Genomic DNA, 63,758 nt, shown 5'->3' with positions numbered 1-63,758 from the left:
AAAGTGTGGAGGTGGTCTGGGATTTTGCACCAACATTAACTTGCACTTAATTTGATTAACAAAAGCCGATGTTTACATGCGCCGAATGCGCCTGGAAATCTATCATAGCCCCATGAATGGGAAACATGAGGGATTTGCCATCAGCTGGGAGTGCGGCAAAATCCTTACAAGTACATAAGTGCTGCCTGTGGGCATTCATTGAGCTTTATTTTTGGGGTGCCGGGGTGTTTCATCACGGGGGAGATCACGGCATAGACTCAATAATTTTAAGGGATTACCGAATACAAAAAATGGCTGCAGCTGGAATATTAAATTCCCCTCACCCATTTCAGAGTTCAATTGAAATGAGATATTAGAGAAGTTGTGCACTGCTATGAGGTGAAAAACGGTGACATCTTGGGTCATAGATTCGAGAATATCCATTTATCAGTCTCGCTTTCATTTAGTTTTCTCACCTTTTACACTCTCCTCTCACTTTCTGACAAACGAAACACTTTTTCGTTGCGAAACTTTTGCCAACAAAGATCTTCACTTTCTGCCGAATGCAAGGAAAGTGCCAAAAACTGTCAAATGCAAATGTCTTTGGGAGTAAGGAAATGAATAATACGAATATGAAACTGACTGTAAAACTGTCGAAGGTGCAGACAAAAGGCGGCAGGAGAAGGCGGAGACCGAGACAGCAAGAGGGAGAGGAAAACAGACGACAGCAGGAAAGGGAAACCGGCAGAGAGAAGAGAAGTGTGGGAGTTAGGACAAATCGCAGCACATGTTGGTATTAGCTTCAAATTACGCACAAGTGCAACAACTTTTCGGAAAAGAAAGGACACTGAAGGAGGACTCTAGGCAGAGAAGGACACCGCGGACACAAGGGGAGGTCCAGTCCGAACAGACAGCATTTTATTGATGTTAATTTAATGCAGAAAAAAAATGACAATGGCGACGGCGGAGTCGGTGTCTCGGGCCTGCAACGGAAATAAGAAATGAAACGGAGGCAACGGCGAAATAAAAGATTTGCATATAAACAGTTGTTCACACATACACACACACAAACACATCAGATGTTTTATAGACATTTGCATAACAGACGGAGATGTAGACGACGTAGACCCGGGCCCCAAAAACTGTCATTGCCAAGGTTTTTACATCCGCTTGCCGCAATCATTGTTGCAACAATGAGGGGCAGAACACTCGAATGAGACCGAGAGAGTGAGGGAGGTGGAGAGAGTTGTGGGGTATGCAGAGGCGTGGCAGAACAATTCAATAATATTTATTGCTGGTGGAATGTCCGCGGCAACATATGCAAGTGGATATTGCTCTATTTTCAAGTGTGGATTCCATTATAATATGGTTGTAAGTAGCGGGGAATGGAAGGCAGGGCACACAGGCAGGGATCCGTATGCAAATAAGGCTGTCCTTCGACCCGTCGGTTGACACTTTGTGTCTAGCAATTTATTGGCATGTGCGAGGAGCCAGAAAAAGCCGAATATAAAGATATTTATTTTGGCAGACGGCCGCGCACCGCTCACCGCTCTCATCCTCTCTTTCAGGATCCAATCCGCACACACACACATGGCCAAACATTTAAATGTAATTGCAAATATTTAAATATTGAAACATTCCAATTTATAGCCATTGCCATCGCCATTTCCATTGCCATTTCCACCCATCGGTAATCGAATGGTTATTGGTTCTTTCGGAGTTTTGGGGTTGGATTTATGGGCTCTTACGGAAGGCTCATAAAAGGCTACCGGGCATCCATTTAATGGCTGCTAAAAGGCGCTAATTATTTAGCCACATAAATCAGTGGGGCCAACGAATGGATAATTAAATGATGTTTCAACAAAAGTAAAAAACAATGACATTAAAAGAGGAGCTCGTTCCGAACGAGAAGTGGTACAGCTTTAGCCTTTGCAAAACATATCAAGCAGTAAGATTTAGTCTTAAAATTTCAAACAAATACATTTAAAGTATCTAGTATCAAAATTGCATTCGAAAATGCCTGAAGGATTCGTAGACCTGCAATCGGATGAGTCCACATTCGCTAGCACACTGGGCTGGGTGTACTCATCGACGGAGTACTATCGTCGTGAGAGCTCTTTGCTGGCCATTTGGGTGGCCCTTGGAATTGCCGTTTTTGTGTTAATCTTCTGTTTGTGCGTTCTCCTGTTCGTGTACCTCGGATGGGGCTGGTGGTGTTGTGCCGATCGTGAAGACTGGAGCTAATGCAGTTTCTCCGAGGACAGGAAGCAGCAGCAGCACTTAATTGAACATTGGAATCCAAATTTATTGTAATGGCGGCAGCTGAAAGCTTAACTGTGGAGGGATTATTGTGTATATGTGGACAGTAGATTCAATTCCACTCGAGAGCCCTCAAGATCGATGATAATATGGATAGTTTTGGGAATAAATTTCTAAAGAATTTTCGATGGTAAAACACGCTTAAAGAGGGTCATGTAGAAGGTCCTCTTAATGTTGTTTCTGCTTTCAGCATGATGTATTCCTTGGGCAGGGGAGGGAGCAGTCTTGTTTGGATCTTATCTGGTCATACTTCTGAGCAAACAAATAAAAATGGTCATGCAATATTAATATTTATGCACAAATATCGAAGCTGCACAAACAATAAACTAGGGGCGGCATCCGTACATGTGGATTTGGAATGGAGTGGGATGGAGCAGGGGGGGGAGGGGAGCCCTTGGAGGAGTGCTATATCTAAGTGAAATGCTAAAAGATTGATGACTTTTGGCGCTGGGGTTTGCTCTCATTCTCATCCTATTTCTCTCTTTTTCTTTGCTACGTTTATCAGAATTTATGGGAAATCGTGGGCAAGGCAAAATGCTGCGCTGCGTATACGCAATGTGTATTTATATTTATGTTTTATGAATCAATGCGAATAGCGAAAGCGAGTGAGTGAAGCGAAGTCCTGGAGGCAATAACAGGAGGCATCAGGAGAAAAATGAAACGGGTATAAAAGATGTGCGCACTAAAACAAAAGGATAACAATAACTTTCCGGCCAGGAAGGATGCGTGACGATGCGTACAACGAAGGGAGAAGCGAATACCAAGAAAGGTCCATTGGGTCGGATTATGAGTGAGAGATTTTTCGCGTGTGTGTGTTTATGTGGGGAGGAGCGGCCTCCGCATAGAACTCATAAAAATTGCATGAAATTTAAGGCACAAATTTCATCCCCACTCACTCGTGGTGATAGTCTCATATGTGTGTTTAGGGGATGGATAATCCATGGGTTCAGTGCCGGACTTTAGGCCCCCCATTCCCCCCATTCGTTGTTCGCTTTATTTGTTTGGCTTTTATGCCAAAAATTATACTATTACAATCAAGTTTACGAGTGCAATTCTCGCCTACTGGTAGCCTCTGCCAACGCCTACAATCATCCTCACTCCTCCAGTCGTTCGTTGAGTGCCAATGAATGCGATGATGGAACATGATCATTGTTCCTTCAGAGGATGCTCCTCTTTCCGTTGATGATGAGGATGATTGCTTGGGCATAAAAATAAACTAGAGGGAAATATTGATGTGGGTGGAATAACATGTTCTAAAAGAGGAATAAAGGTGATGGAATTTCTAGAGGAAAATTAAAAAAGAATCGAAGTTTTTTTAACAAGAAATTCTTCAAAACGTGTCACCCCGCTGCAGCTTCTTTCTTCTGTGGGGACTTCTGCAAATGTAATCCCATAGTTTTCCATATGAAGAAACTTTCCTCGTTCTCCCCAAACAAGTATCCAAAGTCAGACACATAAATTCCACCAAGACATTCAATATATCTTTTTTTCTTTTCCTTAGTTTTTTCTGCATCTCGTTTTTTTCGTCCTTAGTTTTCCCTTTTTATTGTTTTTGTTTTGTCTGAAAATGTTTTTTATTTGTTTGGCTTACAAATTTGACAACATTTAACGCTCATTGACCACATTCCATGGTTGGGCGGTGGGGAAGTATCTTTCAGAGGCAAATATTTATATCCATGGGCGGCGCAACCATAAAGATGATTGAGATGCAATGTGAAAAGTCTTTTGCTTAGATTTTTATCGTTGAGCTACAGATGAAGATATTTGCTGCATTTTATGTTTGCAGACCCACCAACACAGGAGTCATCCACGGGACATCCCTGCACCCTACTCTGAGACATACTACTCTGGGGCATCCTGTCGTTGTGGGCTCTGCAACATGCGGCTCATCCTTTGGCTCGGCTAACACGTTTGCCCACAATCCATCCATCCTGTAGCCTGCTTCACGCTATAACCTAATGTGCATGTTGACTTTGTGCATCCGCGCATTTGTTGCCACGCATTTACCCCGCCGCGTGCCGCGTGAATCGAGGCTCAGGAGGAGCTGTGCATCGGCAACGGCAACAGCAGGAGTAACCGCAACAACAACGGCAACAACGACAGGATGGATGCTGACAGGGGTGCGGGGAACGGGTTGGGCAACTCTGGAGCAGGCGAGGCTTAAATTGCCAGAGCTAAAAGGGTTGCCACCAACAACAGCCCTGTTTCTCCCCGTTTTTCTCTCTTTTTTGTTGTATTTGTATGGAAAACATCGGCTGGCAGCTCTTTTGGCTTTCCGCTGTTACTGGCACTGCCACTGCCACAGCCACTCTCCCAATGCCTCTTTCACCTTGCACTTTTTGCAACTGCCTGCCCACTTTCCCCCGGCTTCTCTTTTGCGCTTTCGCCTGCTTCAGTGGGGAATCTTTTTTTCTTCTTTTTTTGAACAAAACTTTGCACTTTGACATGCAGCCACGTGTTCGATGATGCCGCAAAGTGCATGAGCCAAAAGGTGTACACAGACATTCATACATATGAATGAACGAATGAATGAATTGTTGTCTGCGAGTGCAAGTGAGTTAGTTGTGAGTGTGCGGAGTGAAATGAATGAGCATTCAGTGCTGCCTTTACTGGCCTGGGGAATCGACTGACAAATGTATCGGATAGTTGACAATTGTCAATCAATAATTCAATGTGATTGGGCTAAGAAAAGGGATACACATGGAGGTATTTCATGAAATTGTGCATTGTATGGAGAAAAGTTCATACAATTTGGTATGCAACATTCTAAGGGATTTTCAAGGAGAATTAGTTGAAATTAATATGATTAAGAGGCATTTAAAATTGATTTCGATCAAACCAAATAACAATTTGTTAGATAATTATCCTTTGACACGCTTTACTTAATTAAGATTGAATTCAATGAATAGTTACATGAAAAATAAGCTTAAGAAATGAATCATTATGGAATATATAGATATAAATATACTTATAACGTAGTCGTCGCTCTATTCCATATATTGCACTTACCAGTGGATTGTCAGTCACTCCCTATCTCCCTCCATGTGGAGTAATCAGGGCACAAAATACAGTCATTATACTTGAACCCATACTGTAGCCCGCTTTGGTACAGTAAACACCCCCAAATAATGCACCCACACGTGCGCGCACACTTGAAAATGGGAATCTTTCTACTCGCATGAATATTTTAAAACTCTCAACGCATTCAAATTATGATAATGATGAGGAAAGGTGAGTGTTTTTTTTTTCTCTCGCGCAAATATGCGCGTTGAACGAGTGGTTGGAATGAGTGCGTGAATATTGAGGTGGGAGTGGGTTGTTTAATACTTGTGTGAGTTCGAGTGGGTGGGTGTGGGTGTGGTGCGCTAACGAGTGCAGGTACAGTCTGCTGCCAGCGACCCAGTGAGACAAAATCCCCAGATCCCCGCTCGAGGGTCGACCAACGTTTCGCCCACTTCAGGAGCATCGCTTACGTTAATGCATTTCATTATTTTTTATACAATTCGAATGGGGATTGTGTGTGTGCATATCTGTGGGTGTGTGTGGGTGTTTAATGAGCACTTTTGTTAAGGGAGGATCGTTAGAAGTCACTTGATGTGGTCCCCAATCTCAACTGCGCCCCGTGAAAGAGTTGCGAGTGCACTCTTGACTTTGAGCGACTTAATTTGTAGCTTTCAAGTGTAGATTCCTTTTCCTGGAGAGGACACAGGGCACAGTCAATAATAGAAGGGAAAAGTATAGATTTTACTGAAATTGCTCTCCCTTCTGCTTGAAACTTTTCTTTGAAATGATTTGTTTAAAAATTGTTTTAAAACTTTGGCTTTAAAATGAGTCACATTTGCATTTAAAGCGGCCTTTCCCTTGCGTATTTGTTGATTCTTCTGTGAGATGTTTCCACTGTAAACTCCTGGCAGGCAAAGATCGAAATAGTCGCATTTCCCCATCTATCAGACAGATGAACTTAATAATTCCGAGATACTGCTCTAAATTTGTCGAAATTTCTAAAAATTCAAAATTATTCGCACATTAAATAGAATTAAAATGGCTTCAGGTGGGAGTAATTTTGATGAAATTGTTGCCACAGTTTCCGGCAGCTTTGCGGATGCGACTACAAAGAAACATGGAGGCGGTGGCCTCGGCATTATGGGGATCATGTTCATAGTGATGGCATCCATATGCCTGCTGCTCGTGTGCGTCGTTTGCCTGCCAGCCCTTTGCCTCTACGGCTGCCTCGGCTCCCTGTGCATGGGCTGTGCGGAATGTGGCGACTGCGGCGATTGTGGTGATCTTGGAGACGATGATTAAAAGGAAACAGAGAGTGCCCATGCGATATATTGTCTCGTTTAATAAATAGCTGTCCACAATAGACCCACTATGGGTCTTATGTGGGTGCCACCACATGGCCCATGAAATAGATATGATTCGAATCCTTGATGGCAAAGATGAACGGATGATTGGCCCAGAATTGAATGGGTTTCCTGCCCATTTGCTGGCTCACCATCATCAGGGGAGAATACCCGCGGCCCGATTCGCTCACCTCAATGGCGCTGTGGTGCAAAATTGTGCCAATTTTATGGCTCCTATCACGACTGGCAATCATTTTGTCTAAAACGGGCGCATGGAACATGGTCTTCACGCCCAGGGGTCGCAGTACAGTCTCCAGGGGCAGTCGTGTCTCCACCTGGAACTTTGGCAGCTGCAAATGGACAAACTCTTTGGTGAGATTCTCTGTGAGCGGCACAAGATCCACATCTCGAATGAGGCTACTGAGTTTGTTCAGACTCTGCCTCGGATCACGGGGTAGAATGATGATCATGGAGAGTTGTTCGCTTCGGTAGGGCAACTCCACGACGTGGGCGTCTAGATAATCGATGCTGCCATAGCGCAGGGCATCGTACGTCTCCAGGGTGTCGACCAGCAGCTCCTCCGTACCATTCAAGGGATAGAAGGGAAGGGGTTTGCTGTACTTGATCCCGGCCCATTCGCCATGAAAGTACGCGGCATTCGCAATCGCCATTTGGATGTCTTTGCCCAGGTGGCCTCGATGCATGAACCGCTGTATCTTGTTGTCCGTGAGAATGCGAACAAAGGAGTTGATCTCTTCGCTGGCGACCTGCGGATCACTAAAGTCCACCTTTTTGGCAGGCTGGCCCATGCGATCGTCCGAGATGGCCTCCTGGTAGGCGGGCATCAACTGGATGTTCCTGTCCACATACAAACGATTCACCATTTTGATGGCATCCGTGGCCAAGTCGCCGTGTCGCATTGTGTCCAGCACCTGCGTCAGCTCCGGGCAGTCCCTCATCCCAAAGAAAACCAGACCCAGGGCCATATTTGTGGTGGCTGGCGACAGAACAAGGTTTCTATGATGGTTACCATGGGATGCCTGGCTATACAACTGACTGGCAAAGTGATTCGAATAAATGGGAACGGCCAGGAGTAGGAAAACCAACAGGGCAGCTGTAGAAGCTACAAATAATGAATATATTTCCGATTTAGGATACCCAAAGCACTCACCAAAATTCAGTAAAACATTCATGTTTATCCAACGAGAAGTTTGTGCTGCAACTGGAGCAGAGAATCGAGGCAAATGTGTGACAAATGTAACGCCAATTATCGAGAGTTTCAGTTGATTATCCGATTAGACACAGTGCTTGCCATCGAGTGCAGTTCTCCTCTCCAGTGCTGTGTCTGTGAATTTTCTGCAGCTGCAACGCAAAGCAAAGCAAAGAGAGAGAGAGAGAGAGAGGGAAAGACACAAAATATTCGTAGACTCGAAAGTCCAAGTCGTAAATGCACTCAGCACTTTGTCAGCTTTCAGACAGGAAATGCAGCTGCAATTTTTCTTTTATCCCTTGCTTCCCTTACCCTTAGTCGTCTGTTTCCCTCACCACCTGCAGGAGCACTTCTACTCCCAGCAGTCTGCATTTTCCACCCATAAAATGCATCAGTTTTAGTTTCAGTTTTAGTTCTCACATGACACATGACTCTTCTTCTGTCTCTCTCCCTATGTGTCTCTTTGTGTTTGTTGTTTTGTTGTCTCAATTTTGTGCAACGCTTCCGTATTCAGTTTCATAATTTTTATCCAAGTTTTGCCATCCTTTTACGGACGTGTAGGTGCCGGCATGACAAAGTTTTCATTGCCATCGACATCATACTCGTACGGGCTTGATGCAACACACAAAAAAGTTTCCCTACTGTCTCGAGTGCATTAAGGAGCGCGGAGTGTCGACGGAAATTGCATTTGGGAGATGTCCTTTTTAGGAGTATTAAGGGGCGGAGAGAGAGTTTTTTGGGAAGGTAAGAGCTTTAGGACTTGTACTTCGTTTGATTTATTGAAATATGAACTGTGTGCCATGAGAATGATAATTGCTAATAAGAGAAAGAGAATATAGTATGGGTTTTAGTATGCAAAATTAATTCGAAAATTTCAAAGAAAATCGACTAAAACTAACCAGCAAGACCAGATATCTGTCTCTCTATTTTCACGCTGTTGCCAATTGAAAGACTTGCGAGAAACCCTTCAATAAAGATCGTTTATCTGCTTTATCTTTTGCATAAACTTATCAAAAACTTTATTAGAAATATCTGCACACGTCGCTGTCGCAGATGTTTGGGCATGATAGAGCACATAAATGTTGTAAAATAAACGTATAAATTTCCTTATCAGTACGAAATAATTTATGACAGTCCCCGTACCCCCTATAACCTACAACGTCACGTTAAACACTAATCTCTGAACTTTCCCAACCACTGGACAAATTCCCGCAGCTTCTCGAGTCTGCGGGTGCCGCCGCGTGCAATTGTCCGCTTCCAGCGTCGCTCCACCGCCACTCGATCCTCATTGTCCAGGGTGTCGAGGTGTTTGCGCAACTTCTTGTTGATGAATTTCTGCAACTGATTGGTTCGCTGTTGGACGGTGCGCTTCCAGCGATCGAAGCCGTTGCGCTGCAGGCAAAGGGCAATCAGCTGCGTCTCGATGGTAGATAATCGCAGGGGATCCCCGGTGGTGTCCGAGTCCAGGTAGTCCCCTACCACACCGTAGAAGGTATCGAGCTTCTCCTGCGTTCGGTTGCCACTCACCGCCGTGAAGGCATCGAAGCTGTCCAGGTAGCCCATCAGAATGGTATTCTGTGAGTCCAGAACGAGCAGATCCTCGACCACGTTGTCCACCAGCTCCGTGGCCTGGGCAATGAGCTGATTGCTGATAGAGGAGAGGGTGCGATCGGCTTGGACAAACAATCGATGCCGATTCAGGTCACCAGAGCAACGTATCGCAGGGGGTAAAACCAGCTGAAGCAGAGAGAAACGATTATCCAACGATATTTGGGAAGCTGATCTCTCTCGTCTACTTACAAAAACCACTAGGAACATCCCCAAAATGTAGGAATCTTTTGTGCTCTTGGCCATCTTGCCCGCCCGACGATCGCGAATCGACTGAACGTGAGAGACACTGAGAGCTTGCCACAAAAATAACTCGGAAGCAGAGCAGCTCGAAGATAGATAGTCTTATCTCTTTGAAATTTCCATTTTGGATTGGGTCCCTCGTCTGCGTGAATCAATAAATATATATGTACATATGTGTATGCCCCTACGTAAATACATACATACATATACACAAAGATGACACATGACGCCGCCATTTCAATGACGTTTCTTGGGTGAAGAACCCATGGGAGCAGACACACACCCAGATAAGATATAAGAACATTTCTGTGGCTTAAAATTCACGAATGCACACTGCTTGTGCGGGGGTGGTCTACAAAGATAGAGAGCCCATTCTTCTGCTGGCCCAATCTCGGAAAAAGAAATAACCGAGCTGGGCGGGGAGTAAAGCCTTCTGGCCATCAAAAGCAATCGTTATGGGAAAAACCCGCCTGCCTGCCCATCAAAAGCCAAGTGGGAAATGTGTGGCCCTCGCAGTGGCGCAACTAATCTGAAACGCTTAGGAGTTGAAGATGACGAACGGAACCATCAGGAGAAGCGCGCGCCACGGCCAGCGGGAAAAACTATTCATTGCGTATACGCCGCTTTATCCTGCTGGCAATAATAATAGGGAAATAAAAGTCCACTTAGTCAGCAGTCGAGATGTGGGAGGATGAAGGGGAGAGGACTACAGCTGGTCGGTCATTCATTCTGGCTGTGCTTAGACCCTCGGGACAATTGCAGGATATATGCACGAGCATGTATCTATGTGAAAAAAGAATATCTCTGTGTGTGTGTGATAAATGTCAGAAATGGGTCAGTGGCATACGATGATGACGACTGCGAAACCAGAAAATAAAAATGCCGATTGCCTCGTATCAGAGTTTTTCAGTGGAATTCCCTCACGCCAACCCCCCGCTACCCTTTTCTTGCCTCTGTAAATGGAGCTTTCGAGTGGCTCCCCCCCTTCCACGCAAATCCCCAAAGCGCGCTGCAATTTCAACTTTTGATAAGCGAAGTTTAGTGGCGTTTTGCAGAGGGAAGCCCACGCACAGGCAGCACAGAAAACCAGAGGCTAAATCGGAAGGGATTACCCCTACCCATATGACATTGTTGTTGGCATAGTTTTTCGTAGCCAGAGTTGATTTTCATTACATTTTTTTCTTTCTTTTTGAGCATTTTTCCATGGCAACGTTTGAGAGCGGAATTCCGACGGGGCAGTGACTTAATTAGCGATTCATATGCGAGGATTTCGAGGTGCAGGGAAATGCTTTCGAGATGCCATTTCAAAAAGATTTGCGCACATAATCAAAACTTCAATGACTACGAAACAATTGCGTCCACGGGGATGGCCGGAGCCTTTTACAGATTCCTGGCCCAGGACGACTCCTGTACGAGTGCTTTATATGGCGAAACAATAACCAAACTCTGCCTGGGGGGACCCACGAATGAAGCCTCGGCCCAAGACACAAGTGCTATAAATTGCCAGAACAACGCCTGCTGTTCTGTTCTGCTGCCGCCTTTATATATAGTCCTATGCCCGGGTATCCTTCCCGTTGCATGCAAATTTCAATAACGACGCCACCCCCTTCTGACACTCTGTCTGGCGGCAACCCTTTCTGCTGTCGTGCCATCCTTCCCTCTTTTTGAGGCAAACTCTGACACTGAATATCAAATATGATTCGGAGCCAGAGCCAAAAATTATTTGCATACTTTTGGGGATGCTTGCCACCGAAACAACACACAAAGCTAAACAAAAAACGAAACCCAACAAAAAAAGGAATACACGAAACAGCTCGTCTATAGAGAAACGAAGCATTCAATACTCTACGAATAGTAACTATTTTTATATTTAGGTGATGAAAATTTATTTATACAAAGGATAATTTCTTACACTAAGTGAATAATCTTGAGAATAATCTCATTCTGCTGCTATACATTATGCATCGATAAATATATGTATGTACATATGTGTATCTTCTTCCAAGACTAAGTCGACAGTCTCGTTGCACAACTCCCAAAATGTTAAAGGGGAACTAAAAACCAAAAGAGTAAAAACCCACAGGAACTACAAGCAGACTCGCACATGTGGCGCGCTTTTGGTAATACAAGGGGCAGTGCGGAGAGGGGTACAAAAACCAGAATACCTAAAACCCGAGCGAGGCAAAGGATACCTTCAACTCTATTCCTTTAGAGAGCCAAAAAAAAAAAGCAGGAAGCGTTACATGCTTTTCAGGAGGGTGTAAACAGCAGCAGCAGAAAACCCTTTTTCACCGAAACGAGTTATTTATTGCATTTGCAAATTTTACACAACATTTTGCAGTTACCTCAACGCACCATCACTTCACTCCTTTCCCAATTCACCCAACCCCAAGCCAGAAGGTGTATCTGAAGTTTATCGCGGTAGAAATTGATTCAGTTTATATACGTATTCGCAGGGCGTTTTCAGCGCAAGTTCAATGAAGCCAAAAGGTGTTTCTTCCTCCCGCCTGTCTCGCAATTTCTGCTGCTGCTGCAACAGCAACGAAATTGATGTGTAAATATTTTCATAAATTTATATGCCAAAGACTTCAGGGTGTCATGTTGGAAAACACGAACCAATTTCCCAATGAAATTCACTCTCGCACTCACTTTGAGAGTTTTTTTTTTGTCTGCTTCTGATATGTATTTGATTTTTGTGGTGGCAATAAAACAATTTTTGTTTTTAGCAATTTCTCAGTGTGGGTGAAAAGTGATGGCGATTATTTTCGGCGTGGGTTGTAAAATAAATCAACGGTAATTTAAAACTTGGGGAGCATTTTTGATAATTTTGGGATGATTGGAAAGGTACCTTCTTTGGTTTTTATCTTACTTTTCCAAAAGCTTTCCCTTACCTCAAGTTCAATGCCAAAACCACAACTAATTCGTGTGTCCTACCATGAGCCACTTATCTGCAGTTATCCTGCTGTTGTTCAGTGACTTATGGGGTGTGTCCTGCCAAATAAAAGAAGACCAATAAACAGTGTGGCCAAGATAAGCAAAGTGGCACAAAAAAACCAAACAAAACCAAGAAAAAACGACAAAAAGGTAAATAGCTGAGGAAAAAGCACCAAACAAAAGCAGTGGCTATGATTTAAGTTTCTTTTGCGGTGTCCTCCCTTCTACCGTTATCCAAATTGATCAAGATATATATGCTATATGTCTGGGATTTGCATGGTCGACCGTAACCGTAACCTGGTTAAGTGCACAACCGGTTTAACTGTCAAGATAATTTCCCGTTGCGCTAGCAAAATGTTAAGTTTCAGATACACTTTAAGCCCTTGAAATGTTTAACTTTTGTCCAAGTTGAGGAGCTACTCTCTCTAGAACCCTTTGGCTGGCTGTAAGATGAATGCGTTTGCTTATCGGTTAAGGAGTGTCCTGGTCCAGCCGAGGTCAGTGACGCTCCTGGTTTCTGGCTTTCTTTCCCCTGTCAAATGGTGTTTTAGTGCCGGACAAGGCTGTGGTTACGTTACAACAAAGGTGTGGGGGGATACGGGATACCGTTGTCTGTCCGATTACATCCCCCTTCTAATGCAGACCATTCTCTGTCTATCTCTATCCCCCTCGCTCACTCCGCCTCTCTCTCTATGTTGCCTGCCGGGTGTTGAAAGCGCTATGTCTGCACTGTGTTGGCCGGTGTCCACTCTTCCCTTACCCCTCAGGCCATGTGGATATCTTTCAGCTTGACAGCATCTTAACTAATATAATGCCCAATTTTCTGTGGTTTATGGCTTACGACTGTCAATGCCCCGTCCAACCATCCATCTGAACAGGGCGTCCAACCATCTTCTATCCGCCTCTCACTCTCACCCACCACCCTCTTCGGTTTGTTAAGCTTTTTACGGGATTTTTCTATCTTGAAGTTTCAAATCCATTGAAAGGTCGTTATTTAAATTGATATAAATGATATGTCCTTGCGTTTTGTTTGGTCTCTGGCTGAAGTTTGCCTTTGCTTTGACAGCAGGAACTCCATGGATACACAGGGATATACAATGTATGTATGGATTCATGGTAATGTAAGTGAATTTCAAATCGCCATCAGGGCTAAGTGACTTTGATTTATCATAAAAGCGCCCAGACAGCGTGTCTGTGTGTGTGTCTTGACCATTATTTGAGCTGTTTGTGGACACAGCTGCTTAGACCCGCATCGAATGGCAACTCCCTCCCAGATGCAAAAGGCAAACAATTAGCCATGGATTTGTGGCATGGGAAAGATGCTCTCTGCATCTTCTCCACGTCAGTTCAATTAAAGATATTTTCCCCTGCCGGTTGGCCATCTTTTATTTGGCCGTTTGCGCATCTTTTAACAAATTGCAAGACATTAAGTTTTTATGTTCCAGCATATATCTCACTGCCATCTCCGCATCTGTATCTATTTAACGGCCTTCCATAACAGAATTTCATTCGGTTTTCGTGGCAATTAAAATGCTGCAGAAATCGTTATTCAGATGGGGAGGAAGAGATTATTCCGCAGATGGGGTGGACGTACATATACACATATTTGTAGCTGCATTTAATGGGCGGCCACTTGTCCGCCATTGGATTTCGTCAAGTAATTTCCTGCACTTTATGACTTATTGCTACTCCTTGTACTTGGATGATTACTAATGCGCTCGGAACAGCATTTTCTCGAGCTAATTAAACGTACAACAAAGTGGATTGTGAATTTTTTTTCAACTTAGCCAACAGAAAATCCACACACACCCGTACATTTAAGGTGGTAATATTAATTGGTGGCCATCATTCACACGCCTACATCCCCCAGCAGCCCTCAGAGACTGAAACTCAGGTGTTCCTGCCTCATGGCCCACAACAAATGCCACACAATCATTCAAACACACGCAGGCACACATACACAAATACAAATGTACAAATGCTGTACAGAGAGAGATGGAGGGTAGATTGTCGGTGCCGCATCTAAGCCGCGACGCGTCGCGTTGAGAGTTGAACAACTCAATGAGTGGCACACGGGCTGTGGTAGAGACAGAGAAGAGACCCAGTTTTCCAGGAAACTGAGCTTTCAGGCATATTAATTATTTAGAAAGCATTCAGATTTATTTGCTTAATTCGTCAGTCTTTTACTCTCTTTATCTGTCTCGCTCTTTCATTTATTGTTACTGCTTTCACTTGTTACACTTTTCGAAGTTAGCCATTCAGAGAGGGCAGCAATTAGAGAAAAAGTTGAAATTGTAATAATTACACTTGGCTTTAAAAATGTTTACCCAGTTCTCAGAGAGCGAAAAGTGTGAAAGCGAGTACTTTCACATGCATACATGAAAGTATTCTGCTTAAATATATTTCTTATTCGAAGCAAATATATTAAAAATGAAAGTAAATATATTTTAAATGTAAATTTAGTCTATTTTAAACATGCCTTAATTGGTTTTCAATTTAAATAACTTTCACGCTAACATTCGTGCGACAAGAGTAGGTTTTATTCATAACTACATACATCACTCTTTTTCTCCTGTTAATTGTTTAACTCTCAGTTGTTGTTGTGTAAATATTTTAGACAACAGAAATTCTGACATGTGAGACGAAGTCTCAGCACTAGAACTTGCTATTTATGTTGTCCAGCCTTTATTTGAATTCTGTTCTTGCAACCATTTACCGACAATTGACCGACTGGCAAATATTTTACTTGCTTTGGTTTACTTCTACTTCGCTTCTCCTTCTTTTGTGTGTGACTTTTGCTCCTGCTGTAGGCGTTTTGGGTTACTTATGGAGTGGATGTTGGTTGTTGTATAGGCGGGGAGTATATGGTTGTGTGTAGAGCACTTGTTTCGGCACTAGATTTATGCCATTTCTTGTGCGGACACTGCCTAGTACATGGGGGGCGATATACGAGTATTTTATTTGTTTTACATGGATTTTTGCCGTAGATTTGTCGTATTTTCTGCTACAAAATGGAGAGGCTAAACCGCAAGGGGAGAGCTAAAGCTAAACCCGGAAAAGCAGAGCCAGTAAGCAGTGCCACAGAGAAAGCATAAGTTCTTCAAAGGAAGAAAGTTCATTTGGTCCAAAATTCTTGATTTATTTCAAAAAAATGTTTTGTTTGTCGAATGGTTTTTCTGTCCCTTTCGTTTCTGCATTTTCCTTTAATAAGATTAAAATTCGATGTAATTTTTCATTTCATTTTTATTTGCATCATCATTTTCTTCAGTCTTCGTATAAGAAATAACATTTTGTTTCTATTTGTTGCTGTTGTTGTTGTTCTTGTTGTTTTGTGTTGTGGGTGTGTCTATCATTTAATTAAATATTTTTGCATATACTCGTATATTTATATGTATAGTATTTAATGTTACGCTCCAGTTTTCCCCTCCGTTCTGTTCACATTGTGATTTTTAGTTTATATTTATAATCCATTTTATTTCTGAAAATGCATTTCGGGTGCATTTTTGCTTGTGTCTGCATCTGCCTTTTGATTCTGCTTATTTGGTATGTGTATACACTATTTTATTTTATAAATATTTATATTTTTTATACACTCGCTTTTCCCCATTTGTCAGTGTGTGTGTTTTCATGCAAATATTGTAGCGAATTTGCCATCTAAATATTTTCTTTTTAATTAAATTATTATATGCAAAAAGATCAAACGAATGAGCGCTTTGATTTCGAAAAAAGTGGTGAATTTATTGGCAATTTATTGCTTTTTTGTTGGGAAAATATCCATAAATTATTTACAATAATCTAGGGGGATCTGGTAAGGGTAGATATTTACAAATTCTTTCAACTTTGAGTTCTGTCTCACTAAGATTACAATTATTCCATATCATTATACTTAAAATACATCTAGAATTATCATAACTTCCTTTGTTTTATGCTTTTTATGTATTTGTATATTGTCACTTTAGATGTTTCTTTTTGTTTTTTTGCTGAAGGAAATTGTTGGTAAAGACACATGGAAGGAGGAAGAGCGTCGGTCTGGCAAATTGGTTTCATTATCAGTTAGTTCTAGAATGGACAGGACTGGACTATTTGGTCCCCATTTGGGTTATTTTCAATGCCAGAGGGAGAGATTGAGATGGTATACGTCTATGCTCTTTCAGTTCCATGCATCCCTCAGAGCGGTACAGTTGCGTTTGTTTTTCTTGCAACAAAAATATAATTTTAAGGTATTATTCCATAAAAATATATTTTTATGTTGCGGCTGCACATCTGTACCACAAGAATATCCTTCTTCAGCTTGTTTATGGATCATTTTACATCTATATTATTATTATATATTGGTATATTGGTTTAAATTCACTTTTAAGGGAGAGAGCTTATCCACTAAAATGCTATCTAGAGTATGCGAATGCTAAATGCCATTAACTATGAGAAAGGGAGAGATAGAGAGAGAGAGAGAGCTAAAGTGTGTGATTTGAATAGTATTTCGTATTCCTTTATGTTGCTTAGTACGAGTATTCCTTATAGCTTATCGATTAGTATGTATATCTTCTTTATATCTGTTATCTTTTAGTCGTTTTGAGTACTCGTATTCATAGACATATCATATCCCTTGTTTCATTTGACGCTTGTTATACCTTTGTTGCCTTATTTTGTTTTGTTTTTAGAAATTAGAACCGAAACTTAAACAAACCATAACCTCACATTCCCTGTTTCAATGGCATCTTCATCGGATCCTAGCGATCCCCCCTCTTTTCAGAACTCGCTCTGCACATAGCTCCGATAGTTGTTGTTGGTGAGATTTAGGCCCACCATTTCCATTTCCATGCCCGTCTCGACCTGGCCACGTCCACGTCATACGTAGACAACGTGCGGCTTCCCATTCGATGCCACAGCTGCAGCTGGTGGATCACCAGATGATTTCGAGAGCGATGCCGCCTGCTTGAGTTTGCTCATGGTCTGAGTATCGGGATACTCGTAGTGATCGAAGCGCTCGTACAGATGCTCCGGCTCGTCGTCCGCCTCCTTGACGGGCAGCTCCCAGGGCTTCAGAGCCCTGTACTCGTTGGCAATCGTCTGGGCGGCCAGATAGCGCTCCAGCTCCAGTTTGTCCAGCTGCGGCAGCGTCGTCTGCTGATAGTCATGCCCACTCCCTGTGTTGTGTGCCTGCAGCGGCATCGCCTGGTGGTAGTGATGGTGCGCCTGCAGCGTTTGGGCGTTGTGTGGATAATTCATCATGCCCATGCCCCCATTGCTGCCGCCCAGTGTCATGCTCATGCCCATGCCCATGCCCATGCCCATGCCGAGTCCATTGCCGCCCAGCGACTGGTGGCCCTGCAGGATTCGGTCATGGACATTGATGATGCTCTTGCTGGTGCGCATTGGTCCGCGCTCGTGCAGCAGCTTCCTGCGGCGCTTGACGAAGCGCAGATAGTAGAGAACGCTCACCCCGATCATGGCCACCAGGAGGCACGTGATGACGGCACACACCACCGTCACAATGTGGGCGGGGCAGGTGATTTCGCCCTCGCTCATGGCCAACAGCTGGCGACGCGTGCGCACCGTGTCCCGCCAGATGTCGCAGCCGATCTGCTGCCGGTCCATCCGCAGATACCCAGTGTTGCGGTTCGCCGATGATGAGGAGGTGGCCAGCTCGTAGGCACTCGGTTCGGTGGTGTGCAGGGCATTCGCAATGTGCTGCTCGGCTATGTAGGCAGCCAAAACGGCCACACCATCCTCCGCCACGGCCGCCGTGGTGGCATCATCCGTCTCCTGCTCCCCCTCCCTTTGGTTTGCCTCCTTTGCCAAGGCGGCCACAGCACCGCCCGGTGCATGATCTAGCGGTGGTTCAATGCCCTCAAAGTTTCCGGTAACGAGGCGCCACAGCCACAGCAGCGAACAGTTGCACTGCAGTGGATTATCCCCCAAGTATAGCTTCTGCAGCTGATCCACCGGAAACTGGGCGGAGAACAGAGTCTGCAGACTGTTGCTCTGCATGTAGACCTCCAGGATGTTGGGATTGCCCTGGAACAGGCGCATCGGTATGTCGCTCAGCTGCGGATTGTAGTTCAGGTGCAGCGTCTGCAGGTGCGTGTTATCCACAAAGGCTCTGCAAGAAATTCGAACAGAGAATGGGCATTAATTAGTGACAGTTTTTCTAAGACCCCCAAAGGGAATCTAGTTTTTCCACCAGGGTCTTGGGTGTGGGTATTAATTATGCATTCAACGTTTAAGCTTAAAACTGCACAGACATATTACTTATATACGTATGTACCTAAATAAATATCCTTGGAATAGCAGCTCTGCCCTTGTTGCACACATGACAACGTCAGCTTTCGACTTACGAGTAGAGCGACATGGATTTATTTAGCCCTGCGTCTATGTATTTTCAACTTAATAAAAGGAGGCACCAGAGAGTAGCAGCATGCCACATCCAACATCCAACATCCCAAGGAGCCACGATGAATGAAAGGGCATAAAAAAAAAGAAACGAAGACGAAGCCAGGAGAAAAGTCTGCAGTTTTCTCCATGTTATTCGGAGCTCCATAGAGCGTTGTCGTAAATCCCTGCCAAGTTAAGTCAACGCGCTAAGTCGCTGACTTGGGGGACTGAAAGAACGGTTTGGAGGGGTGATGCATGTGCAGATGTGTGCCTGTGTGGAGTGTAGTGCAGTGCATTACCCCAGGAACCCGAACTCTCTCTCTCTCTATACCAACCATCGCTTCAGACAGTCTCAGATGTGGAAAGAAATAAGTGTAACGTGGCGTATGAGCAATGCTGTATGGCAGGCAGGGTTGGGGTGGCGACTCCCGACTTCATCCACTGCTGACACAAAGCGAATTTGTCGCTCTTAAGCGTTCCCTGGCTCTGCAGGCAACATTTCATTTCAATACTCTCGAGAGTTGCATTCCATGTTAAATGAACGCATTTATTCCCAGAACTTAGAACCCAGAACCAGTTGCTGAAGGATACCTAGTAGGGCAAGGGGGGCGCCTTGCATTGATTTGATAAGTGGCTGCATTTTGTGGAACCCCTTTACTCCCCTCTCCATAAAGGGCAGGCATCCAGTCGAGCGAATCTTGTGATGAATTCGAATTGAAATGGCAACGAGAGAGCTGGCTTCATGCATGAAAACTGTTTGTCATTCATTAGGTTGAAAGATGAGGAAGGGATGGGATGGGTCTTGCACAAGTCCTTTTGGGATGCGGACAACTCTCAGAAGTAATTTTTGTGCATTTCATTTGTATAACAAATGGATGTAAAGACTTTTCAAAGAAAGAACTTTACTGGTCCTAGACTCTAAATACATTTATTTTTTATGGAAAAAGGATCTCAATCACTCTCACAACACAAAGTACAGTTTAAAGTGATATTTGCACTATTTTATGTGGCCCTTAAGGTGGATTTTTTTCTACATTTCTAGCACACACATAATTCACAGACATCCTAGACAGAACACCCTTAATTTTCCACCTTTCGAACATTCAATTTCATGGCAAGTTTAACATTTATCCTAAGTACGTACAAAAACTTCAATTGCAGACCACAAAAAAACCGCAAAGAAAACTTTCGATTACCACAAAGAACAAAACACACAAAACTCGTGTCTGTATGCGACATACGAGTGTGAGTACGAGTATCTCCCCAAAACAATTTAGCGGGTAAACCTCACCAAAACAGGCAAAAAATAAATTCAATTATTTGTGCAAATATTATGCAAATATCTTTGGTGCAGAGTAGAGGGAAAATCAACAGAAAAACGTGACATTGAAGGTAGCACCACGGGAATGGATTCCTCCAGACACCTCAAAGAAAAAGTTTTTCTATGGAGTGGCGGTGGTTGGGCAGAGAAAACGCTCTACAGGTTGATTTACCTACCTCATGGACCTGTTGTTGTGTTGGCGGCTTTCCTTTTGCTTTAAAATGCAACTGCCTGGCAAAAAGCACGTGACAAGGCATACAAAAAGGCAACAAAAAATGGCAGAGGGAGAGGAGGGGACAGGTTGGATGATGGGGAACAACCTTTTTGCTGTTTTTGGCTGTGCTTTTGGGCGATGGTTTAAGCCATCATTCAGACTGAATTTTGCATGTTTCATGTTTTTGTTTCGCGTTTTGGTCTCTTTTGTAGAGGGTATTACAACTGTGATGCAGAGAAGGAAAACTTTGCAACGAATTTTGCCGTAAGGGTATTTCCCAGGGTATTGGCATGCCCCTTTTATGTTTTTTCGCTTCTTTTATTTTGCATTTTCTTTTTAACTCCCTTTTTGTTTGCGTTTGCCAACGTCAAACGTGCGGAAACGGAAATGGCTGTCATGTGTGTGTGTGTGCGTGTGTTTGTGAGGCATAAATGTTTGCCTGATTCCGAATCCTTCGTTTTCCCTTTGGCTGGTTTTTTGGCCAACCCAATGGGGGGGGGTTTACCCATATGCAAATGGTTCACCCCCCGCCCATTCCCTGACTATGTGTGGGTGAATCTGAATTGGAATTGCTCGAAATCCGATTGAAATGTTTGCTGTCCGTGCACTCACTCCTGTTGGGTGGCAGAGTCACGATTTTTCAGGACTCCAGAAACCATCAGAGTTCACTCACATCATCAACAGGATGGCTGGATGGATGGATGGTTGGTTGGTTGGTTCGGCTGTCCGCTTGCCTGGGTGATTGGACAGTCAATCAGTCAGACTGTCAAACAGTTTGTCAGTCGCCATTTGATATAGTTTTGAATGGCAGTCAATTCTGTCTGTATCCTCGCAGTCTCCTCCCAATAACCGGCTGCTGAAAGCCCCTCGCGTTCCCTACCTCTATCCGTCGCTCTATTCATTTGATTGACATTTTAACTACAACAAAATATGATGGGATATGCTCTATGTTGATGGGTTAACTGGGTGCCAAGCTCTCTCCTCTGAATAGGAGTGGCATACAGGTTCGCAGTGGCCATTTAACAGGGATTTACCTCTAAAACTGTGCTATATAACTGGGCTTTACCTCTAAAATGGACCTCTGGGGCTGGTTTTTAGTATTGAAAATTTCACTGGGTCTGGGTTTTACCTCTGAAATTTATACTGCGCCTGACGTTTACTCTGGGGCTGGGGTTCATTGTTCTCTTGGCCTGTGGCACTCAACTACTATAATGAAAAGGGACACTGGACCTCATTCTCCATGTTGCATTGGAGGCCAATCGACAAATTATCAAGTGATATGGCCACAGCAATTTGTTAATGACATTTTAAACGTTTTTAAATTACGCATACGCCCCATTAAACCATTAATTTTCCAACTATATGGTATGATAGTCGGTCGAGTGGGCGTCACCACGAGAATGAGAAATAGGAGAATGCATGTAAAGGTACGATAGGTTTCCCGGGCAGACATTTTCCACTCGCCCATTTCATTTCACATAATTATAGATTAAACATGAGCAAATAACAATAGAGGAGGCAATACGGTAATATGGCAAAAGCTACTAAAAGGAGAGGATCATGGAAAATCGATTGCAAATTGCACAATAGACATACTTGAAGAAAATTATTGCTTTTCAATGGGATTTATTTAGTAAAAGGTTGTTTTTTTGCACCGTAAATCCAGGGAAAATGGGCTTTTATTTTTAATTTATGCACATTAGCTCTGCTCTTTCAAGTGCATCTCTTGGCTGTTAATGATGGCAATTTGTTTCTTGTTTTTCTACCATTTACCCCATATTTTATTTGTATCTAATTATCTTGACATAAACACGACTACAGATAATGTTTAATGGTGTGGCGTGCTAATTATGCATACATCCCATATGATATTCTTTATGTCACATAAACAGGAGAGTAGTGGCTCTTGTCCTTCCCATTGACTGTGGCCTCAAACTATCCACAGAGTCAATGACTGCCATTTACAGAGGGACCAGGACCAGGACCATTGTGTTTGTTTTTTTCAGCTCTAATTAAATGAAAATGTTGACAAGAAAATGTGTCAGCTTAATGAGCCAACAAAAAAGTTGCAGGAGTCTTAATAAACACACAGTTAAGTTCACATTAAACAAAGGCTCCCGAGTCAAAAGGTTAGAATATCTTAGGGCCCAACGAAATACACTCTGCTGCAACTCTTTCTTTGCATTATTTGTTCTCATTTTTCAGCTGCAATGCAGAATTTTCCAAGAGAGAGAATGCAAGGTGCCACGGCAAAATAACAAAAGATGTATTAATATTCGGAATGCCAACCCTTGGATGCCCTTACAGATGACTATTACAATAATACACCATGATATAAGCTTCTTTACACTGCATTTAAGACCCTACTGCAAAGGGTGTAAAATAATGCAGGCAGCACAAAAAAGAAAAAATAAAACATAAGCAGGAAGAAATTAAGGAAACAGGAAAACATAAACATGATGGCTCTGCCTCTGGCCCTGGCCCTGGCTCTGGCTCCTCTCTGACCCCACCGCCCCTCATCAACAGAGTCGACTGTTGCCATATTTTTCCATAAATTATGAGCTGGGAAATATTTCAAGGCAGCAGGAGAAACAGCAGCAGGAGCAGGAGAAAAACAGGACTTTAGCAAACGGTTCTGCCTGAGCGGTGGAGTAGTCATTAGGCGCATTTACCAGAAGGAGGTACACAAGGCGCACTGGAGGGAGGACTGTGCAAGTTGAAGTCTGTCTATTAATGCATATGCATGTCTTCAGAGTCCTCAGCCCTGCAATGCACTTGAATTTGCGAAGAAACAGGACCCTGGGATAGGTAGACTGGGGCACCTTGTCGTGGTAGAAGTAGAGTCAGTGAGCGTGGAATTTAAATACGAAAAAATCCACAATTAATACCATTCTATTTGTGCTGTAGATCTGTTACCCTAGATATAATCGCTTCAATCACTTCATATTCCACCCATTACCGGAGCACAGACACACACAGTCCATTACACGTGAATTCAATTCCCAATTGTCGCATTCGACTCTCACTCTCGCTCTCTGGCGGAACGCCCCATGGCTCCAGCCTCCCGGATCTCTGGGCTCCATTATAATTCATGGCCAAGTCAACCCCAAAAAGCAGCCACAAAACAAATGATGTCACACATGCCTCACTTTCGCTCGCTCACTCTCTCTCTGTGGCGTTGACTTCCGTGTGCTTCCGTTGTGCATAAATTTTCAAACAATTAGTTTCAATTTTGTAAATCCGCAACCAAATAAACCGGGCAACACCTACACGTCGTACCAAATGGCAGGGTTGGCATGGCTCGTGGCCCATGGTCCATGCGTTGGCCATGGGGAATCCTTTTGCCGGAATGACTTTCCGCCATTAAGTCATGTTCACTTGATATTCCCTTTGATATGACACCTCCTCTGCACTCCACACATTCCACACTTTTGCTGTGGTGAAGGGTTGTTTGTTTTGCTCTCGCAGGGTGGTTGGCGGTTGTTGTTGTTGGTGGCATATGACAACGTGCTGCTGCCTAATGAATTTTGCAATGGACTGGCGCTGATTGTTTAGGTGTAAGGATTTCATAATGAGCAGCACCACCGGTGGCAGGAGCACATGTGTGTGTGTGTGTAAGGGAAATGTATCCTTTTGCCCCCACGCGTGTACTCCTCCACCTCCGCTTGAAAGCATATATGCACAACATTTCTACCTTTCAGATTTCCATTAACGCATTTGCATAAATATTTACATGTCTCTCTCACTTACTCCCTCTCTGTCTGTGAGCTTTATTCCGGGTGTCTCTTTCCCTCTCATCTATCTGTCTGTCTCCATCTCCAAATCTCAACTTTAAAGTGTTTTGCTATTTCCTTTAAAGGGGTTGAAAGGGGGCAGAGCAATGAGGGTGGTAGTGTGGGCCTTGTGTTCGTTAAAAGCTTACAGTTTGTTAGGCTGCCACCTTTTTTTTATTTATTCAAATTTAGAACCCAGTTAAGAGGGTATTTCCTTCAGATTTGTTTCAAAATTGTCAACAAGATTGCATTAAAATTTACTAAATGCCAATACCTAAGAAAAAAGCCATTTGCCAGGGTTATTTCATGTCTCGCATGAGCCTTTTCGTGCCGCTTTTTGCAAATGAGTACACCATCAAGTGCTGCCTCGAACTTTTATATACTGTCAAAAAGTTTAACCATAAAATTTCAAAATAAATACACAATTGTATAATTTCGAACCAAAGATGAACTTGAGCGTTAATACAGAGACACTTTCTGTAGGATTAATCCTGTCCATTTTGCAATGAAAAATACATTCAGAAACTATAAAAAACTACACCACTTGTGGCCATCAAAAACATCAAAAACTGTGCAACAAAATATGAACAAAAATATCTCTGAATGAAGATTGTCTTCTAGAGGATACAAAATTCTAGATTCCCATCCAAAATTAACATAAAGCGGACAAATCCAACAGATTTAAGTTCCATTTAGACAATTTGGGAGAGAAGATGTACACAGAATTTAGTTTGCAAATCGCTCAAAACAGACTTGCTTCTCATGTGTTCGTGTGTGTGTGCAGTGCCTGTGTGTGTGTCCTTACATATGTAAATGAATGAGTAGATTGAGCAACAATTTCAACAGTCTGCTGGCAACAATGTGGGAAGGAGAGTGGATGCGACGTAAAAGTTTACACAATTCTGAGACAGAGACCAAACAAAAGCCAAACAAAAGGCAAAAGCAATTACAAAGCCAGGCTAACAGAGAGGGTTGGCTGCTTTTGGTTGATTGGGGGCGGGCACAGACAGGGGTTGTGTGTGTGTGTGTGTGTATCTGGGATAAGCTTTAGACAAACTTGTTCCAAGAAAATCAAACAAAATTTTCAAATTCAAGTGATTTAAATGGCATACGAATATAGACGGCACTTTCATCTGTCTCTCTCACTCACTCTCTCTTTTGTACGCTCTTGCTCTCCCTTTCTCTCGTGTGTCATGTGTGCCATGTTAATGTCATTGTAAAGCGTCATGTCGCACAGTAGGCGTGGCAGTCTCGATGCTGCCTGACTCTGCTGCTGGTGGCGGTGGCTGATTGACATGCCACAAGAAGGGCCACACGAAGGTGGGGAGGTATGGTGAGGAGAGGACTCGTTGAATGATTTGATATGAAAATTGCCTGGAATTATTGAATTAACATATGCTCGAATGGAGTTCAAGCATTTTCCCCCAGCCCGACCCCTCATTCCACCCAAAGCCAACTTCCCCTTTCTGTCGTGTCTGCCTCTGACGGTGTCTGCGTGTGTGTGGTGGCATCTTATTACCAAAAGCGTATTAGCCATGATTGATTGCATTCAGCTATAATGACTTGCTGTTGTCCTTGTTCTGCAGCTGAGGCCAGCTCTCTTCCGTTTGTGTGTGTGTTTCTATGAGGGGGCGTGGAGGTCACGTTTATGTGTGTGTGAAAGTGAATTTCCATTCATTAATTAGTCCCTCAATTCTAAAGATCATTTTATCGAGAAATTTACAATTGCTTTGAAATAAAGTTTGCTGAAATTTTGCATACATTTGTGGGACTTTTAAGTTGTTCAGAAAAGCAATTAGGCGTTGATTAAAAGCATTAAAATTCCATTTATTGGGTAATTCGAGCAACAAAAGAGCTTATGTGTGGATTTAAATTTAAAGTTCTCAACAAATTAGTTCTAGTTGGACAGTCTTAAGGTTTGTGGATTTCATTTGACTGCCCGAATAATATGCTGTTCGTTCGCCAATTGGCCAAAGCATCTTAAATTTGCAATGCTCCCTAAAAACAATCCCAAGTAGTGGCCGAATATACTCTAAACTCTTTTTCGCATGTCTTGTTTACGGCTGCCCTGGATGAAAACAAATAGTTTCATTTTCCGCTGACCCACTTTCAGTTTTGTTTTGTTCCTTTCGTCTCTGGACTCTTTTTAGGAGCCTGGTCAGGGGAATATACGTTTTTGTGTGTAGAACTTACCTCGAATCGATGCGCTGCAAATAGTCGAGGCGGCTCAAGTGCAATTCGCGTAAATGAAACAAGTTGAGGAATGCCACGGCGGGCAGGTGGGAAAAGCGATTGCCCCCAAGGTTCAAATAGGTGAGATTCGAAAGTTTCGCCAGCTGCTGGGTGGGCACCATCTGCAATCAAAATAAAACAGAGAGAGAGTTAGTTAAAGAACAGAGCGAGTTTTATTTATTTAGAGAGCATTTAAAACAAAAACAAGAGAAAAACAAAAAGTATGCCAAAATGAAAAGGAAACTTCTTCGTTGTGGAGGAGGCCCATCAAATATTAATGTCCGGCCACCTAGCACTAAAAACGTTTTTGCGGTTCTGCACTTTACAGATGGTGAAGAGAGTCTAGGCAGCTCCTTTATTGCACAACAACCAAAAAAATAAAACACAATGAAAGCGGGAAAAGAGTTTAAAAACAAAAAGCAAGAGAGAAGGACTTGATTTGAGAGCTGAAATATTTGATACCCTCAAGCGGGAGAATGATTTGATGTAACAATAGCAAACAGAACACATTATTGGCCAAAAATTAATTCCTTTTTAATCATTTTGTGTTATGAAAACTGCTTGATATCGTCCACATATTGTATTGATTGCTTCTTAAATGCTCTGTGATCTACAAAGTCTTTGGGTTCCCTTCTTTTAGAACTACCAAAAAACTACACAAAACTCAGAATACCCGCCAGGGTGTAACAAGCAGACAATCAATACGAAAGCGTTGCTTAAGCGACTGCAGCGGAAACGGAAACGTACGTCATGTACTTAACCCCAGCCACCAAAATATACCCGAATCGCAACCCTCTACCCTTCCGCTCGCTTACCAATCACTCGCCGTTTTCCTTTTTTCTTTTTGACCAACAAATTCGTCTGTCGCGGTTTTTTCTTTTCTTTTCTTTTTGGGCAGGCAATAAAATCAATCTTGCAACGAATTTGTTACAACAACTAAGATGGCTCCGAGTGTGGCATGCATAAAAGAAAAGGTTCCCTCTGCTGGTGCTGTAGAAAAAGCTTTTGGCTGTAATTTTGGCCAGCAGAGTTCGGCTCAAGCTACCCCGCTGCTTGCTCTAACTCCCCACTCACTCCCCCTCTCGTTTTCTCTCTGTTGGCGTGTCGGAAGTTACGTGCCAGGCATCCGGACACGAATACGCTACGCGATAACGTAATGAACATCAAGGGGGATGGAGTGGTGGCAGAACACAGAGACGGTAGGTTAATGGAGGAGAGTTAGGGCGGAGGGTGTTGCCCCAAACGTGTACGTGCGTGTGTCTGTGTGGCAAATGAATTCAAATGCTGCGTTGGCCAACAAAGGTCTCTCTCATAAGGCAATGAAAATGTTTGAAAATTAAAGGCATTACCCATACGCAATGTAGGCCAAGCGGGGCAATTGTTTAACCAAATGGCAACACTTCCCCACCCACCCTCGCAATTTTTCCCCATTTTCACTTTTACTTTCCCCCTCTCCCTCTCTGTCTCTCTTTCCCTCTTTCCCTATGTTGATGTTTGTGCTGCACTCAAAGGAAAAGCGGCGACTAATTAAAAGCCTTTTGCCCCTTGTCCGTTTTTCCTTTTTCGCCCGCCTTTTTCCCTCTACTGAAGGCAACGCAGCGTGAAAAAAAAACTTGTGGGCGTGTAAAGTGGGAGGCAGTTTGGGGCTGGAGAAGGGTGCAGGGAAGCCCAAGCGCCACCAAAGAAAGTGAAAATTATATTGACTTTGATTTTTCGCATTAATTTCCATTTTTATGGCCAACCCTCGCGTTTTCTCTGTGCTTACGGAGTACGAAGTACGAGAAAATGAATTAAAGCAGGGAAAATAAAAATTTTAAAGAGATTTCCGAATGGAAAATGAAATTAATCTATTGAATGTTATCTAAAATTGGAAATATTTGCACCTAAGAAGCTCCTCGTTAAATTGAGTTTTCTTTGCTGTAAAAAGGTAATTAAAACTTCAGTCCTCTGGCAGTTGATCGTTAAGACAATTTCGACCACAAATCTTCGTCCCTTTGACGGACCTCAAAGCCACATGTCAAAAATCTCAGCAGCTCACGGAAATTGTGCAAAAATATATGAAATAAATTTCACAGCAAATCGATTTTGCTGTTGTGCAACGATACGCAAAATTTATGCAACAACATGAAACATAAAATTGTTGACAACAAAAAATAGATCTACATATGCATAAACTGCAAGTAAATAAATAAATAATGTGCAGATGCATCTGCAGTAAAACAGTAAATTGGTTTTTATTAAAACTTTTGCTCCACCTCATGTGGAACAACTACACGCATTTTGGGAATTATTTTTGATACAACATTTGAGTGCCCTATACATATCCATGTGCATGTGTGTGCACTTTGATGGAAAAATAAAGCATACGCAATAAATAGTACAAATAGAAATTTCACTCTCCCTAGCCCAGCCAACTCTCGAGTGGAGAGTAAATATTTTTGTTGCATTACGGAAAATGCAAAATTGTGCATAACTAATGTTTCAGCAATTGTCCGAAGGATGTATTCAGAAAAATAATCAGTCAATTGTGCGAATTATTTACTTGTAGTTTTTCCTGCTCTCAAAAATGGCAAATTGAGTTGAATAAATTTTGTTGCGGCGTGCAATAAATTTGAATGTTAAATGAATTGGTTGGGGAAATTGAACAGAGAAAAGGGTGTAACGTTTTAAAATCGATAGAAATCGATTCAAAATCGAAAATGTGATGAAATTACCTTAGATGGAAGCCAGGAAAGCACTTCATAAATCATTTTCATGCCTGTCGCATGCCTTCGGTATTGTTCCATACACTGAACTAATACTGTTGCCGCTCAAAATCCCTGAATCCCTGAAGCCACGTGGGCCAGGAGGAAAATATGGAGATGCAGACAACAATTTCATGCACTAGCCAGCCACATGCCAAAGGAAAGTAGTAGGAGTAGGAGTAGGAGGATGAGAGAGTTGGGTATCCATGTGCATAATAAAACAACAATCTGTCCAATAGGAAAAAGAATGCCATTTGTGAATACCGAAACGGGTTTGCCAAAGGCTCTAACCAGAGACTCCTGCAGAGGAGTACCACTGCAACTTGCTCAAGGATGTGGAAAGGGGCGTGGGACGATGGGCAGACCATACCATACCTTACCATATTTCAACTACAAAATGCCAAAAGGTATTTTAAGTAGTTTCGAACTGATTCCGAGCGCCATAAATTCCAGCTACGTTGACTGCGCGCGGTTGCTCCTGGTGGCTGCTGGTTTCTGTTTCTGCTGTTGCACCTGCTTAGGATGCCGGATACAAAATCCAGACAGTAAGCAGCAGGACTACACACAGACTACACTCTTACGTTACCTCTATCCCCCTTTTAACGACCATAACTAGGATACACACGCGCAAGGGAAGAGTGGGGGAGAGAATGTGGCCAGGGATTGCATCCATCAGTTTGCAAAAACAGGACGTGAACGAGGCTGCTGCTGCTGCCGCTGCTGCTACATCCTGCCCATAGACACAGTCTGTGATTGCATAAAAACGCATTTCTTGCCACCACAGCCTCGCTCTGCCCCACTCGGCTGCTCACTCGTTTTCTGTCTCTGCTGGACAGTTCATGGCATTTCGCCTTTGAACAAAAGATTCACAAAACTCAACTGAAAGTCCTGAAAAGTCCACCCGATAACATAGTAAATGTTTCCCAATGATTTGCCCAGAAAGAAAGGCGTCTCAATGAACTTTCGTTTTGATTAGGCGCGAGCTTAGGGGATTAAAACTCTGACTGGTCTTAATTTTAAAGTGCAGCCTTACCCACATGGATTTGGGTTTTTCTTTGAAAATTCCTGTTTGCTTTATCGGAACTCTTTAAAAGGCCGAAGTTTAAGGCACGTTTATCCAGCATATCTAGAAAGCTGTCTGCCTGCCCGTTGAAAGTTGATGCAGCTTTAAGTCTGCCCTGTTGCAAGGATGTACATGCATAGATAACTCTTGCAGGGGCGAGAGGCAGCTTGCAAAGTAAAGGCAACATTTAACAGAAAGTCCGGTGGCCGAGGGCCTAAGCAAAGAGAGAGGCATGGAGCATAGAGCAGAAATCAGCCCTGGCAACGGCACGGACATGTTTGCATGCATAAATAGCAAGAAAGGACGTGGCTATAGGGCCAGAAAGGACTGGCGTATCCGATGTGTGTGTGTGTGCCTGTGTCTGCAAAGGCAACAACAAGTTATGGTTATTAATTGTGCGTATGCAAATTGCAGCAAAACTCCAGGAAGGACGAACTTAAGAGAAATAGTAGGATACCCCCATGCGCCCACATTAAATCCGCTTTGGCAAAGTGTTGGTCACAGGATTTCGTCCTGACAGAGTGTCTAAATTTATGAGGCAGGCGATGAGGCTTCCTCATCCCCCCACAACCCTCACCGCATGTTGTGGCATGTTTTTTGTTGCATAAAGTTCACTTACCGTGAGATTGTTATCGGCCAGATCCAAATGCTTCAGCGAGATGAGTCCCTCAAAGGCGTTCGCATCCAGCTCGCTCATCACATTGCCCCTGAGGCTGAGGGCCAGGAGTTCCTTCAGACCCTCAAAGCTGTCATTCCGCACAAACTCCACCAGATTGTCGGACATGTCGAGGCTCTTGAGGGCATGCAGATGCCACAGATTGCTGGCCGGTACGTCAAGCAGCCGATTGTTGCGAAACACGAGCACCTCCAGCGTGGACATGCCCTTGAAGCAGTTATCCTCGAGACTCACAATATTATTGTTGGTCAGATCCAGCTCCACCAGAGACGCCAGATCGCTGAGGGCTGTCGGATGCACCGTCTCGATGCGGTTGTAGCTGAGATCCAGCAGCAGCAAGCTAGTCAACCCCTTGAAGGCATGTTTGTGCAGGGAACTCACAACATTGCTGCTGAGATTGAGGGTACGCAGCTCCGACTGATACTCGAAATTCTTGGAGCCCAGCGTCTCGATGATGTTCTGCGACAGATCGAGTATCTCCAGCTTCATGTAGAATGGCAGCGAGAACTCCAGATTGCGTATTCGATTTAACGTCAGATTGATGTACTTTGTCTCGGGATTCAGCTGAATGGGCACATCCTCGAGGGCAGCATCCACGCACAGGGCCCTGCTGTTGGCCTCACCGCCCAAACACTGGCACTTGGAGGGGCAGAAGGCCCATAACGGTTGTGGCAGGAGCAGCACTAACACGAGTATCACGGGAATTTCTCCTCTCAGCCAGGGTCTACTGCTTCGTGTGGCTGTGGTTGCTGCGGTGGTCTGTGTGCGGTCAGCCATTTTGTGGGCGCTGCTTTCAGATGCTGCTGCTGCTTCCGGTACTTGGGTTCGATAATTATTTGTTGTCCTGCGTGCGGCAAATGTGTGGAGTTACCACCAATTATTGCACATCTTGGCTACTTAAGGGGTTTCTGAAAGTGAACGGAAATGCAGAGAGAAAACTTTATTGATTTTGGGACATAGAAGTTTCACATCAGATTAAACTCTCCCAAAAACTTGCATCTTCTTCTCCCTTCCACTCAGAATTGTTCCTTGAAAATTAGCTTATATTTTAATGAAGAGCACTCCTTGCTTCTACAGGAACTTATCTAGATATTTAACAGACTCTGCTGAGAGGACTGCTGGCACTTTTCACACCTTTACGTTTTGGTTTTCCATTGTTAAATTTGAAAAAAAAAAAGAACTTTTGCAGCAAGTAAGGAGGCCCCACCACACCGCTACGACAGTGCCAAGATTTATGTGCATAAGTTGGTGGCTAATATTTCATAAAAGTCGAGACGCAGACAGAGCCAGAAAACTGCGAAAAGAGAACTGAACAGAGAGAGACAGAGCGAATTGGAGTCGCAGAGGAAAAGCGAGAATGTCGGTTCAGTTTAGGTCGGGATAACTTCTTCGTTTTATTTCTCATACATTTTTTTTGCATGCTGACAACTTTGCATTTTGGAAGTTGCTGAGTTGCCAGCCAGTCGGCGTAGCGTAGCGGAGGGAGAGGCTATTCTAGGCCCAGTCTGCTGCATTTTATGGTTTATAAGTAAGTTTTGCATAATGCAGTCCATTCAGACCGTCTAATAGTTATGGCCATGATGAGCTCTGTCCGCAGGCGCCACCGGAATAGAATTTTAAATGCATATTCATGAGCGAGCAAAAAGAAGTAGAAGACTATGCCAGAAATTTGAATGGAAATTGGGAAAATCCAGCAGACATATTTGTAAGCTTTTGACTCGGATTTGGATTCACTTAAGTCATATATGTAGGTATTTAGCCAGCGGCAAGCACTCAATTAAGTAATTAACAAATTACAAGCGGAGTTTGCCATGTGGCATGGGACATGTGGGTGTGTGTGTGTCCCGTTCAATTATGTTTGTCTTTTCTGTGGCTGTTTGTCCTGTCCACTGATTTGCATACAAAAGCACACAAACAATGGTCGCCACAAGAAGCCCCTAATCTGCCCTCGATTGCTGTCCCCTCACCAAACACACAGACACAAACAGACATGCATGAGTATGTGTGGGCTCTGAACAATGGCCTTAACTAGCTGTAAAACAAATAATAAAGAGTAAAAACGAGGAAAACTTTAGAGGTTTCATAATGTCAACAAAAGTTGAGAGCTCACACAGAGAGGGAAGGCACTTCATCTCTATCCCTCTCTTTCATACAGGTTCTGTTTGTGGTTCATATTTTACGCTTGAATAAAATTGTTAAAAAAAGGCTGCTCTTTTGCTCTGCTCCCGTGCTCTTTTCCCTTTTTGGCAAAGTTGAAAAAAAGTGAAAATTGTGAAAAATTCACTCCCGTGTGAATTATTAAGTTTCACAGTGGCAGTTCTCGCTCGTACTCTCTGCTCTCTCTTTATGCTCTCTTGATACCCTTTTCCATTGTGGGAATATAGGGATTTACATACATACATACACGTATATATAATTTTTTTTGGGTATTCTATTTTCTCACATTTCTTTAGCTATCCCTTATAAATATTGCGCGGAGTCTTCTATCATCGATAAATAGATTATTCACGGAATCCTACGTCCTTATCGTTCGATCAATCCTCATTCCGAAGAGTGTTTTATTCAACCAAAAAAGGATATGTGGCTGCGTGTGTGTGTGTTTGTGTTTGTTTGTGCAAAAAGCAAAAGGAAAGTTTTTAATAAACTTTCGCACGGAAAGCGAACTCAACTTTGGTTCGTTTTTTGAACTCCAACCCCGCCCGCTGCCGCTGTTGAGTCTTCCACCAAATTGTTTGTCGGCTGTGACCGAAACGGTAGAGAGAGGCCTATAAGTGGAACGGGAGGGGTGCAACGAGGGGTTACGGCACACACTCATACACACACAGACTTAATTTCATTGTGGCAAATATTTTGAAAGCAAATTTGCATCCCAAAGAGTGTTGAGCGGGGATGGGTGGGCGCTTGGAGTGCAGATTGAAGCCAGTTGATTGTTGGGCCATAGAGTGGGGGGTTTTGGTAAGAAGTTCTGGTGGTCCTATGTCAAAGGCCAACAAGTTGAAAGTTGTTGCCTGCACTTTTCGATGCTCCCTTTTACACACAAACAGAAGTCGCGTAGAGGGCGGTAGGAGGTGCTACGCTTAATGGCTTAATTCAATGAAAGCAAAACTTAAATTGGCATCGAAAGAGGCAATCCGGTAGGATATGATTGGTAGCACAAATTTAGCAAACTATCGAAGCCAAAATATTGAAGAGTAAACATTTTTCAACCCTTGAAAGATGTCTTTAATATGATTAAAGCTTTAATTAATTTTAAAATTTGTTTAATCTTTGGGACTTGCTCATTTCATTTAGGCATATTTCGCCTCTATTATCTGCTTCTATTTCCTGTTTGGCTTTGCCTGCTTCACTCTTGTTTGCCACCATATTCATTCGTTTTATGACTAAAGGTAAAACCAAAAAATCCAATCAACACACATACCGAAAGCAGCGGCAGTTCCTCCACCCACTGACATGGTCTGTGGGCTCCTCTTTCCTCTTCAGTTTTTATAAGCTTCATTTAATTATATTGACATTGTTTGAGCTTTTCTTTTGCTTTCTTTCTTTGCAGGTAATCCGCCCAGACTTGTGCGTCTTGTTCTACGTGGCAATGGCAAGAGAAAAATCAAGCTCAAGGAGTGCGACACCCGAAACGAGTGCGAGTCCTTATCCCACGTTCCTCATTTGAACTTAAATGCCATAAAAATGGAAAAATAATGTCAGACGAAGAGAGCAGGAGACGCAGGAACAGCAGGAGCAGAAGTGGGAGCATGAGCGGGTGAGTGGAGTGGCGAGGAGCAACAAATGCTGATAATAGAAAAGAGCAAGAGGGCATGGCTGGAAGAACTGCCCCTCCAGTACCACGCATAAAGTTTGCACATAAATTTCCACCGGAAAAAGCGAACCGTTGAGCATGCCATTGACTTTAAAGGCCACAAATGGGGGGAGAGAAAGTCGAGGCGAGGTCAGGGTTCAGCAGTAGCAGCAGGAGCAAGCTACCCAGTCGTGCCCCATGCCTCATGCCCCATGCCCAAGTCAAGTCAAGCAATCAAAGGTGAAAAACTTTTGTGAACTATGCGAAGAGCACACAAAGTCAATATTAATATTCACTTAGTCTAGGAGGTTGGCTTAGGGGGGTGGTTTGGATAACACTCTGACTGACAATGGCAAGAAAGAGGACCAGAAGCAGAAGCCAGAAGCCAGACATAGAGCTACAACTGTGCAGAAACCAGGCAGGAAAAACGGCAGGCAAATGCCAAGCAAATTGAAAATGCGACGAAAAACGTGAGATGCCGTCGTCTCGCACTTGAATCTCCTCATTCTTCTCCATCTCCTGCCGCTTCTCTTATTGAGCAACGTGCCCGAGTGCGTTTATTTTTATCAAGATTAGCATTTGCTCCTCTTCACGGCATGGTCTGAGGCATGGTCTGTGAGACTTGGGGTCTGTTATTGGATAGGCAAACACAATACAAAAATAAGCAAAAAACACAAGAAAAAACAAAGGAGAAACAGAGAGAATTCCCAGAGTTTGCACGCACAAATTGTCCCCTCTTGGATTTTGGGGGGAATGCTTGCTGCCTTCAACGATGAATTGTTTTTGTCACCGCAGTGCAGTGGCAGCTCCCACCCCCTCCCGCACTCCTTTTCATTTTTGGCACCAACTTTTCAACGTTTTTAGTGGCTTTTCCTGAAAATCCCTTTCTTTGACTTTGTCTGCGAGGCGTGATTTGTCGGCATCCATAATTAATGCAATTGTTTTCCGCCTGACAGTTCCAAAATCTATTTCCAAACAGTGGGATGCTAAATGAATAGGTAAAACTATCAGCAAAGACAGAAGAAGGATCAATACCTTTAGGTCATCGAGTTTTTGTAGCAATCAAAGGTGCTTTAACATCAGCTCTCGCTGAATCAACATTTTTCTAGTTTCAGCATTGAATGCATTCCATTTCCAACGGCTAATCCGCATAAATATCTCTGCCAAAGCTGTGGAAACTAAACTAAAACCTTTTGATTCCACAACTCTTTTCAAACATAAAAAACTTAAGCTTTAAATTAAATACAAAAAGCACCCGTCAAGCTCCGTTTCGGCAAAAACTCCACTCATTAAAAGAAAACAAACCCAAACTTCAAACCCGACTGAAATGTCTGCAAATAAAGTGCAGCCCCCCCAAAAAATGTTGGCCTGGGAAAATGAAAAACTTTGCGCACATGTGTGTCAGTCTTGACGCTGGCCAGGAATTTTTATTTAATTTATATATGTATGTACGAGTACGTGTATATATATTTTTTTTGTCCAACACTTTGCTTGATTTGCCAAAAAAAGAAGACGAATGGCAGAGAGGAAAATGGCTTAATAACCAAGAACCGCGAGGCATGGGGCATGTGGCACATTCACACAGAAAGAGAGCGAGAGAGAGTGTGTGTGTGTGAGAGAGATGGAAGCACACAGACTCCTCGCAATCGCAGACGCCGTGGCAGACGCCAGACGAGACGCCATGCGGCAAAATAAAAACCAAAATATAACAACAACAACAAAAAGAGCCCAACACAAGTGAGGTATTTAAAAAAGAAATATATATATAAATATATGTATTTATATTTATATATGTTTGTATGTGTATGAGTATTTTAATACCCTATGTGGCAGAGAGTATTTTGGTTTTGTGTTGAATATTTGCCAGATCAGAATATTTTGAGAAAGACGGAACTATGCATAAATATTTCCATTACGAGTCAGTGGTGAGATCTTCTATATTCTAAAGATGTTTTAACTTAAAATCCAACTAAATTGAATTTTTTAGGTGTTAATTCATAATTCAGCCGATCACTAACAAAATCAGATGAATTCAAAGAAATTGGGAAGATATATCAGCAATAGAAACCTGGATTAAGCAACTTTATATTCGTATATTATTATTTTACATAAAAATTTACATTTAAAATGTTTTGTTTGCTGAATGCATTTTGTGAATGCATTCAGTGCATTCTAATCTGCAGGGGTATCAAGAGCTTCGCGTTCGGACTTCTCGCTTATACAAAACTACATATGTATGTATATACTTATACATACATACATATATATGATATCTATCCAAAGTTGTGCCTGCCTCTGTGTATATATCATTTCGTGGAGCGTTTCGCCAAGTGTTTTGCCGTAGAAGTAAAGGAAATAATGCGACAATTGCATTAAGTCCACAAATGTCAGAGCAGGCGCGGAGTGGAGTGGGGCAGATACACACATCTAGTAAAGAAAAGAGGGGACGCAGCGGACTAGCAAATGAAATATTTTATCTTTATATGCAGTTTCACTGTTTATCTCCTTCATTCTTCTTAACGTTACTTTTAGCCCATTTTTTTGGGTGGTCTCGCGCTGCGGTGCACTAAATGTTTAAAATGGTTTAGAGATCCTTAACTCGTTTTTATTGTGCCCCATGTTATGGCTAAAATAAAGTGGTGTAAGAGGCAGAGAGTAGAAAAGATACAGAGTGGAAATGTGTGTGTGTGTTTTCTGTCCTTCCGCTTAAGCTTCAGATGGTATAGAAGCTGTTGAAACCCTCACGACTTAAGCACTTTATGGTTGGAAAAATACCCTAAAACAGTGAGCGCGGGGAAAAGAGAGCAGAGGAAGGAAGGAAAAGATAAACGGAAAATGATGGAAAATTCCAAGAAAAGACAAGAAAAGCTACTGGTAGCAATGTTACTTCAAGACTTAAACCTCAACAGAAATTTACAGAATGTAAGGGAAATAGGAAAAATAAACTAGCCTTATCTTGAAAGTTTCTTTTCGATAATCATTACAATCATAACAATCAGTAAACAAATTTATTACTTTTATTAATGTCTCTGTAATATTTGGTATTTGTACCTTTAAAATTCAATCGATTTAATTCCTCTCAACTCCTAATTTATGAGCAGCATTGCTCATACGTTACGTTCGTCGTATATAAAAACTAAAATCGATATATTTTGTGGCAGTTCCCAAAAAAATACACACAGAAACAGAGTCCAACACACTTTGGCGTTTTGGCTGCTGCCTCAGCAGAAGTCCCACAGAAAAAAACGGCCAGGAAATAAATGAGCCAAGCTGGCAGGCAGTCGAAATAAAAGAACTTTGGGCCAGTGGCACAATAATTTGGCACGCAAACCTTTTTTTTTTTTTGGTTCACCCCACACCACACCCCTAGAGAGGGTAGTGTTAGGGGGTAACATGCATAAAAGATGAAGTGAAATACGTTTTCGGGAGCCAGAGCGCCACAACCATAGAACATTAAAAAATTGCCAAAAAGTCAACTCCTAAAAGGTACTAGAGGGACCCTTACACACCCAAAAGGGTAGCCAGTAGTAGGGGTAGGGTCTAGATTTGGGGCAGGTCCGTTGCTCCGTCTTTCTCTCTCTCCCACTCTCCTTCAGTCTCTTATGCTGCGGTCATAGTTTGCTTTGCGGATAAACATATAACAATTAGAGAGACCCGATTCCCAGCTCCATTTCTCTTTGTCTCGTTGCTTTGTTTTGTTGGATTGTCCACTTGGGAAATGTTTCGGGGAGGATAGTGTGTATTAGGGGAGGTCAAGCCGCCACATATGAGATTCTCATGCACACACAGATACTGTGTCCTGGGTCCCCTGCTAAATATTTGAGTAGATTTCATATTTAATTCACTTTAAGGGCAGTGAAGTTCGTTTTTTTTTGTCAGTACGTACTCTGTTTCAAGACTACTATGCAAATGAGCCCCGGAAAATGTGGGTCAAAGTTCAGGACGTAGGCGTGTCTGCCTGGTTGAATATTTATTGGGCTCAGGGCTCTAGATAATGTGTGTGTCTGTGTGTGGGCCTGGGACTACCTCAAATAGGAAAATGTGGCATTTAATGTAGCAGAAAATTAAGTTTTAAAAGGAAAACACATCACAGAATGCTCCAAACGAAAGTAGAACTGATCCTCAAATAAATATTCAAATCTTTCACAACTTTTTACTCTTCCCCGCGCCATATTTAAGTTCTTGTCACAATAAAATAAATTCCGAATATATCAAAAGGGTTAAGAGGGTCGGGGCGGCCCCTTTCCATCTCCATCCCTTTGCGTATGCCAAATATGTTGTAAAAACTTAACAGTCAGCAAACATAAATTAATTTAACAAATGAACAGAACTAAACAAACAGAGAATAACGACACGAAAGAATCCCAGGAATTTAACCTGAGAACATAAATTTTCTCTGCTTCCCCCATACATTTATCGCCCCTTTTCAGTGGAAGAAAAAGCACCAAAGAACCCCACACTCGTCTCCCTTTTTCAGTTGTGTGTGGGGGGAGGGAAAAACAAATATTCATTAATATGCGAGACACATTTGGAGCAGAGCAGTGCAGACCGGGTAGGGAAAATAACAAAGAAATGAAAAAGAAAACGAAAAGCACTTGGAGGGCGACACGGAATTTTAGAAAATTTATTAATTGGCAGCTAAATAAGCTGCAAGCATTAACATGTTCATAATTCTTATTGGCTAAAAGAAAAAGGGAAGAGAAATTTTGACTAAAGGTGGGGGTTGGTTTGGCAATAGAAACGACAACAAAATATGTCGAAATACTTGGAAAACAAAGGAAATCTGGGCGGAGATAATGCTATAGAGGTCAGAGAATATACAGCTGCAGGAGCCAAAGTCTTAGATGCCCTTGAAGATTCATTATTTTATATGACAGCTAGATGATATATTGCTTCGAAAAGTGGAGACATGTATCTCTAAAAATAATACAATTTCTCCGAAAAATGTTTATTCTACAAACGATTGTCCCTGTGATCTGAGGCATTGGTTTTTATTTTATCTGCATTAAAAAAGAGCTGCGGAAATAGGTCAATGATATATAAGTCAGATATGCCAAATAAAATCAGATTCAAATGAAATAACCACATAAAATACAAATACATGAATATGTCGATGTGTATGTGTTATCATGTGTATATCCTTGTGTGGAGCCAATGCCAATACCCAGCAGAAGTCAACGACAGACAGACATCGCTTATTGCCAGCTGTTGAGCGCCATTTCGTTTAAGTGCTTCTCACTTTACAGAAAAGGACTGGGCCAGATCCAAAGGCAGCTGCCGGCCACGCCCACACATTGTTGAAGCAGGGGCGGAATCAAATAAGAGAATGAGGAGGAGAGGAACTGAAATTCATGGCCTTTTAATTGCAGTTGGCAGTGCGAGAGGAAAGGGAAAGAGAGTGAGGGAGGAATGAAGGCAGAAGTCGATGAAGCATTTTTGGGTTTGCCATCGATTCGCTCTCCCTCTCACTCTCCTCCTCTCTGTCCCATTTTCTTTTTCTCTTATACATATAAATATATATGTATGGATACAATTGTTAATTGAATGAAGGCCAACTTGAAAAATGGGGTTGACTCTCCCGACGACAACCTGTTGATTTTGCTGCCACTGAGTGATTTATGGTTAAGTGCTGCGACTGGAATAAAACGGAAATTCGGAAAAAGAGGAAAGCCAAATGGAGCGACAATTTACTTCTAATTAAATATCAGAAAATTGGGCAATAAATATTGCTCTTAATTTTAAGACAGCTTCTGCCTCAGATCGTCTCAGCTTCTGGAGCCCTATTTTTATTTTTTATATTGATTTGATTAATTTCCATTCCTGGCTACAGGCCTCATCGAACGCCATAAATATTGGCCATCAACAGAAAAAAGGAAAGCATTTTCGGGGTAAAAATAAATCAAAAACAAAATCAATGAAATTCAATGAAGTGACTCCGCCACACACAGGCGGGTTCGGTTGGGCTCCACACGAAAAATTGCTTTACCAATTTATTTATAACCAACACAAAAAAAAAGGAAAAGAGGCAACCACAAAGAGGTTTCCCGCATGTTGGGCGTAGGGTACGTAGGATGTATGTAAGTACGTACATGTACAAATGTGGGGGAATGCCTATAATTGAATTATTTTTACGCATACAATTTATTTATTCATGATTCCTGCATGTGTGTGATCCAGCAAAAAGGAAGCCTACACTGAAGGGCACGTACAAGTCATTTAAATTCATTTTGTACAAAGGAAGCCAGGGTCGCCAGGCAATGTAAATAATTTCAGCACAAGAGGACTAGAAAGACCAAAAACAAAAAACGAAAAAACGTTTCCTAGAGTTTACTTAGACAGAATATTTCCATGAAAACATAAATCGGATTATAAGTCGAAGCTTACTGCTAAAAGCAACCAGAGCTATCACCTGATGGAAGTTTTAGAGCAGATATTTACCTGTTGGCTCTTACGTTCTTGGTGTTAATGTAATGGGGATTTTCTGAGGCCTACCTACCCTTTTCCTTTATGTTCTACACAAATCAGATGATGATAGAATTCGCATCAGAGTTTGCTTCATGTTAGAAATGTCATCGAAGTGCGTACTTCCTGTTCCCCTTTCATGCCCCCCATGTCAGGGGTTTTCTTCAGAGTCCTGACTGTGACATGGAATTAATTACATTTTTGCGCTTTGCCCAAAACTTTAGCCTGATAACGAGGAGACTTAGAGAAAGAGCTGGCTTTGAGGCTGGCCCCCAAAGCGGTTTAGGAGATTCCGCACTGTTAGTGTTTGCGCTTGTCGTTTTCACTCTCATTCTCTCGCTCTCTCTCTCTCTCTCTCTCTCTCTCTCTCTCTTTCGTAACACATTTTCCTATATCTCTTCAGCTACCTGGGTCTTTTACCTTCTCTTTTTTTGCACTTTTCACTTTTCCACAGCTCAGATTTTGAATTTTTACGGAAATGGAAAGAGCTTTTGGCAATGTGGCACTGGAGAGCACTTCGCTTGGGCATTTCCGTCTAGCATTAAAGTCCATTCCCCCCTTAATTACCATGCTCCATGAATGGCATCCTGGTCAGGAAATGTGATAGAAACTCCTTTAAATCTGCCCACAGACAGATAGACAACCCCAGACTGACTCAGGAAAACGTCTCCAACAGGTGGAACGAGGCAACAAATTGGTTCTATATGGCATTTCCGTAGAGTTTCAGTTGATGAAGAGGAGGTGTTGGAACAGCAATGCTGCTAGGGAATTGTGTAATTAGAACTCACCTGCATGCGGATGGGAGATTTGAGAAGTGTTCTGTCCTCCAGTGGGATGTCTGCCCGATGCCAATTATATCATAGCTCTGAAAAGAAGAGAAAAACTGGGTCAGCAAATGCATTGCCATGAAGGGTTGTTTGTGTGAATACATGCTAAGACTTGTCTACGATTGAGTGATGTGCTGCACAAAAGGAATAAAGAGCTTGAGTGTTTGTGTGGTAGACTACGTCTGTCTGCCATTCATACCACACCCAAAGAAGTCTTTAATTGTGAGTCAACGATAAACGATAACCTTATCGATTGCTCGCTGAAGCATAACGTCTGTCTGTTGCACTAACCCCCAACCAATTTGCCAGCAACTTCTGGCCTGCCAACAAAGTTTTCATCACTGTCAGCAGTGCTGACAACTCAACTACAATCTCCCAGAGGGCGGCGAGCAACATGCTGTTGCGCAAACAAAACTGCACGCATGCATAAGCACAAACAGGGCTGCAAAGACACGAAGTTCGCGTAAAGCGCAAAGAGAAAATAGGTCTTCGGAGAGTACCTATAGCTGGGGAGCTACTAGCTACCCCTTCAATGTTGCCAGAATGTTCCTAGAACTTTAACCCGTCCCTGTTTTTGTTTAAATTTAAAATGCACCATGCACCATGCACCATGCAGGACACAATCAGGACACGCACTAATCGCCACATCAAGCTGTCAGGCGACTTGTTATAGATTTCGTTGAGTAGTGCACACTGCACACTTTTTCTGCACGTAGAAGTAACACAGGATGCCATGGGGAAACTCAGTTTGCTTGGCTTGCTTGGCTGTCAGTTGGGCTTCCGTTTTGGAAATTTGTTTGCAAATTTGTATACGAAAAGTGTGGAGTTTGTGGCGATGGATGGGGGTTGTTGGGTGGAAAACTCTATGCAACATTAATGAGTAGCATATTCTCTCTCTCTCTTTCTGTCTCCCGCTGTCTGCGTTTGTTGCCAAATCAGAGGCAACGTTGCGTATGCTTGATCTTGTTACACGCACAGCTAAATGTCAATTTATTTGCGACACTCCAAGGCACTAAGCCGACGCCGAGTAGGAGTCACCGTCAGCGTCTCGGTCTCGGTCTGGTCTCCGCCTACTCAACCTTCTTCAGTTCTCCGCATGAACGCGTGGCAGCCACATCCCTGCTTCGCTCTTCTGCCTGTTGGTCTTTCTGTCGTGTCTGTCTGATGAGCTGTAATCGATGAGCCGCACTGGTGCTGTGCTATGCCGTTGGCTTGACTGAAGGACTCACAGTTGGATGCCTTCGCCTGTTGCCTTCCTCTCTCCCTCGTCAATTTGATTAAAACTCATCGTTGGCAATCGAATTATGCTGGGAAATTGATGCGCTTGAGGGAAGCTTTTTAATGATTTTAATCATCATTTATTCTAATTACATAAATAATTATCCTTCAAGGCTGTGGCTTACATTGCCATTGAAAGAAAAGGCTTAGCATGGAAAATGACTCTGTCATTAATATGTTTTAATTGGGTTTACAACTCAGACAGAAAATGGCTTTATATTGATTCTTAGATTATGATTATTTCAATATTCCAATTCCAACACGCACTGAGTGCATTTGACTGGTTTAACGAAAGTTGAAAGCGGTCTACAAGCAAATAGTTTTCTTTGAACACCTTTAAGTCATGACAAAGAATCAAAACCACAACTGAGATGCATTCCAAATTGTTTTTTGTGGTGTATTTGCACATGGAATTTTGTGAAATATTTTTAGAAAAATGTCAATCAAACAGAAATCAATTTTTTCCCTCAGCTTACCATTACTTTTACTTATTTTAAAAGCCCCTCACTCACTCTCTTTTCTTATTTATTTTTTTAGGCCGCCTGCCAGAGTCGTCTGGCCCCCCATTGTCTGCAGTTCAGGTGCATTTTACACCCTATTTATGGGGCGGACTACCATCTACACAATAAAAAGACCAACCACATAAAACCCCAAGATGAGAGAAATCCGAGAAAATTGAAAACGAAAGTTGCAATGGCAACAGCGGAGAGGAAGGACAGGACAGACGAGCGGAGAGGCTCAAATGGAAAGCCCGTAAGCGAGAAATATTATTTTTTCCGTTCTTAATATATTTTTCAAGCAGACCAATGCCTGTTACGGGTGAAAAGAGCTCTACTGCTGCTGCTGCTACTACTGGTCACAGCTGATGGAGAAGTAAAGGGAGATCCAGAGTCAATAATGTCGATAGACGGCAAAGAAAATGCTCCCTGGTTTGGGGTGGGTGGGCGTCGAAGGGTGCAGGACGAGAGAGCAGCCGCCTGTAGCACGTTTTTCGATTTCATTGCTTTGTGGTTATTGTTTCGGGGGCCGGAGCCCAGACAAAGGGCTTCTGCGACAGGGTCGAAACCCATAGCCAAAGTCAAAACCAGACCCGGACTTCAGCAGACCACGAAATGAATGCCAAAAACAGCGACGCAGCAAAAATATTGAACCCCGAGCAAGGGTAGAGGGAGCCAGGAGAACCTACTACCGAAAGGGGCAGAGGGATCGCTACCTCTTTTATTGGTGGACATAGATGAAAGCAAGCTGTGGAGTCTTTCCCCTAGCTATTAATAAAATACCAATGATGGCTTAAACCCGGCAAATCTTTTGCTTCACCATTTACCTGTGTCTGTCCCTCTTGAAACCATTCAGTTCCTTTCTCCTGTCTCCATTATCCACTTTCTCCCGTCTCCATTCTCACCTCGGTTTATCCATGCTTCAGTGTCTCCATTCTCACCACCGTTTTATCCATTCTTTCTATCTCCATTCACTCCTTTGCTGGCTTTTCTACTTTGCTAGCAATTTCGCGCCACGATTTGGCTTTCACTTTGACTTTGGCATTGGCTTTTGTTCCCATTTCAATGCCAGACACGGATCGAGCCCAAAGGAGTTGTTACAGTCACAGGTTTTCCATTCGTTGGAAAGTTGGTTTGGGGAAAGCGGAAACGGAAATCGCTGGACAACTAACAAGCAGCAGTCGTCGCGAATGACAAGAGAATGGCGGGTGCCTTTATTTCTCTCCTTCAACCCCTCCACATCCACAAAGCTCAGAAGCTCCTCTAAAGCCAGCAGACAAATGTTGCTTTGTTCCCCTTTCCCTTTCTCTCTCTCGAATTCTCTGTTTCTCTGGCTGTGATTGTTTGATGTCTCGTCTGTATTGTCTCTACACGGTTTTTTTTTTTGTTTTTTTGTTTTGTTTTTGTCTGGAATTCAGCGACCAATTGGCAATTATTTTAGACAAATAATTGCCCAAGCCAATAAATTGTTTGGGGAACGCCATGCAGGTCCCAAAGCCAGTTAACTTTTCTTTTATTTTTTTTTTGTCTCTCCAAAAGTACACTCTTTCCCCATCTTTGTGGCTGTCTCTACTGCCTGTCCTCCCTGTCTCGCCCACTCATTTCTCCAGACATATTCAAACTAATTGAACGCGCTGTGGAGCAGCCCGCGCAAGTAAATCAGAATCTACTGTGCACCCCTTGGGGGCAACATGAACATGAGCCACTGTTTCGCACTTCTTCATCAGAGTATTTGGTTACCGAGTGCCTGGAATCTGACGGGGGAGTGCCTGTGTACATCGAGTAAGTGTTTGTTATGACAGAAGCCCCGCTCAAAGTAAATGCAAACTTCAGTTCAATGTTGCGGCTAACTGGTTCAGGAAGGTCTAGAGCGGGGGCTCTGGTTTCGAGCTCTGTCATATGAGACACTTGAGAAAGAATTTGCTGCTGCTGCTGCTGTTGCCGGTGGGAAACTTTCAACTTATGGCGTGGGCGTCGGACGTACGCACAGAAGGCAACCAGCCTCCTCGTTATTTTAGCCTCGTTTGTGGGTCATCTGCTGGGATTTCCTGCGGATTGTTGAGTCAAAGCTGATGCTAAGCGGCTTTTAAATGCTTCTCAAGGGTCTCTGTACATAGTCCTTGATTTACACCGAGTTATGGAATGACTAATTGGCTCTGGCTCTCGTTGAAGTATGGGATTTTGGTCATGTGCATGGACAGGTTAAACGGAAAAGTTTAAGAGCTGATTACAGGGCATTTAAGTACTTAAACTATGAATGCAGAAGGTTGGTTAATTGAGCATTAGGATGTCTTGGAGCAACTCTAGATTGTGCAATATATTTTCCATGATTTATGTATCTTCTAAATGGTTTCCCAACATCCATAAATAATGGAAAGTCTTTACTTTCCGCAGCAATCCAACTGTTCTGCTGCACAGGCAGTTCTCATACTCAGTGGCAGCTAAAAGGTTTTCTTGTTACTTTTATTTATATTTTGTAAAGATATATTCAATCTGTAGACAGAAGCAAACTGCAGAGCGTAGGAATGGATAGATGACTGCTGACAGTTGATTGAACACCTTTTTTTTCTGGTGGAATGACAAGAACGCCCCACGGGTGACATTTCTCAAAACACTTTACGACTGCAGCCAGACAGACAGACGGACAGCAAGCCCAGCCAGCCAGTCCGTCCATCAGTCAGGCAGCACCTTTTGGCCATCATTTGGTGGATGGTTAAGGTGTTGCAACTTTGATTTACGAGGGAGTTTTCCAGAGGATACCATTTGCATAGAGCGGCTGGACTCTGTGCGCTGGAACCTGGACCCACGGAAGGAGGAAGCCAGCGGCCAATCATTAAAACGTCGGCATGATGAGTCCTCTCTGGCTCATGGTCCTGAGGCTACACTCGCGGTTTTAAATTACCATTTTAATGTTGCCCACTGCCGCTGATTGATGTGGCATGATGCTGATGCCGATGTTGCTGATGTTGCCGATGTTGCTTTACCATGGGGGAGGGGCAGGCGCACGAGTCCCATCAGTGCTGCGGCAACAGCAACAGCAGCAGCAGCAGTCAAAATGTAAATGCTTTTCATCCGAATGAAGCGTTTTTCCTCCTAACAAGCTTTTGGCATTTTGTCTACCGTTTTTCGCTTTAAAGTCATAAAAGAAGAGGAAAAAGATTTCCTTTTAATGCTGACCATAAAAGTGAGGTGAATTTTTGGGTTTCAGCCTTCTCTAAACTCTCACCAAGTCTCTCTCTCTCTCTCTCTTTCTCCACCGACTCCACCCCCTTTCTCTGCCTCACCATTCTGTCACTGTCTCTCACCTATTAACAGATACTTTGAGACACTTCATTAGGCCCTGCTGTTGCCACCGCCACTGCCATTGCTTCTGCTTCTGCCTCTCTTCAGATGATTTGAGTTATGGCGGGACGCCCACACAGCGATCTCCCTGCTCTGTCGGAGAGCCAAAGTCATGATGTCTCCCCGCTGATTGAGCACAAGTGCCTCGCTGACTGACAGACTGACACTTTGGGCTTTTAAATGCTCTTCCCGGACAGGAATCCACTTATTTTTGGATTGGCTTTTAAGCAGCCTCTGAAAGATGCAGTCGTGGGTCATCCATCCCCCTTGGTCTCTCTCTCTCTCTTTCTCTCTACCTACCCCGCGGCGCTTTGCTAATGAGCTGTTAAAACAAGACAGAAATTAAGATTTTCCCTGGAAGACTGACAGAAAAGAAGCTTCTTCCTGAAAGGTCTCTCTCTATCCCTCTCTTTTGTGCCATAAAATAGTAGTTTCATTAGCAACAGTCAATGGGTCATCATGAATGCAATTTTCTGATTGAATTTAAAGTTAATAGGAACGGTTCCACTTGTATAGTAATTAGCGCTAATGAGACAAATTTTTTTATTTCTAGGAATTGATAGAATTTTACAAGGGCAGCTATAAATATAAATAAAAACGAGAAGGGACGTGTGAGACGCTTCTTACGCGTCACAACTTTTATACCCGGCACTCAGTACTACATCTGCACTTTAGCGGTTATTTGTCCAGTTTTACATTTTTTCTTCATCTGTCATCTACATCAACAACACTACTCACACCAACACGCTCCTTTAGCTCGCCACCCTCCCCTAGAAACACACACTGCAGAGTCGCGGCAGAGTCAGCGGCAGAGGCAGCGGCAGAGGCAGCGGCAGAGGCAGAGGCAGTGGCGTGTCAGGGGCCAGGCCATAAACAACGCGAAGCAGAGTGTGAATGCTGCGGGACGGGGTGGGTTTGGCCACTGCAAACTAATTTCTTCATTGTGGCTATAATAATGATCCAATCGGATCCCAATTTGGTGATCTGATAGATATGGTCATTCCCTACGGAATGGCGTTTTTAGTTTTCTGTTATCTTCAAAATTGTAGATTTGGGAGGTTTTCGCCCTTTTGCGGGGGCGGAAGGGGGCGGGGCTCATTTTTGAAATACACTGGTTTCAGTGTGAGCATACAGCAGTCTGGTGCCAAAATTTGGTGGCTCTAGCTCTTATAGTCTCTGAGAACTAGCCGACAAACAAGACGGACGGACGGACAGACGGACAGACGGACAGACGGACAGACAGACATGGCTCAATCGACTCGGCTATTGATGCTGATCAAGAATATATATACTTTATGGGGTCGGAAACGTTTCCTTCTGTGCGTTACATACAACCGTTATCCGCACAAATACAATATACCCTATTTACTCTTCGAGTACCGGGTATAATTAGCGTTAATTTAGAATCTTAATTTTAAATTATACTTAAAATTTATATTGTAAATTAACGCTAATTACACTACACTTTTCCTTATAAAAAAAAAAGGAAGAAAGAATTCAACTTCTTATGAATATAATTTCGAACTCTTATTAGTCTGATTGAAAATTGATAAATATATTGTTTTTTTTTAACCGTTTCAGGCATATCATTGCTTCAACCAATATGTCTGCAAAGGAATCGCATCAAATCATCCAGCTACCAGAATCATTATTACCAGGCGCCAAATAAGTGAAGTGCAGTGATGTGAAGTGTAGTGAAGTGAAGTGCGTGTAGTGAAGTGAAGTGTTGCGAAGTGTAGTGTATTGTGTATTTCAAAAGTGTGAAGAACCTGGGTCTTTTTTTTAAATAATTTTTTTTTAAATATTTTATGTGTTAAAACATGGTACAGGGTACCCAAGAAAGCCAAAGACAAAGAATCATCATCGCATGCAGCAGTATCCTACCAGAATCCAGAATAATTGTATCCAGCATCATCATTACTAGGCGCCAATTAAGTGAATGTGTGTGTTGTGCAGTGCAGTGATGTAAAGTGTAGTGAAGTGAAGTGGAGTGTACTTAGTGTTTATAAGTGTAGTGCAGTGTTGTGAAGTGCAGTGTATTGGGAATTTCAGTAAACTTGAAAAACCGTAGTCGTTTCTTTAAATTAAAATTAAATAAAAAAAAAGTTTTTTTTTTTTTTTTTTTTGTGATTAAAAAGGTACAGGCTACCCAAGAAAGCCAATTATGTTTGTGTCAGTGAAGTGTGAGCAAAATTATTATACTAAATAAATAGGAATCACAGAATCATCATCGCATGCGGCAGCTAAGCAGCAATATCCATCATTATCGCTCCCAGAATCCAGAATCATTGTATCCAGCATCATTATTATCAGACGCCAATAAAGTGAGTGTGTGTGTAGTCAGTGCCTATAACATCGTCCGTCCGTCCAGCATCACCGAATCTGTACCCTGCGCTTGGAACTTGACCAAAGCGTCTATCTGCCACTTTGTACATGACGCCGCTTCAAATCGACTACCAACGCATGCAAAGATATTGCGGTAAGTGGAATTGACAATTTTATCTATAGATATTTTAATGAAGCTTTACAGAATTGCTCACATCGTCCGAACCCGCACTAATGTCTGACTTATCTGATTGTATCTTCTACGCTGTACAAGAAGAATCAATAGAATCCGTTTACGTAGTAAACTAATATGAGACGCATTTAATACAAATAAATTGAGGTATGTGGAATTCTGTACTTTGTTTCTTCCTTTAAAATCCTTTCGTTAAACGCTGAATACACAACATTTGAAAAGAGAATGTAACTTATCGACCTTTTGCTACTGTCAGCCTCTCAGCCAATACTTTCCACAACTTTCTACCCTTCTTTTCCCATCCACACGGAGCCATCAGCCATGTGTCACGGAAGAGGGGAATTTATTTTTCAACTAAAATGCTTTCCGCCCTCGGGCTGCCGTCGACGAAAACAAGCATAAAACGTGTCTCCTCTCATTTCACTCGGAAAAAGAAGAAATATTCTTTAATGGCGCCAAAAACTTGTAAGCGAAGATGTGCCACCAGATGCGATGGGGTGTAAGAGTGTGCGTGTGTGGCAAGGTGTAGAAGTTTACACCAAAAGTGAAGTAGTAGTCCCCCGGCAACAAATGCATTTCCTGTGGGGTCATGGAGCTGGAGTCTCGCTCCGTTTCTGCTTCCGTTTCGATTTCATGTTTTGTTGCGTAGGTGTGAAGTGAAATTTTGCCTTTTGGCGAAAAATACTATTCCCCCCGATGCTCCTCTGCTGTACAGCACCACCCCTGACTGCCTCTGACTGCTTGCATATGTATTTGTAAAATAACACACGACACTCCTCAGATAAGGGGACCTTGCTGCGCCTGCCATGTCTTTTCATATTTCTCTGGGCGTTGACATGATTGCTTATAAATGCAATTTTGTATATCATATCAATCTCGAGTCAAATGGAATATCTAGAGGGGGAATTCAAGATGAAACTGCCACCAGTTAAGGTTATTGCTTTTGATGATTATTATTACAAACAGATTTTGTTTCTGCTAAGTGAATGCACTTTTTGAATGTCACACAAGATGTTCCCTGCGGAGACATTTCTCTTGAATAAATATTGTTGCTCAAGTTGGTAAATTCTTAGCACTCTTAAAGACACTTTTCTGTTGAATATATCTAAGAATGTAAGTATTAGTTTTTTTTCGTTTCATACGCATCTCATTTCCTTAATCCCATTTGGTATTATTGGAGGAAACTCTCAGGTTCCCTTCTTCCCTGAAAAAGCTTAAAGTTCTTAAGGAAGATTTTCACCATTTTCGCAGCATAAAAATGCTAATGACCCACATAAGTCATTAACTTGGCACCGATAAACGTTAAACAAACGAAGGGAAAGAATTTTCACATTCGGGAAAGGAAATTCTTCAAGGCAGATGGAGAGAGAGAGAGAAAGAGAAAGGTAGTAGAAAGCTTAGCAGCATCATAACTTTTTCTTCAGTGCCAAGCGGAGGGCAGCAGGACATCATCATCATCATCATCAGCAGCCAGAAGACAAACGCCTCCACATCCTGTCTCCACGCCCATTCAACACCCACTATGTGGCTCTTCCCTTGCCCCTCTGCTCCTGATACTGAACGCCATTTTATATCCTCCCTCTGCACACCATTTTATCCTCACACTCTGTCAATGTGGGTGGGACGTCTGTCAGCTGCTCATCAAATTGCGTGCCGCCTGCAGGAAATTAAATAATTTTGTGTAATGAAAAAAACCAACAAGAGTGCTTCAGAAGAGTAATCGATTGAGAGTTACCCCGTAAATGAGAATAGGCTTCCTATAATGTTTTAATGAAACCTTTTACAGAAACCCTCTCCACAGTGTTTTTTTTTTCATGATGCAGAATTCGTTGATACACCGTTCGAGTACAGGGTATGGAGCGTGAGCGTAGAATCAGCAGCAGCATTAATGTTAATGCATTTTTTTGGCTCCTCCGCACACATATAAAAAAAGAGCGCTCAAAAACAAAAGCAAACACTCAAAATGATTGTTATCTTCTTATGGTGGATGGCAAAAAAGAGAAGGCGGTGTGTGAGGGTGTGTCCGATGTGTGCCAATATATGTATGTACATACATACATATACATATGTATGTATGTATATATACCTATATGTAGGTATATATGTTTCTTGGGCAGGGGCCACGCCTGACAACAAAACGCACATAAAACAAAATAAAACAAAGACTATAGCATAAATCGTGTCTCCTCTGTTCTTTCATTGCAAAAATGTGCGCACCATTTTCCAATTGAAATGCCAAACACGGAAACAGGCGAAAATTTCACTCGCAATTTTTCCTACCTGATGTGTGTGTGGCACTTACAAATACAATACATACAACGAGGAGGAGTATTTATGCCCGCCAATGCGAGAGAGGTGGCAAGTGCAGAGGCCGCGTCGGGTGCCCCGTGTCGCACATTTTGATTTACGAGTATGTGCTCCACAATTTAACACATGCTCTTGCTCTGTCTCGCCGTTATTGTTTTGTTGCACGGTTATGTTTTATAGCGTGAATTAACAAATATGCAAAAACCATTTGGGATTTATTTGAAAACAAACGTTGAATAAACTTTGCAGTGCAGAGTGCACCATTTAGACTGTGGAGTTGTTCAGAGATATATAAATATATAGCAATAATGTTTCCAATGAGCGTGACTGGTGTTGGAAATGCTTAAATTCAAAATCAAAATCTACCACCAATATTTCCGTTAATTTTTCCACCTTTATTGTTTTGTTTTCCATTGACGTTTTATTGGCGGTGCAGCACTTTCAGACCAAATTAATTTTGACAGCAGACGCACCCAAATAATTTAACGCTTGTTCATGCGGACCACAGCCACAACCTAAACCTCCGTCGCCACCCTAAAAGGGGAGGCCAGCCAACGAGCATTTGACCATTTTGGGGGCCCACGGATACTCGGATACTCGCATGCAAGAGCCGCCAACACACAGACGCAGACACGTAAATTATGGCCCCAAATGATTTGAAAATAGCAGCTGTAATTTGTTTGCCAACACAGACACGCACGGCATGGCAGAAGGAGAAGAGTCCCTGGCAGGTCCACCCCCATTTTCCACTCCTAAAAAGGCGCAACATATGCGAACATTTTTCCATGCACTCCAAAAGAGACAGGGAGAGAGAGCCGGAGGGGGAGGGATGAGGCCACTGGGACTGCATTATGATGATGGTGGATTGTATGACTGGTTGGGTGGGGGCCTGGTGCTAGAGCGACAATTAGACAAAAGCTGGGGACACACTCAGACACAGAGCACAATTCTCCGTTGGACTCAATTCCATGTCATTGTCAGGTGGACAGGGTAGGAGACAGCAGACGGCACTAGAGGTGAAGCTCCTGCTGCTGCTGCTGCTGCTGCTGCTGCTGTGTTTGGAGCCTTTGTTTGGGGGTTTTATTATTTTTGAATAAAATTCTCAACACGAAGTACCAGCCCTCCTTGAGCGCTGCACATGTGCATCCCTCCACTGTTAAATTTTTTTTAGCGACCAGCAGGAGGTTTTGCTGACAAATGTGCACGTACACAACATTTTTTTAATTGATTAAATGTAAAAAAATTAAGTGTGCTGGGGAGGGAAACCCTGCGACGCTTTTGTATAATAAAGTTAAATTAATAAAATGGAATGACATAAAAGTGCAAAGGAAAATTTCAGGAGTTGAAAAAGCAAAATGGAATTCGAATAAAAAATGTCAAATGTTTTTAAAAGAGAAAACGTTAAACGCTTTGTGCTGTAAAAACTAAATTTAACTGAATTAAATTAGGAAAAACATAAAATTGTGCACTTTGTGCTGATATTTTTTAACAAATTGTAAAGAATTGAAGGAATTCATCAAATTTTCACAATAAAGAAGTTAAGCTTTCATTTGTGATGTAACCAGAAAACAAATAAATCGAATAGCAGCCGCAATCAATCAAACAGTATCATGCCACATTTTCATGGCCTGCCACACAAGCTGCATAAACTCCTCATCCGTCTATTAACCCATACAAAAAATTACTCTAAAACTCAAATGAAAATGTTTGCTCAGTTCCGCCCCAACAAAATGTGTGGCAAATCAAATGGCAATTCATTCCAATTGACAAATATCAAAAGACATAAAACAAATGTTGCTAAAAAGTGTACCACACAATATGTAGATTTTTTAAATAGATAGAAGAGTACAGAGTATGTATGAACCATCTACATTTGTCAGTGTTGCGACATGTGCGCATCAATATTTTTTGCCGAACGTTTGACGATGGAATCTGGTAAATAAAATAAATGTTTATGGTTCTCCGTTGAAGCAATTTTTGTAATTTCATACTTTAGGCATAAAAAACATACATAAAAAAGGGAGCAAGCTATTTATGCGTTACAGAATTTTAGTTTTCCGTTAATTGACAGGATTGACTGATTTGCTGCCAATTGGATCGAAATACATGCTTACTTCCTTTATTTTTTCCCTGTCTCCTGCTCGTTTCGTTTGCTCGTGCTCGTACCCGTGCTCCGACTTCCTGTTGCATTGACAAATTTTCCATGTCGTTGCCTTTGGTTTTGGGACCTCCTGCACTTGTTGAGAATCGTGCGCTGCATATATCTGCTATTGAATTTCAACCCAAAAAAAGGGCAGCAAAAAAACAACGTCCAAAATGTACAGCTTAGATACGCTTCTATATATAGCTTCCTTTTATTTGGTGCTGCTGAAGGTGCCGTGAAAAGTCTTGCGTTTCGCTAGTTTACACGAAAATGAATCGCATTAGTTGGGGTTGACTGATTCCGAGACTGTGGTACCTCCCAAATGTTGGTGCGGCCAGGGGCTGAGCGTTGCTAATTTGCTTGCCAATTGTGGGTGCGTCGGGCTGTAGGTGGACCTGTCTGCGGCTTAAAGTTTTTTGCGAGACTTTCGACTGCTTTTGATTGAACTTAATTAAGTTTTCGAAAGTTTAAGCTCCAATCAGGAACTCCATGAAGAAATTTAAAGCTCTGAGAAACACTGTCCAACAGCCATCACAGAGCCGAGCATAAACAGAATATAGGCACCAACTCATTGCATATTCTAGGAATTCTTTAACTTATATTATAGGTCTACATTATATAATTTCCAGGCAATCCTCTAAATATAGGTTACTCTCTGTAATTTCAGAATATTATTTATTTATTTCCGGCATTTGTGTGTCTCTGTTGGACAACAAATAATCGCCTTAAATAATTGCCGTCACTTTTCGCAATCAATAGCGCTGTCACTCCCTCGACGTTGTCAATGGTTCAATATTTACAACCTTTAAACAAGGACCCCTGCACACCTTTCCCCATTCCTCAATTCAAGGATATCCACTCTCAAGGCAGCCATGAAAGCCAGTAATTTTATAGCTACTACAAAAAAAGTACATAATTTCTTTGACAAAATATCTCAAAAGAGGCCTATAAAACTTTATAAAGTTAAAATCAGCAAAAAAAAAAAAACAACTAAGGAAGCGACTAGGAAACACCCTCTGAAAAATTGTAAAGGAAATGGCCAACACGCATCAAATTTCATGTTGTAAGTTTTTTCAAGAATGAATCATTAATTGACACAGAGTTGGGACTGCGTTTCCTCACTTTAAAGTATCTTTAACCCTCTCAAAATATCGATATTGGCCTTCTATCTTGCGCCAGAATAGACAATCTGACTTGAAATGTTGACAAGAAACACTTTCTGAGAATTGACTGCCGCCATGGTTCACATCATGAAATATTTAAGACATTCCTTGTGGTACATGGAATCGTTGCGGCCAATCGTGTGTAAAGTGGCAACTTTATACCAGGACTTTGGTCCCGACGGAAGGGAAATGTCAGCAGTCTCCCAGTTCGCCTTGTTTACAAACTATTTTCGTTGTCTGTTCGAATATTTAAAGCGTTTGTGGTGAAAAATATAAAACCTACGAGTAGAGAACACCCAACTCTTTCTAACCATGGCCATTCGGGGTTTATTGGTCAGTTTTGGGTGTTGTTTCGTTGTTGCACTGTGGGTTTTATTGCCAACAGTGTGTTTTGTTTATTCAAACAAGCCTAAAGTCGGTCCGGTGCTGCGGCTGCCATTAAATCCTCAAAAAATACCCCAATATATACGAATATATGCACGTGCACACACTGACTAGAGCCTAGTCCTTTTCCTCCTGTCAATGCGCCTCATAAATTGTGCATGAAATTCTAACCAGTTAATGGATTTAAATTTTCATGAGTGTGCATGTTTGTTTATTATTCCTCTGCGGGGAAAACTAGCACACAAATTTCCCCATCAGATGCGGTTTGCCGGCTGCGGTTTCTCTTTTACACTTCACTTAAATGCTTCACATTTTTCGGCCACTAAAATGTTATTTAGTTTTAGTTTTCTTTCCTGTGTGTTTGGGTTTTTCGGACTCAAAACATATATTTTTGCAAATTACTTGATAGGCAGACACCACGAGTTGACTACGATTAGTACGAGGTTTGGTTCTACTTTTGATGATTTTGACACAAATGTAATAGAAAAATTGTGGTTGCCTGTGTAGGAAAGCCGCAGGCTAAGAAAAGCTTTTAAGTCTGCCAGGAAAATGCATTTGAAGTTTGCTAAATTTGATTTTAAAACCATAAGTGTCTTTGGCAGAATTTGTGTGTGGTTCCTGTTAGCATTTAGATTATGGAAAAATATGTAAGGTTTTTACTTAGAAGATTAGTTAAGTGCTAGTCTGCATTCCTTGCTGTGGTTTCAGACTTAGTTAAAGGTCCAGCTAGGAGAACATTCATCTTTCATTTGCCATTTTTCTTTCAGTTTCCGATTTGGCGATTGGCCACATGAAGAATTAGCAACTCAAATGATATCTCGAAAAGGTCATCTTTGCGACCAAATGCCAGCAATCAAAAACTAATCAATATGACTGAATAAAATGCCAGCTGTATGTAACTCCCATACTACACAACGACATGCGGGTCCTCGTACCAACAGATGCAGTTAAAGTTCGGACAACGATTTGAATAAATTCAGCCGCAAATAAATCGAGACGCAAGGTAAACCAACCGTTGGCCCCACAACCCTCCCTCAAACTGCGAATCAATGAGGAAACCCCATAGTTCAAAACATTTTGTGGGTAAATGCAAATTTATTGCTAGCGTACAAGCTAGGAAACGGGCGGGGATGAGGTTTGGGGAGAGGTATGCAAAAAGAAAAAACCGAGAAGAAATATTTGCGTATGCCAAATCGGAATCGGAATCGAACTGTGAATACGAATGCGAATACCAACAAAAAAAAAAGAAAGAAAGAGTCTCTCTTTTTCTCTCTCTTTGGTCCGGTTTCATGCATGCAGCAGTAAAATATGCTAAAAGTAAATCCAAGTTGAATTAATGGACAGCAATCTTTGGATAAATCTTATGCATTTTCAAATGCACACGAGGGGCATAGTTGGGGGTGGCTGTATGTGTGTGTGTGTGGTGGGCATTTGCATAACCGCAGACGCAAACCAGTAACCAGAAGGAACTCAACGACTCGACGACTCCGACTCTGGCCACAATTTATGCAAATTCAATTGCAACAACTTTAGTCATCGCCACTTTATTCTTTTGCGTATACTCTTTTCAGCGTACAGTGGGTGCTCCAATTGAGATTAGATACTGGGGATGGTATCGTGTGATGCTAATAACCCTATTAGATATTCAAGATTTGTTTAAATCACGTAAAAAATCTCCAAAGTATTCGCATTTTCAATAAAGATTTCTTGTGACAAAAACCGAATGTTTTTTGAGCTATTCCAATCCAATAGAAATATTATTTTAGAGTATCTTTTGGATATATTTATATCCCTACTGCAAGGGTATCTAAATGCCGAAAAATTTGCTAATCAGTTTTTTCTCGTTTCTTTTTCCTTCTAGTACTAGTTTTTTTTTTTTTGTAAGTTGGCCCAGGCCAATTGTTAGAAGATTGGAATCCCTGAAGATAGTTGCTAACCAACCCGCCCCGTTCGGGGACCTATTTAACTGCTGCTGAGGATAGATAGTTGCCTTCGTGTACCAATTGTGTGCCCCGATTATGTGTGTCAATGGATGGAAGAGAGAACCAACCTGTGGGCAGTTTTTCTGTTGTTTGTTTGATTTTTCCTTCTGCCCTGCGCTGGGGCATTAAATTTAATGAATCAATCTGCGAGCATAACTCGGACGAGATTTTTTTATTTGTTTGTTAAAGTTGAAACCATTTTCTGACAGCTTACACTGATTACACTTCAATGCCAATCTCGAAGTCTGCCGGAGTTTAATCCACTTCCACACTCCGACACTCGACACTCAAGTGTCGCCTGTTGCTCAACATTCAATTGGCTTCAGAGCACCAAGAGCATGAGGAGTGGAGAGAGCGAGAGAGGAGGCTGCAGACAACACAAATCAACACCTACACAACACTGAAAATCTCTGGTTGCCAGAGGGGCAGTGGCTGGGGGGCATTATGTCTCCATATGCGAGAGAGAAGTCTGTGGATAATAATCACAACTAATGCGACAACCGCCTTACGTTACTTAACTTTGATGTTGCTGTTGCTGTTGCTGTTGCCTGTTGCTGCCTTTTCATGGTTTCTGTTGTTGGGCGTGCACATGTAGAGCTACTATACAGAATGGGGGAGCTAGATTGGATGGCAAAGAATGTACAATATGTGCCCTGAGCTAATGAATGAATCCAGGTTTTCCTGGGCAAAAATTGTCGGTAAGAATAGTTGGAAAAGTAACCCAAAAAGAGGAATGCCATTGAAAAATGTTGTAGGTAGCTTCGAAACCAAGATGTAAATCGCTTGTAGCTGGAAGATTTATTAATGAAACTCTTTCTGAACGCTGAATCTATAATGAAACTGTTCAGCTTAAAGATATTGTAGTACAAAAAACTCGTAAATGAAGCGATTTAATGAAAAAACTTTAAAATACAAAGCAACTTCCTTTCACTTTTCTTCAACTGGAAAACAGTTGTTATTGCTCGTCGTTTTCCTTCACTTTCGTTGACATTTTGAAAGCGCCTCCGCCATCGACAACTTCATTGCTGTTGCTGCTGATGCTGTTGCTCGGATGCTCCTTTTGGGGCAAATAGTTGGCAAAGCGGCAGGCAGACAGATAGACAGACAGCATCATCATCTTCCTGCCTCCGCACCCGCCTTCTGCCACATGCAGCAATCTTACACATGATTGGCTTCTCCAGGGAGAAGAAGTGGGTGTGGGTGTTTGGAGTTGGAGTGTTGTTGGCGTGGAAAGAGTTGAGTGGAGCGAAAGAACTTCGCCTTCGACTTGGACGAGCAACATGATTATTTCTTGTTTATTGTTATTTTACGCTACTTTGCGACTTACCCCCCACCGCCATCTCTCTCTCTCTCAGCAGTCTCGCTGCCCTTCAGATTTCTCCTTGGAGGAAATAGTTTTTAAAGTTGTAGTACCCGAGTAGTTGAAGCGAAAATAGAAAGAGTATATTGGGCAAAAGGGAGTGTATAGAGCAGGAAATTTTTGTATCGCCATCAAGGAATATCAGACGGCAGCACAAATTCCAAGAAAAAACATATTTTATAGTAATTTTCCCTCTCATTTTTTATGCTCAGATGAATGCCTTTTAATGGGTATCTTATTGTCGATCTATCGCCTGAAGTTCTCGGAATTATTTTGCTTGAGAATTTGACGTTATCGAAGAGACACTTTAGCCTCCTTGTGTGGCATCTTAAAGTTGACTTTTGTGTTGCTTGAGCTTTCCGACTGCTACCGTTGCCGCAGAGGTTGAGGTCTTATCAGTTGCCTCATTTCGGGTTGGACAGACAGTTGGGGGCAGACACATTTAATTTTCTCAAACATCATAAATCGATTAACAAACCTTGCTGCTGCTGCTGCTGCTGCGACTGTGGTTGCTGCTTGTTGTTTGGATCATTAACAGTAACAGCAAAACAGTGAGAGGCAAAAGTTCCAGACAACCAGACGAGCGACCCATTAGACCCTTTTCAATGTCAGGGTGTCCACGGCTGGGGTGGCTGCGGCATGGCAAGGCACGGCAGATGGATTTGAGGAGCAGCCAGAGGCGCTAATTTGACTACGGTTTGTGCCCCTCCTCTACTCTGACTACTCCTCTCTCTCCTGACTCTTGAACAACAACAAAAAAAGCAAGTTTCACTCCGACTGCACTCGATAGGCAGCTGTCTGGCGGAGACGAAGGAGTCCAAGTCGATTTTGTTTCTATAACTCCTATAGAGCTGAAGTTGTTAGAGAAAGGGAGAGACGAGGAAAGACTGCTGTCATATCTGACATTTGGAGCTAATGCATTTGAATACTCGTAGATATCCAGTCATTCAGTCAGTCAGTCATTCATTCAGACTGTGTGGTTGTGACAGCCCCTTGAAGCCATTTGGTGCGAGTAATAAATAGTTAAAGTTTCAGTTTTTGGCACAAAAGGCGTTGCTTTTGCGGTTGATTTGGTTTCCCATCCCGCTTTACCAGCCGCTCTCAATCTCTGTTGGAAACTGTCTCTCCTGAGGCGGTGGTGGTTCGCTTTTCCTTGTGGATTGTGGATTCTGTTGTGTGGCAAACATTAATCTGTGCATCATTAAGCGGACTTGAGAGGCAACAGTTTGTCTTAGTTGGCCAGCAGACAGCAGACATTTGATGCAGGCGTGTGAAGCGAGTTGAAGAGGTTTTTCGTGTGGGCTCCAGCCCGACGGCTGATTGTCTGGTTAATCTCCGGTTAATGGAATTCTTTTCTGCAAAAGATATCCAACTGACAGAATGGGAAAAATATCGCAGGCAGGGGAAATGATTTCGTTTTAGGGTAAATTATTATTCTAATGAATCGGTTTATCGATGCAAGAGATTTATCCTGGAGGGGTGAACTCTGCTGAACTCAATAGCTTCCCCCCAGCCATAAAACGATTCAATGCATAGCCTCATTAACTGTTACACTAATTACGAAATTACATATCCGTAGGCATTATTTTCTCAAATTACTTTGCATTTGTGCCTCAAACCGCAAATCCCTACGGCCAACCCCCAACTGATTTATGGCCACAATCGGAAAGCCAATTAAAAGGCGCACATCATAACGGGTAGCTGTCACAACACTGTATAAATATGTATCTAGTTGTGATTGGAAAATGCAATCTTGTAACATAATTTATGTAACATAAACTCACTTCAAAATCAACGCATTCGTAATGGATACATTTCCAGTGGGATAACTTAAAGAAAAAACAGCCACAAACCTGCAACGAAAAGAGTGGGAAATATGATAAGAAAATGAATTATATGCCAATTAATCTGAGCATAATTTCAGTCATAATTTGCATGCCATCAGTGCAGAGATATGGGATATGTTTGTGTATAAGATAATGATGGAGGAGGCCATTGAGTATTGATGCAACACAGCGTGAAATTTTACAACGAAAGGGAAGCGCTTACAACACCCTGAAACATGGGCATGTGGGTGGACCAGGGACCACCAACCGCGAACCGACCACAAGGTTTAAACATGCCCCAAAAATTCGAATCTCATTTGCATCACAAAAGCTGGCCAAAAATAGTGGCTGGTTGGGAGAGACACGCACACACACCCTAAAAAATGGGCGTGTTAATTATCCACTAATGTTGCCCCGAACTTTGACATGGATTTATTTCATGATGCTGTTACATTGATGTGTGCTTTCCCAGCTTCAAAAAGTCAAAATTAATGATCTATTGAGCACCGCCAACTGTGCCTAATTGATTTCACTTTTTTACCTGGCTAATGGTTGACTCTGCGAGTACTTTGACGTTGCATAAGATACCCCATATTTGGGTTAATTGTTGAAAGTACGAAATGGAGAGTGAGGTCAAGCGAAGATTTGGGGCATGGAATAGAAGAAAGAGGAGCAGAAGAATTGGAGCATAGAATGGGAAATGAAAGATGCGAAGAGAAGAATAAGAGATTTATCCTTTAGTTGCTGATTAGATATAAGGAATTATCCAGAGTTCTACAGAAGTTTTTGAAGCCTAGAATGTAGAGTAAAGGAAGAACTTACGGTTTACTATTTGACGATTTTTAAAGCCTTTAATGTTAGTGTAATTAAGGGTTAGGAAAAAACCTAAAGTTCGCTTTCAGCTAAAGCGTTTTCTTGGGAAAAGTAAGTTCACTGCTCGCTCCCCCACTGCTCCAAGCCATTGCTCCAATCCACTTTAAAGCCGCGTTAAAGTTTTCAATTTCGTGAGACCCAAAAATAGTCATTCCCGAAATGACTTGATTCTAACACTTGAACCAACTCCCTTCAATGACTTCACTGCACAGACAGACAGGGACAGAGAGAGATTCTCCTCCGCACTGTGTTCAAATGCCACTTTGGGTCATGTTTATGAGTTGCTTTTAAATTTTACAACTTAAATAGAAGCAGTTAGCCCTTAGATTGACCAGCATGTGTCCGCGGGAACTTCGGTTTCAGTTTCAAAGCAGATAAAGAGCCCAGCTGGATGGATGCTGGTGATATAATCAGAGACACACGCCACCACAAAGCAACAACAACAGCAATAAGAATAAGAATAAGAAGAAAGAGAAGAGGGCCTGGAAGCGTGGAATCGGAAAGGGAATGGAATGGGGCAAATGCCTGGCAGCGAAGTTAACTTTTTCTCATTACACTTTGATGGGTTTCGCTTGATGGCAAATGGCAATGGGAATGAGAATGGGAATGGGAATGGCCAACACACCGACCCAGGTTCTGCAGGGCTTCGACGTAATCTACGCTTATTTTCATTGCCAATTTTAGTTGCGCCCCGAGCGAAGCTCTCGCACATTTCCGTTGACTTTTGTCTTTGACCCTCTTTGGGAGAGCAGCTCCCCCCCATCTCCGCTCTCTACCCACTGATGACACCAAATTCACACTTACTAAACGTAACCTCGGGACAAGTTGCTTCCCTTTCGCATCTCTTGAGATTCCTCGCTGCTTGTTGTGAATCTCTCTGATTACAAGCCAAGGCAAGGCCTCACCTTGCCACGCATCTTTACGCTGCTCGTGGCACTTGCTAATCTCAATCTTTGCCCTCAAGTGGCTGTGTGGCGCGGGGGGATAAGTTTGCGCTGAGGGAGAGTGAACTTCACTGTAAGGGCAGCAGGAAATCACATCCCGCACGTAGCCCCAGACCCTTGTGTAACTATCTTAATCTTTAGTTAGTCGCTTTTTGATGTTCTCTTTCTTTTCGCTCACTCTCGCTCTCACACTCCTTCCATCTTTGGCTCGCCCTCGCAGCTTATTAGCAATTTTCCAAGCGATTAATTTTATTTAAAGCAAATTATAAATATTACAAAAGATTATAAAAGAATTAAAGGGCAAACTGTGGTTAATTTGGGAAAAGGAATAGGAAAATCTTGAGCTTGTTGGAGATTATGAAAGAAAATCTTTAGTTTGCTGCTAAAATATCAACTGATCAATCGATAATAAGGGAATTTAAATCACATTTGCTCGTTTTTTTCAGTGATTTATGCTGATAGTCTAGGTAAATTCGTAGCTAAGTGGAATGCCTGCATGATTACGCATAATAGAAACCCCATAAGTATGCGAGATTCTCATTCAATATGCATCATTATGCAGCCATCTGCTTTCATTGCTCCATCATTTATCGATTACCGAAGCGATAGCTATATAAATTCCCCTAAATAACCATTAGAGGCAGCGACAACTTGGGAAAAGTCATTGCCTTTGAAGAGCTTTTCAACAAATGAGAGTTACGTACGCTAACCCCACCATCCACTTTTTGCCACTTTGCCACACTGTCTGCTTGACCCCAAAGCATTTCAGCATTCCATGTACAATTTTCCCTATACCAAATGTGGCACTTTAAGTGGACAACAAGCAGGCAACGAATTGTTGCAGCAGCAGCAACAGCAAGAGCAACAGCAACAGCAACACTGCGAAACAATTGCAATTGGCAAAAGGTTCAACGCACAGCTGCATTGCGACCAAAAAACCAAAAACGAAACAAAAGAAACACATTAGAAGTAGAGCCAAAGCCAGGGGCAGGGCGGCCAAGAGAAAAGCAGAGTCCGAGTCCAAG

General features: G+C 42.5%; 3 protein-coding genes across 3 annotated transcripts; all 3 read right to left on the bottom strand.

Moving 5' to 3' along the window:
* Positions 1–6,657: 6,657 nt before the first annotated feature.
* On the bottom strand, positions 6,658–7,855 carry LOC117891465 (serine protease inhibitor 42Dd-like). Its single transcript, XM_034796948.1, has 2 exons — positions 7,816–7,855; positions 6,658–7,758 (listed from the first exon to the last, which is right to left on the bottom strand). The coding sequence occupies exons 1-2, from the start codon at positions 7,835–7,837 to the stop codon at positions 6,680–6,682; spliced, it is 1,101 nt and encodes a 366-aa protein (XP_034652839.1). The 5' UTR covers positions 7,838–7,855; the 3' UTR covers positions 6,658–6,679.
* A 988-nt stretch (positions 7,856–8,843) lies between these two features.
* Positions 8,844–9,723, bottom strand: LOC117890881. Its single transcript, XM_034795973.1, has 2 exons — positions 9,655–9,723; positions 8,844–9,591 (listed from the first exon to the last, which is right to left on the bottom strand). The coding sequence occupies exons 1-2, from the start codon at positions 9,706–9,708 to the stop codon at positions 9,028–9,030; spliced, it is 618 nt and encodes a 205-aa protein (XP_034651864.1). The 5' UTR covers positions 9,709–9,723; the 3' UTR covers positions 8,844–9,027.
* A 7,560-nt stretch (positions 9,724–17,283) lies between these two features.
* Positions 17,284–60,894, bottom strand: LOC117890879 (leucine-rich repeat and immunoglobulin-like domain containing-NOGO receptor-interacting protein 4). The gene is made up of 5 exons (XM_034795972.1): positions 60,875–60,894; positions 42,078–42,154; positions 30,981–31,945; positions 26,516–26,676; positions 17,284–18,742 (listed from the first exon to the last, which is right to left on the bottom strand). Exons 3-5 carry the CDS (start codon positions 31,812–31,814, stop codon positions 17,488–17,490), a joined length of 2,250 nt encoding a protein of 749 aa, XP_034651863.1. The 5' UTR covers positions 31,815–31,945; positions 42,078–42,154; positions 60,875–60,894; the 3' UTR covers positions 17,284–17,487.
* Positions 60,895–63,758: the final 2,864 nt, after the last annotated feature.

The sequence above is a fragment of the Drosophila subobscura genome, chromosome E (assembly GCF_008121235.1).
Source record: "Drosophila subobscura isolate 14011-0131.10 chromosome E, UCBerk_Dsub_1.0, whole genome shotgun sequence".
Lineage (NCBI taxonomy): Eukaryota > Metazoa > Arthropoda > Insecta > Diptera > Drosophilidae > Drosophila > Drosophila subobscura.
The sequence above is the reverse complement of the archived record's forward strand: the minus strand, read 5'-3'. Positions and strand labels throughout refer to the sequence as shown.

Excerpts from the sequence above, each read along its gene's own strand:
- LOC117891465 (XM_034796948.1), bottom strand. The coding sequence starts at position 7,837 with ATGAATGTTTTACTGAATTTTG. Across the intron at positions 7,759-7,815 it reads GAATGTTTTACTGAATTTTG|CTGCCCTGTTGGTTTTCCTA; the intron begins GTGAGTGCTTTG and ends TAGCTTCTACAG.
- LOC117890879 (XM_034795972.1), bottom strand. The coding sequence starts at position 31,814 with ATGGCTGACCGCACACAGACCACCGCAGCAACCACAGCCACACGAAGC. Across the intron at positions 26,677-30,980 it reads TGGCCGATAACAATCTCACG|ATGGTGCCCACCCAGCAGCT; the intron begins GTAAGTGAACTT and ends TTTTGATTGCAG. Across the intron at positions 18,743-26,515 it reads TTGCAGCGCATCGATTCGAG|AGCCTTTGTGGATAACACGC; the intron begins GTAAGTTCTACA and ends AATTTCTTGCAG.
- LOC117890881 (XM_034795973.1), bottom strand. The coding sequence starts at position 9,708 with ATGGCCAAGAGCACAAAAGATTCCTACATTTTGGGGATGTTCCTAGTG. Across the intron at positions 9,592-9,654 it reads GGATGTTCCTAGTGGTTTTT|CTGGTTTTACCCCCTGCGAT; the intron begins GTAAGTAGACGA and ends TCTCTGCTTCAG.